A 72089-nucleotide genomic window follows, 5' to 3' on the forward strand; every position below is an offset into this window, starting at 1 on the left:
GATGTATTTTTACTAGAAATAATTTATAAAGTTTAATGGAAAAATGCACTCATAAGGATTTATAGTTGTAGAAAGTAACTTGTTTCAGCCAAACTTGCCTTACAACAAAGTTTTCCATGTAATAATTTTCTGCAAGAAAAGTGTTTCCAAGAAACATGAGGCACTAACGGTCCCTAGAGACATATTTTTACTAGAAATACTTTATCAAAGTTTCCTAAAAAAAGACACTAAAAATAGCTTATAGTTGTAGAAAGTTATTTATTTCACCAAAATTTGCCTTACCACAAAATTTTCCTGGTAAGAATTTTATGCTAGAGAAATGTTTCCATGAAACATGACACACTAATGGTCCCTGGAGACGTTTTTACTAGAAATATTTTTCCAACGTTTCCTAAAAAAATGCACTAACAAGGCCTTATAGTTGTGAAATGAAATTTGTTTCAACAAAAATTGCCATATTACAAAATTTTCCTACAAAGCTTTTTCCGCAAAAAAATTGGTTCCAGGAAACAAGAGCCACTAATGGTCTCATGAGACATATTGTTAAGTTGTGGAGCTTAATCAACGCCCTATGCTGATTTAGTACGCGGGTCGATAATGGTAAGGGTTTAATCACCTAAAGTATTATCATATGAGCATCATCGATTGCGGCCGAGAGAGGTTATAGAAAAACACTTGTAAGTGTGTGTGATTTCTCTTATAAACTATTACATCTTCATAGTGGATTACTACATCGGTGGAAGACAGGATATAGCCTCACCTCGAGGTTAACCTATATAAATATTATTGTGTTTTTCAGTGCTTTATTTTCCTTTCTTCCATGATTATTATTATTGCTCTCATTAGTTTGGAATTTGGGCGTCTAATTCCTATCAATTTTTACTAGAACTATGTTTCCTGCCTTTCCTAAACAAATACACTAATGGCTCCTAGAGATATATTTTCAGAAAACATGAACAACTAATGGTCCCTCGAGATGTTTTTTAACAAGAAATATTTTTCCATTGTTTCCTTAAAAAAATCACAAACAAGGCCTTATTATTGTAGACAGTAAATTGTTTCGGAATAAAATTGCCCTACCATAAAATTTTCTTGGTAAAAATTTTCACATTGAAATTATTTCAATTAAACATGAGGCACTAATGGTTCCTAGAGTATTTCTAATAGATATACTTTTCCAACATTACCTGAAAAAAGAAACTAACTTGGCCTTATAGTCGTAGAAAGTAATTTGTTTCCGAAAAAATTGCCAGACCAAAACCATTTCTTGGTAAGATTTTTTTGCTAGAAAAAAGTTTCCAGCAAACATGAAGCACTAATGATTCCTGAAAAAAAAAGACACTAACAAGGCCTAAGAGTTCTAGAAACTAATTTGTTCCAGCTAAAATTTTCTCACCACAAAATTTTTAGTTAGAAAAGTGTTTCTAGGAAGAATGAGGGCCCCAAGAGATGAAGTTTTAATAGAAATAAGTTTCCAACTTTTCCTGAAAAAAAGGGCTCTAACAAGGCCTTATAGTTATAAAATGTAATTTATTTCAGCAAAAATTGCCTAACCACATTATTTTCAAGGTAAGAATTTTCAGCTAGAAAAGTTTCTCCAGGAAACATGTGGCACTAATGGTCTACGAAGAAGTATTTTTTCTTGAAAGACTTTTCCAACGTTTAATGAAATAAATGCACTAACAAGGCCTTACAGTTTTAGAAAGTAATTTTTTTCAAGAAAATTTTCCAGGTAAGAATTTTCAACTTGAAAAGTGTTTCCATGAAACATGAGATACTAATGGTCTCTGGAGACATATTTTTACTAGAAATACTTTTCCAATTGTTCATGAAAAAACACACTAACATAGCCTTCTGGTTCTAGAAAGTAATTTAATTCAACATAAAATGCCTTTCCACAAAAAATTTCGGGTAAATGTTTTCAGCTAGAAAAGTGTTTCCATGAAACATGAGGCACTAATGGTCCCTGGAGACATATTTTTAATAGAAATATTTTTTCTATGTTTCCCAAAAAAATGCACTAACAAGGCCTTATAGTTGTACAAACTAATTTTTTTTTGAATTTATGGAAAATAGAAATACTTCATTGACTTCATTAACTTATTATAATCAAAGTTCATGAACATTTATTTATAATACAGGAAGATAGTAGAGTTCAATTACAATAAAACTACCTTTGCCCCAATTACACCCAAATTCTAACACTTAAAGATAAGTCCTAGCATAATTAAATAACTTAATATAGATAAAAGACTAGCATAACTTAAACTATAACTCTTCTAGGACATGACCATAAGATAAAGTTGCCTTCTTGAGTCCTTCTTGATCTTCCAACTAATGTGATAAAGATGCCAACTCATGGTAATCATTATGGGTCCTACTTCTTATGTGCTTGGTCCCATCTTGTGGGCTTTCTTTGGTCGTTTGGCCCATCTTATAATACTCTTAGATATGTGGGCCTTCCTTGGTCTGGTGGGCTTGGGACCTATCTTCCAACACTCCCCCTCAAGCTGGGGGTGAGAGAACATCATGAACTTCTAGCTTGCTGCAAATGACATATAGGATCTTTTTTGTATAAAATGGCAGTCCTCCAATCTTCCAACACTCCCTCTCACACTAGTGCTCTCTTCCTTGAGACTCAGTTGGCCAATTCATGGGGGGTATAACATAGATGTAATAATAAGTTCCTTCATCATGGTTTTCCAACCGTGATTTTTTTTTGACAAGGGCTATCATGGATTCCCAACCGTGATATTTTTTGACATGGTATTAAGTTCCTCCGTCATGGTTTCCAAACCATGATATTTTTTTTACAGGGCCCACAAAAAAATTCTGACCTGATTTTAAGAGATGGAAACATATAATGAAGAGACTGTGCAGAAGGATGTCCCAACCGATTGTGCCATAAACGTGTCTCATTTTCAGTAGTAGAAATCATATTGATTGTTGGCACATCCAAGTAGTAAAGCCCTCCTTGTTCATGGCCTCCACCAATCACCTGCTTCGTTATAAGATCCTGAAATATACATGAAGTGGGTGAGAAGTTAACCGAGCAATTAAAATATTTTGTAAGCTGATTAACAGATAATAGGTTCAAAGGAAAAGTAGGAACAAAAAGAATATCAGTGAACAGAAGTGATGGCGTGATGGAAGTGGAACCTTTCCTTTGGACTTTGGTTTGAGAACTGTCAGCTATGGTAACAAACTTGTGTGAATGACTCGGAGTTAGAGAATGTAATAAATTTTTGTTACCCGTAAGATGCTTGGAGGCTCCTAAATCAATTATCCAGGATGAAGATGAGGCAGATAGCATACCTGAAGTGGTAGTGGCAGCCGTAGTTGCGGAGGAACTAGGAGAAGAACCTAGCATTGTCTTCATTTTCTGAAATAACTCATACTCTTCGTCAGTAATATTTTTCTATGCAACTATTGTTGTGGGATGTTCTTCTTTTGTATCACACATAAAGGCTCGATTATCCCTTGTTAATTCTGACATTTCATTTATAATGGCTATATTTTTCACAATAAGTGCATGCCCTGTAATGGCACTGATCTATAGTGTGGCCAAAAAAATTACAATGAGTACATTTGGTATCATTTGTTCTGTCAGCACCAGTCCTTCCTCCTCTTCCTCTACCCCCTCTATAATCTCTACCTTGGCCTCGGCCGCGGTCAGATGATAATCCTCCATGATCAGAATACATAGCGGATGATACATCAGTAGTGGAGGAAGAAGTGTCTGGAATACGAAGTAGTATTGCACACACATCATCAAACTTGGGACAACAGAAACACTCAAAAGTTGACTCTTGGCAATCTCAAGATGAGGTTTAACATTTGCAAGACAAATAACAGTAATTAAGGCTTCCTTCTGTTTGTCTTGGATAGAAATATCAGGGGTTGAGGGCTGAGCTAACTTCCACTCTTGAAGAAAGCCACTAAAGTGGGCCAAGTACTCATGAGTATTTTCTCCTTGTTTAGTATTCAACATTCTTTGGAGAATATCATAGGGTCTATGTAGTGTATCCAAGCATGAGTATAGTTTAGCACATGTCTCCCAAATTTGTTTAGCAGTATCAAGATGAATAACATTACTAGAGACATGTTCTTCCATGCTATTTATTAGCCAAAAAATTACCAAAGTATCATTCTTCAGCCATTTCATATAAAAAATATCATCTTCATCAACAGGTAGTCCTAGGGTAGTGAGGTGACTAAGTAGGCCTTTTGTTATAAGAAACCACCGAACCGATGCGGCCAACTCATAAAATTTGATACCCCGTGAAAGGGTATGGTGGTGATTCTCAGTATATCACCTTTGATATTCATATTTTTGTCAGCCATGATAGGCTCTTCTTAAAAAAAAACTCCAATCCTAATTCTGGATGTAGGGCACACTCCGTCTTCTATAGGTAGTGTGTCTATCGGCATTGCTCTGAAGTGTCCACCACTCTGTCCCTCCACAGGACAATGACTCTCAAGTGGTAGGATTAATAAAAGCCATTACAGGGGGGTACTGGATTTATTTATAATGGTGTCCCAATCCAGACACCGACTCTCATGGTATCCCAATAGTGATATTTTTTAGACTTAAATTTATCAGGGTGTCCCAATCTGAGGACCGACTCTCATGGTGTCCCAACCGTGATATTTTTGAGAATCAAATAAAATATGGTATGAGAAAAGGTACTGAGACCACCTCTTCTTCAATAATAATGTCTCATCCGAAGAGACATAATAGTAGCAGCTATAATGTAACACGACCATCTTCCAACAAATATAACACGAACCAAAATAATAAACCTTGTATAAGGACCCATGAAATAATCATAATCCGAGATAAATATTTTTTCTTAGATGGATATGCTTCATCTTTTGTGCTCCCCCTTTCTTGAATATTTTGGTCACATAAACTTATCCACAACATATGGAATAAAATGTCTCTTTCTTGTACTTCTTGTACTTCTCCCCCTCAAGCTGGGAGGTAAGGGCAGTGATCCCAACTTGAACCAAATATCATAGAAGCAACAATAAGCCCAAATAACATAGATGTAGTAATAATCCCTTAAACAAAGGAAAAGTGAGATATTTTCCTGATATATCAACTCAAATAATGACGCAAAACAAAGGGCATAAATTCGAATTTTTCTATACAACAGAATACCAGCATGACCTTTGATTCTTCCAATGCGAATATATCTTTAAACATAGATTAGATTGACATGAAATTTTCTCCTTATGAAACTAGACTTAAATAAATTTCATCCAAGTATAAATTATCTTCATAAAATATAATTATCAGAGTATAAATAACCTGATAGATTTCTATCTTCGTCATTTGGCCGAACTAATCGCTATTTCTCCTTTTTTTCCAGCATGACCATTGACTCTTCCAAGATCAATATCTATTTATAAAAACTCAGATCAAGAATTAGTTGAATAGGTAATAAATAGACTTATAGATATTACTTTTCATATATAATTCTCCATTTAAAGTCTAATTGTTGATAGCATAAAATACCTCAGAAGTTGAAGCTTTCTGCTGCTGCTCGAACCTTTTTTTCAATCTTACCTTCGATCGGAAGTGGAAACTTTCTTTCGCAATTGACCTTATCTCATTCAAATATCGATTTCTCTCTGTGGATAACTCTGATTGGAAAAAATTATTTTTAATTGTAAAGTAGACTCAAATATCTTTTTGTCAAAATATAATTAGCAATATGAAAATCTCAATATAGAGGTTAAAAAATCAAAGCAAAATACAGGAGTAGGGACTGAAAAAATAACTATGAACCTAGACTTAGGGTTTAGGGTTTAGAGAAAAGGATCTCATTACCTCTATGGGTTGACCAAGTCAACTCACAGAACCCACTCTGATACCATGTTAAATTTATGGTAAATAGAAATACTTCATTGACTTCATTAGCTATAATAGAGGAAGGTAGTAGAGTCCAATTATAATTAAACTACCTTTGTCCCAATTACACCCAAAATCTAACACTTAAAGATAAGTCCAAGCATAATTAAAGAACTCAATATAGGTAAAAGACAAACATACCTCAAAATAGAACTCTTCTAGGACGTGGCCATAAGATAAAGATGCCTTTGTGAGTCTTTCTTGATCTTCCAACTTATGTGATAAGGATGACAGCATGTGGTAATCGTGGGTCCTACTTCTTATGTGCTTGGACCCATCTTGTGGCCCTTCCTTGGTCGTGTGGGTTTGGGCCTATCTTCCAACAGTTTTTTTGAGCAAAACTTACTTAACCAAAAAGTTTATCTTGTAAACATTTTTCAGCTAGAAAAGTGTTTCTAGGAAACATGAGACACTAATGGTTCTTGGAGATGCATTTTTACTAGAAATATTTTTCCAATATTTTTTGAAAAAAAAAGGCTCTAGCAAGGCCATATAGTTGTAGAAAGTAATTTGTTTCAGCAAAAAATGTTTTACCATAAATTTTTCAACTAAAAATGTGTTTCCAGGAAACATGTGCCTCTAATGATACCTGAAGACATATTTTTAATAGAAATACTTTTTTGACATTTCATGAAAAATCCACTAACATGGCCTTCTCCTTGTAGAAAGCTATTTGTTTCAGACAAAATTTCCTAACCACAAAATCCTTCTTGTAAGAATTTTCAACTGGAAAAGTGTTTCCAAGAAACCTGGGGCACCAATGGTCCCTAGAGGTGTATTTTTACTAAAAATACTTTTCCAACATTTCCTAAAACAAAAAGGCACTAATAAGGCCTTATACATGTAAAAAGTAATTTATTTCAGCAAAAAAATTTCCTCACCACAAATTTTTCTTGGTAAGAATTTTCAACTTGAAAAGTGTTTCTAGGAAATGACATGCACTAATGGTCCCTAGTGACATATTATTACTTGAAATATTTTTCCTTCATTTTCTAAAAAAGAAATCACTAAAAAGGCCTTATTGTTGTGGTAAGTAATTTGTTTAACAAAAAAATGCTTTGCCTCAAAATTTTCCTGGTAAGTATTTTCTTCTTAAAAAGTGTTCCATTGAAACATGAAGCACTAATGGTTCCAAAAGACATATTTGTACTATAAATAATTTTTCAATATTTCCTGGAACAAAGGCACTAATAAGGCCTTATGGTTCTAGAAAGCAAATTCTTTCAGCAAAAATTGACGTACTTCAAAAAATTTCTTGGTAAGAATTTTCATTTAGAAAGTTTTTTTTCAGGAAACATGAAGCACTAATTGTCCCTGGAAATGTATTTTTACCAGAAATACTTTTCCAATGATTCCTGAAAAAAAGCACTAACCAAGACTCACAGTTATATAAAGCAATTTGTTTCAACAAAAACTCCATTACCACAAAATTTTTGCTGGTAAGAATTTTCATCTTAAAATGTGTTTCCAAGAAGCATGAGGCACTAATGGTCCTTGGAGATGTATTTTTACTAGAAGTATTTTTCTAACGTTTCCTGAAAAATGGCACAAACAAGGCCATATAGTTGAAAAATGATTTGTTTCAGCAATAAAATCCATATAACAAAATTTTCTTGTTAAGATTTTTTAGCTAGAAAAATATTTTTATGAAACATGTGGCACTAATGGTCCATGGAGACTTATTTTTAGTAGAAATATTTTTCCAATGTTGCCTAAAACAATGCACTAAAAAGGCCTTATAGTTGTAGAAACTAATTTGTTTCATCAAATATTGCCTAACCAAAAAGTTTTCCTAGTAAGAATATTTAGCTAGAAAAGTGTTTCTCGAAAACATGATGCACTAATGGTCCCTGGAATTGTATTTTTACTAGAAATACTTTTTCAACGTTTCAAGAAAAATGCTCCAACAAGACCTTATAGTTGTTGAAAATAATTGTTGTAGAAAGTAATTTGCTTCATCAAAAACTGCCTTACAACAAAAATTTTACTGGTATGAATTTTCAAACAGAAATGTGTTTTCAGGAAACATGTGGCACAAATGGTACCTGGAGATGTATTTTTACTAGAAATACTTTTCCAACGTTTCTTGAAAAATGCACTAACAAGGCCTTATAGTTGTAGAAAGTAATTTTTTTCTACAAAATTTGGCTTATCACAAAATTTTCCACATAAGAATTTTAAGCTTGAAAAGCGTTTCCAGGAAATGTGAGGCACTAATGATACCCAGAGACGTATTATTACTTGAAATATTTTTCCTATAATTCCTGAAAAAAGGCACTAACAAAACCTTATAGTTGTTGAAATTAATTAGTTTTACCACAAATTGCCTTACCTCAAAAGTTTATTGGTAAGAATTTTCTTCTAGAAAAGTGTTTCCAGGAAACATGAGGCACTAATTGTCCCTACAAATGTATTTTTACTAGAAATAATTTTCCAATATTTCTAGAAAAAAGGGCACTAACAAGGCCTTATGGTTCTAGAAAGTAATTTGTATTAGCTAAAATTGCCATACCTCAAAATTTTCTTGGAAAGAATTTTCAGCTAAAAAATATTTGTTGGAAACATGAGGCTCTAATTGTCCCTAGAGATGTATTTATACTAGAGATACTTTTCCAACATTTCTTGAAAAAATGCGCTAACAAGGCATCGCAGTTATAGAAAGTAATATGTTTCAACAAAAATGCCTTAATAAAAAATTTTCCCGGTCACATATTTTCGCTAGAAAAATGATTCCAGGAAACATGAGGAACTAATGGTCCCAGTAGACATATTTTTACTAGAAATACTTTTCCAACATTTTCAAAAAAAAAGGCACTAACAAGGCCTTATAATTGTAAATTGTAATTTATTTCAACAAAAAATCCCTTACCTCAAAATTTTCTTGCTGAGATTTTTAAGGTAGAAATGTCTTTGCAGGAAACATGAGGCACTAAAGGTTGTTGGAAACTATTGGAAGATAGGGCCCAAGCTCACACGACCAAGAAAGCAAGTGTGTTAGAAGATGGGCCCAAACCCATAAGACCAAGGAAGACCCATGCATCCAAGAGATAAAGAAGACGGGCTCAGGGCCCACAGATCAAGGAGAAGGCCAATAGGCCCACATACAATGATGGCAAGATGGTAAATAAAGAGTTATCTCTTAGAGATGACATTGATGAAATTAGGTGCAAATTCAAGGGTATTATTATAATACAATAGTGTCATTCATCTTGTTACGGTCCCGGATCTGACACATGGATTCTTTGGGAAGATTTGCGGTCTGCCACGGGTTACGGGTCTTCCAAGCATTACCGTAGGGTTAGTAGGAAGACATGGGGAAGACGAAAACAAAAAATAAAGCCAAAGGGAAGCTTGAAAACCCTAGAGCTCGTTGAAGAGAACTCTAAGCCTCTTTACGCTAAATTTAACCTAATTCTTAATACTTCAATGCTTCCTTTTCTCATTACTCTTACCCCTTAAATAGGGTTCACCTTGTTAGGGTTTAATAAAATATTACAGAAATATCCCTATGAATAAAATATTCCAAAAATATCCCTATTAATAAATAATTCCAAAAATACCCCTATGACCTAAAATTGAAATAAAATAAAGTAAATTAAATAAAACAACTAAAATAATAATGTTATTGCGTGCATAACATTACACCCCCCTTGGAAGACGAGCTTGTCCTCAAGCTCGGAAGTAGTGCCTATATGTCGACGTCTTCTCAGGTGCTGAAGTAGCCTCAGCGATAGCTATGACGCCCCCTCTGTTCACCCACTTTTTTTTTTTTTGGGCCGGTCTGAGTTAACCTGGGTTGACTCAGTTCCGAAACCCGGTCCGACGTGAGAGTCAGCGGACCGGGCCGATTAAATTTTCCTAAGTTAGGAAAATTTAATCGGGAGTCGTCTTCTTCCTTCGGCACTCCCGAACTGCGGCCGGTGGATCCTTTCCTCACGGCACCGACGAAGTCCGGCGACGGACATCTCCTTCCTCTCTCCCGGCACCGACAGAATCGCTTGATTTTTCGGTGATGAAGAGCAGCCCGTTGGGTCTTCGCTTTGCCGATGGGAGAGTTGCTGAGACAGAGGGCTCTTGGAATATTGCCGACGGTTCTACTGGAATGTCGCCGACGGGTCTTCTGCTGAATTGTCGCCGACGGTCTTCTGCGGAAATGTCGTCGACGATCTTCTGCTGGAATGTTGACGGTTCTGTTGTTGGAATGTCACCGAACAGGGCGGAATTGTCGCCGACGGAGTCTTGTGCTGCTCCTATGGTGACTAGCAGCCCTTGGAGGCTTAGCCGATTGGAATTTTTCCGAGACAGACTCTCGGAAATATTTTTCTGCTGGGAATGGCCGGGAAATTTTTCCCCTCTCGTGCAGAATGGAAATTTTCCCCCTCCCATGCGGAACGGAATATGGCTGCGTGCATAACATTGGCTTGTTGCCGTGAGCAGGGGAGGACTGATTTCTGTTGCTTTTCTGCGTCCGCCTCTTGAGACGAAATTTTTTATTTTTCCGGCCATGGGCCGTTCTGCCCGTCCGAGATAGAAATTTGAGGTCGTATGACCTGTTTTGCTACAACAACGAGTTTCTCCATTCCATAATGTTCAATGGAAACATCTAACCGTGCTCGTATATCCTCCAATTCCTTACCCATAGCAATCCATCTTTCTTGGGATATAGAATAACCCATTGTGTTCCCGCTCTGATACCAGTTGTTACGGTCCCGGATCTGACACGTGGATTCTTTGGGAAGATCTACGGTCTGCCACGGGTTACGGGTCTTCCAAGCATTACTGTAGGGTTAGTAGGAAGACATGGGGAAGACGAAAACAAAAAATCAAGCCAAAGGGAAGCTTGAAAACCCTAAAGCTCGTTGAGGAGAACTCTAAGCCTCTTCACGCTAAATTTAACCTAATTCTTAATACTTCAATGCTTCCTTTTCTCATTACTCTTACCCCTTAAATAGGGTTCACCCTGTTAGGGTTTAATAAAATATTACAGAAATATCCCTGTGAATAAAATATTCCAAAAATATCCTTATTAATAAATAATTCCAAAAATACCCCTATGACCTAAAACTGAAATAAAATAAAGTAAATTAAATAAAAAACTAAAATAATAATGTTATTGCTTGCATAACACATCTATAAATAGAGCTTCAGGGGGAAGGTTAGGATCATCAAGTCCATAACCGCTTCTTCCTCCAGTTTTCTCCCAATGGGTTTTTCTCCCTTTTTCTCTATGAGCTAAATCCATGGAGTCCTAAAAATCAACATGGTATCATAGTATTTATTTTCAGGACTTACGGGTATGGTTTTTAGGATTCCAAAAACCCATGTTTTTCTTTTCTGATGGTTTTTTTCGTAATTACAACTTTGTTTATTTTTTATTTTACTGCTAGTTTTACTTTGTCTCCATGAGACCTAGCTTTGGTGCCTCCATCGAGGATGCCTGACTCCACTGGGTGGTCTCGCTGCTAGTTCCATCGTGGGCAATTTCCTCATGTCCTGCTTTTGGTTGTAGTAAGAATTTTATTTGCTGGTTCGTGCCTCGTGCCCATTCCCGTCTCTGCCTTGCCATCTTTGATGCTATTATCTTTGATGAAAATTCTATCTTCTCGGCTGGTCGGCTTATCTCCAGATCGCATTCCAGAAAATAATTTTGTGTTAGTGATGGTTAATCATGATCCAGTATTTGTTTCCATAAACCAGCAATTGGAGTGGCCTTGCTCTCTGCCTTCAAAAGAAAGTCAACACTGCTCTCTTCCCTGACATTGATTCCTATCAATGAGTCCATATTACGCCGGTGATTTTGTTGTTGACGGTCTTCCATGGTGATCTACTGTGATCCGAATTGGACTCACGCTGGCATCTCACTTATCTTTGGAAGGTTTTTTTGCTCAAGTTGGATTCTTTCTGGTGGCTGTTTATCCAATGTTTCCTAAACAATGTACAAACAAAGTGTTATAGTGGGAGAAATTATTTTTTTCAGTAAAAATTACCTTACCTTAAAATTTTGTAGGTAAGAATTTTCAACTAGAAAAGTGTTTCAAGGAAACAAGAGGGAATAATGGTCCCTGGTTCCTATTTTTGTTAGAAATAAATTTCCAATGTTTCTTGAAAAAAGACACTAACAAGGCCTTATAATTCTAGAAAGTAATTTGTTTCAATAAATATTGCCTTACCACTAAATTTATATAGTATGAATTTTCAGCTAGCAAAGTGTTTCAAGGGAAAATGAGGCACTAATGGTCCCAGAAGACGAATTTTTACTATAACTAAGTTTCCAACGTTTCCTAAAAAAGACCACTAACAAGGCCTTATAGTTGTAAAATGTAATTTGTTTAAACAAAATTTGCCTTGCCACAAAATTTTCCTCGCATGAAATTTCAGAGAGAAAAGTGTTTCCAGGAAACATGTGGCACAAATGGCCCCTGAAGACGTATTTTTACTAGAAATATTTTTCCAACATTTGCTTAAAAATGCACTAACAATGCCTTGTAATTTTTTAAAGCAAAAATTGTGTTACCAAAAACTTTTCTAGGAAAGAAGTTTTAGCAAGAAAAATATTTCCAAGAATCATGACGCACTCATGGTCCATGGAAATGTATATTTAATCGAAATATTTTTAAATGTTTCCTAAAAAATTGCACAACAAGGTCTTACAGTTCTAAAAAGTAATTTGTTTCAGCAAAAATTGCCTTACCATAAAATTTTCTTGGTAAGAATTTTTAGCTAGAAAAGTGTTTCCAGGAAACATGAGGCACTAATGGTCACTAGAGATGAATTTTTACTAAAATTATGTTCCCAATATTTCCTAAAGAAAGGCTTTAACAACGCTTGAATAGTTGTAAAATGTATTTTGTTTCATCAAAAAATTCCTTACCACAAAATTTTCCTGGTAAGAATTTTCAGCTAGAAAACAATTTCTAGGAAACGTGAGTCACTAATGCTCCATGGAGATATATATTTAAAAGAACTACTTTTCCAACATTTCTATAAAATATAGATCTAACAAGGCCTAATAGTTGTAGAAAAACTTTGTTTAAAGAAAACTTTGCTGGTAAGAATTTTTAGCTTGAAAAGTGTTCCTAGAAACTTGAGGCCCTAATGGTTCTTGGAGACGTAATTTAACTAGAAATAATTTTCCAATGTTTCTAGAAATTTTTTTTAAAAAGGCCTTATAGTTGTAGAAAGAAATTTGTTTCAACAAATATTGTCATACCAAAAAATCTACTTGGTAAGAATTTTCAACTGGAAATGTGGTTCTAAAAAACATATGGCACTAATGGTCCATGGATATGTATTTTTACTTGAAATATTTTTCCAATGTTTCCTAGAAAATGGCACTAACAAGGCCTTGTAGTTGTTAAATGTAATTTGTTTCAGCATGTTGTAATATATGATGTAATTAGAATGGCATCGATCTAATTAGTTTACATTGTTTTGTCCCTAAATCACTCTTATTAGGGTGAAGGGTATACATGTAATATTGATACTTTTGATACCTAATTTCCTATCCTCTCTTTGGAAGTGTACCGTATTTCTAACCTCTCTTTCACTTCTCTATTCTCCCTTCTTCCTTCTCTCTTTTTTCCTAATGTTATCATCTATGGAATCCTGAAATCAACACGGTATCAGAGTGGTGATTGATTTTTCAGAATTCCAGTTGGGTTTTCTCTACCCATATTTTGTTAGATGCTACTCGGTGAATGAGTTCTTCTCTCTGAAATAATTTCAGATGTTTCTTGGTAAATAATTGATTGGCTGATGCTTTTTTCTTTGATTTAAGATGAGAACCCATATAACTTTAAGGCTATTTGCTTCATGCTTCATTACTCTGCTAGTATAGTTTTTTATTGTTCCACAAAATCAAAGGAACTCTCCATGGAGGGAAGAATATCACTGAACTCAGACATCATCACTCTATTTTTCTGGTAAGTTTTTTTCTTTTCTCTTCATTCTAAAAGTTTTGTTCCCTTGTTATGGAATTCAGAATGGAAGAGAATTGTTGTTGCTGTAAAAGAAGCAGTACGAGAGGTGGTTATTGGTGCAAAACTATGGTTTTCTTTTAAAGACTACTTCTACATGATAGCCATTGTTCTTGAACGGCAGAGGTTCACAATTCTGAGAAATGGTAGCCAGGAACAACTTCCATTAGTTTGTTGGGTCTGGTAATGTTCTTAGTTACGACAAAAGCAGTTTTAACTCTTGTCTGAGAATTTTTTTATCAAGAGAATGGGTTTGCTTGTGGTTTCCATGGCTTCTTCTTCAGTATTAGTGTGTCAATCTTGATTTTGAATCCTTTCGTTGTTGTCTCTTAATGATCCCATCAATTAGGAAAGATTGTTGTAAACCTGCATACCATTGTTATCTTACATCTCTGTTAGAAATTCATGGCTTGATGAAGTCATGCACAGAAAAACAGGTAAGATCACGGGATAAAGACTTCCATTGGTTGAGAAGAGTTATCGTCGAGCTATTGCTGTATTGACTGGTGATTTATTTTCTTTTTGGAAAGTTTTCGTTTCAGTCACAGAAGATGAAGCAGAGCTGGCAATATTTCACGTTGCTGTAAATCAGGAAAAAAATGCTGCTATTATTCTGGATATTATTCTGGAAAATCTTGCTGATTGAGATAGTAGATGTTGTAGTTTGATTCTAAGATAAGAAACAAGACTCTTGGCTCCCTATCTTGCTCTCCTCTCTGTTTTTGAGAATATTTGCGGTAGTTGAACTATGGTATCTTCCAAAATATTCTAGCCAATGTGGCGAACTCCATGGTAGACTATATCTTGCTTACCTCTACGACACTTATCTACATCTATTGGTATCAATCCCTCAAAGGAAGAGGGTGTTTTTGGCAGTTCACACCGCGTGAGGAGCAGCAACAAAAGCAGCACTCTCGGTTGGCATTCAGCAATAGCAGAAACTGAAATCTCTTATACAGAAATGGTTCAAACCAAAAATTATTATTCAGAGATAATCTTTCCATATTCCTTGAATCACGTGATCTATGTTTGATCCCGAGAGAATAATCTGGAAATAAAGATTGGTAATGCCAGCATAGATCTTCGGATTGTGCAACTCTATCCTATGTTTATTCTGGTCCAGCTGAGTTCATTCTATTATTCTGTTTGTATCCTGAGTTGCTTAATATACTCAGAAAGTATTGGTATCATAACCACCAATTTGTTGTTTATATCTATCGAGTTGCTGAGTATAGCAAGATTTCCGAGTTACTGATTTAACTCGGACCAGTGAGGTGTGCCTCGGACAGGTCTTTTTGACGGGGATGAAGTTCCACCATTGTGGACTCCCAACCACAAATAATTTTCATCTTTTTGATGGGGATGAAGTTCCTCTGTCGTGGACTCCCAACCACAAACAATTATCATCTTTTTGACGGGGTAAAATAAATGATGACATGAGGCCACCTCTTATTCAATAATAATGTCCCCAAAGAGACATAATAGCTACAGTTGAATAGAACATGACCATCTTCCAACACATATAACGCGAACCAAATAGTAAACTTAGTCAAAGAACCCATGAAATAATACCTCTTTCTTGTTCTTCTTCTACTCCCCCTCAAGCTGGGAGGTAAGGGCAGTGATCCCAGCGTGAACCAAATATCATAGAAGTAGCAATAATAATAAATAAGACCTCAAACCAGGGAGAAGTGAGATATTTTCCTGATATATCAATTCAAACAGTGTCGCAGAACAATCGACATAAATTCGGATTTTTCAATACATCAGGATACCAGCATGACCTTTGATTCTTCCAATTTGAATATATCTTTCAATATAGATCAGATTGATATGAAACTTTTTCCTTCTGAAACTAGAATTAAATAAATTTCATCCAAGTATAAAATAACTTCATTAAATATAATTATAATAAGATAAATAATTTGATAGTTTTCAGTCTCTGTCATCTGACTGAACTAAGTTTTGTTTCTCCTATTTTTCTAGAACGACCATTGATTCTTCCAAGATCAATATATCCTTATAAAAAAGTCATACCAAGAATTGGTTGAATAGATGAGAAAATAGACATACAAATATTTCTTTTAATATATATTTCTTCATATAAAGTCTAGTTCTTGATAGAAACAAACACCGAGGAATCTAAAGATTGCTGCTGCTGCTCGAACCTTTTTGCAAACTGACCTTCGCACATAGAAATATCGATATCTCTCCATCAATAACTCGGATTGTAACAAATCATTGTCTTTGGAAAGTAGACTCAAATATATTTCCATCAATATATAAATTTCAATATTAAAGACTACGTATAGACGTGAAAATCACAACAAAAACTATGGGTGTAGGGACTGAAAAAAATAACTACGAACCTAGACCTAGGGTTTATGGTTTAAAGAAAAGGATCACATTACCCCCGTGAGTTGACCAAGTCAACTCACAGAACCTGGTCTGATACCATGTTGAATTTATGGAAAAGTGAAATACTTCATTGAGAAACCCTTGCTGCTCTCGGACAGGAAGGGGATGACCCCTTGCTTCTCACGACTGAGAGGGGTTAGGTCCCTTCTTGCTTCTTGCTGCTGCTCAGGGCTGAGAGGGGTTAGGGTCCCTAACCTTGCTGCTCGCTGGAATAGAGGCTGAAGAACCTCTATTTTTTATTGCTCTCAGTATACGGGCTGGAAAGCCCCTAGCTTTGCTCAGAAAGAGAGAGAGAGGGACCCTCACTTTCTATTGGGGACGGATGAGAGGCTGAAGCCTCTGGTTGAGCTCGAAAAAAGGGAAAGAAATTCCCTCCTTGGTTTTGGTAAGAGCAAGGTAAAACAAAAATCAAAGAGAGAAGGAAGAAACTCAGATTCAAGTGGGAACCTGGACATGGAGCTCGTCAAGGAGACCTCCAAACCCTAGAGCTCGTCAAGGAGAACTCCAAACCCTATTTAACCTAATTCTATATTTGCCTTTTCTCATTCTCCTCTCCCTTTAAGTAGGGTTGATGCCAACACAGTTTTAGGGTTAAATTTTACAATTCTACCCCTATGGCAATTTAACTTAAAATAATGCATAAAAAAGAATTTAAAACAATATGGAAATAAAGCAATTAACTCATTGACTCAGTGCACCTCCTTTGGATGACTCGGTTAGCTATTCAGTCCTCAACATTAGGGTGAAGAGTATACATGCAACATTAATACTTTTGATACATATAAATATTACTTATGGGGGAGGGTTTTGCCTAAGTCCAAAACCTCTTCTTCCTCCTGTATTCTCCCGATGAGTGTCTCCCCTCTTTTTCTCCATGAGCTAAATCCATGGAGTCCTAAAAATCGACATGGTATCAACTTCTAAGGTGTTTTATGCTATCAAGAACGAGAGTTTTGTTAGAAGATATGCCCAAGCCCACAAGATAGAGGAAGACCCACATATCTAAGAGTATTATAAGATGGGCCCAAGAACATAAGAAGTAGGACCCAACATGAATCACAAGCTGGCATCCTTATCACATAAGTTGGAAGATAAAAAACGACGCACAAAGGCATCTTTATCTTAATTGTCACGTCCTAGAAGAGTTCTAATTTGAGTTATCTTCGTCTTTTATTTATATTGAGTTATTTAATTATGCTAGGACTTATCTTTAAGTGTTAGAGTTTGGGTGTAATTGGGACAAATGTAGTTTTATTGTAATTGGACTCTACTACCTTCCTCTATTATAAATTGAGGTTCATGTACTCTGATTATAATAAGTTAATGAAGTCAATAAAGTATTTCTTTGTTCAATAAATTCAACAGCTGCCATTGTTGTTGTTTGCTATCCATCCTGAGTGGAGGTTCCCATCGTCTACATCTTGTTGTGACAGTAGGATCTTATCACTAGCCTATCACCAACTTTATTTATGTGGAAACTAATCTTGGTTATTTTTATTCAAAAACTAATCTTCTGGAGTCGATATGTTTCATGAAGATTATTTCCAATCTTGATTATATCTTTCTCTATCCGGAAGGATCTCCAACGTCACTGCCATTTCGGAAACTCTCTGCTGGATTAATTTTTCATTTGGAAAGTTCTCAAAAACTCTCTACTGGTCAACCGTCATTCTCATCAATCCATTTATCTTCAGAACTGTTGAGCTGGTTGGAAGTGTTTTGTTCAGAAGTTTGTCCAGCTGATCTGGCTTACTGCTTTCATCTTTAGATTGTTGATAATATATTTTCTTTGTACGGGAAGATTTATTGCTGATTCTCTGGGAGATATCTCCATTACTGATTTTCCAGAAACTCCTCTAATTGCCAACTCTGGTTTATTGCTGCCATCAAGCTCTGAAGCAGTGTTTGTTAGATTGTGTATCATCGTTCCAGTAGATGGATCCTTTGTTCCAGAAAACACAGCTAGAAACTTGCTGGCGGGATTAATTCTAGTCTAAAGATCGGCATTGACCTGGTGCAGAAAACTTCAATTATGAGCCCAAAATTACATCCTCTGCTGGCATTGCTGATTCTCTTCCGATCATATTAGAAATTATCTAATTCTGGCGTTGTTGTTCCATGTGTTTGGGAGCCAGAGTAGTATTTCTAGAGAGTTCAGAATCCGAAAATAAAAATTTTGAAACAACTTTTTTTTTCTTTTCCAGAAGCTCTTATGGCTCATCTTCATCTCTAGCTTGGTTATCATTTCTGGACAAAGACGTTATCCCCCTCTGTTCCTCGTCAGGGAGGTAGATGATGATTTTTCAGAATTAAATTGCCTGTTTAGGTGCTGCCTTGCCATTATGCCAAGGTTCCGATCTACCGAGGAAACTCAGCTGGAAATTTCTTTTTGATAGATATTCTCCCGAGCCATCGGTTCTCTGCTTGAACAGGGAAGTTTCTATTTTCGTTGTTGTGTCTGCTGTTGCTGCGTAATTCTGCTATCTTCGAAAACTCCCATAATCTTCTGTCAATCCAGAATTGATCTTGGTTGCTACTTTAGGATAATTAAGGTGCTGGCAGATTGATACCGCCATGTTGCCATTTCTGGACAGCGAACCAGCATCTCTGCTACACTGGGGAAGACGACACTGTGTCTGAATATCAACTTTCCTAAGTTAGGAAAATTGATTTAATGGAGCGCCAGGTCGAGAACCTGTCGAGCAACCTGTACCAGGCCGAGTTAACCCAGCAACCCGAGGCTACTTACTGGTTTTGTTCATGAACGAGTCAACTCGTACCAAGTCATTTGAGCCAGATCAACCTGACTCAGCCCACCTATTTTCTGCCTTGGTTATACGTGTTCAGGTCCCAAATTCTAGACATATTTCTTCCACAACTTGGTTATATTAGTCTACTATTTGACACAGTTCGACTCAGTTCTCTATCTCCGGCTGAATTATTATCTTAGATTATTACTAGATTCCAACATACTATTTGGTGAAACTTCCTTATTTAGTGATGGACGCGCTATGGAATATTTCCTGTGTCCTTATTACTGTTAAGGACTTTCATTATTTACTTGTTATACACTGCTATACAAAATACACATGTGGTACAAAACACACACACACACACACACACACACATATGGGTGTTTTAAGTCCATTGAGACTTTTTATATGTATACATGGATCTTTTATCATCTTCTTTTGAATGATAGACATTTCCCACTTATCGCCCATTTCTACCTTGGAGACTCGGTGCCCGGGTTGGGACACCGTGATGGAGGAGCTTATTACTACATCTATATTATTTGGTTCAAGCTAGGATCACTGCCATTACATCCCTGCTTTTGGGGGAGAGTTGGTGAATATGTTGTAATTAGGTTGGCACTAATGTCCTTAGTTTACTTTTTTCGTCTCTTATTCACTCTTATTAGGGTGAAGGTTTACATGTAATACTGATACTTTTGATACCCATAGATATGACTTATGAGGGAGGTTTTGGCCTAAGTCCATAACGTCTTCTTCCTCTTATTTTTTCCCTATGAGTGTCTCCCTCTTTTTCTCCATGAGCTAAATCCATGGAGTATTGAAAATCAACATGGTATCAGAGCATTGATTTTTAGGACTCGGGTATTTTTTTTCAGAATTCTCAAAACCAATTTTTTACTTTTGCTCATATTATTGTTTTTTTCTCATCATTGTTGGAACTTCATTTTATTTTTATATTGTTACTCTGGTTCTCTAGCCTCAAGATAATCTCAATATTTTGTGGGTGACGGAGATGACAAACTAGCAAGTCCTCTAACTCATAAATTTTACTTCATTGTTGTAGCAAGACCTATTGAACGCGAGATTTTTTGCTTCTTTGATGATTCTCTGTAATCTTTGGAAGATTATTTTCCATCAATTACAAATTTTAATGTGTCATTGTTTTTCACTGAGTTAATCTTCCAAAGTCGCTGCCATTGCTGTTGTTTGCTTTCCATCCTTGAGTGGAGGTTCCCATCATCTACATCTTGTCATGATAGTAGGATCCTATCACCAGCTCTGTTTCTGCAGAAATAAATCTTGGTTATTTTTATTCAAAAACTAATCTTCTGGAGTCGATTTGTTTTGGGAACATTATTTCCAATCTTGATTAGATCTTGCTCTATTTAGAAGGATCGCCAACATCACTGCCATTTCAGAAACTCTCTCCTGGATGATTTTTCATTCAAAAAGTTCTCGAAAACTCTCTACTGGTCAACTGTCATTTTCGTCAATCCATTTATCTTCGGAACAGCTAAGCTGGTTGGAAGTGTTCTTTTCAGAAGTTTATCCCACTGAACTAGTTTACTGTTGCCATCTTAAGATTGTTGATAATATATTTGCTCTGTTTGGGAAGATTTACTTTTGATTCTCTTGTAATATCTCCACTACTGATTTTTCGGAAACTCCTCTCATTGCCAACTCTGGTTTATTGGTGCCATCAAGCTCTAGAGTGGTGTTTGTTAGTCTGTGTATCATCATTCCAGTAGACGGATCCTTAGTTCCAGAAAACTCAGCTAGAAACTTGCTGGTGGGATTAATTCCTGTCTGAAGACCAGCATTGCATTGTTGTAGAAAACTTCCATTCTGAGCCCAAAATTACATCCTCTGCTGGCATCGTTGATTCTCTTCCAATCTTATGTGAAATTATCTAATTCCCGTGTTGCTGTTGCCTGCTGTTCGGAAACCCACGTGGTATTTCTGGCGAGTCTAGAATTAAAGTTTTTTTTGAGCCAGTTGTTGTTTTCTTTTTCGGAAACTGTTCTGTCTCATCTTCATCTCCAGCTTGGTTACCGTTTCTGGATGAAGACATTGCCCTCCTCTATTCGGGGTCGGGGAGGAAGATGATGATTTTTCAGAATTTAATTGTCAAATTAGGTGCTGCCTTGCCGTTATGCCAAGGTTCTGATCTACCGAGGAAACTCAACTGGAAATTTCTTTGTGATAGATATTCTCTCGAGCTGTCGGTTCTCTTCTTCAATTGGGAAGTTTCTATATTCATTGTTATGTTTTCTGCTGCTACGTAATTCTGATTTCTTCGGAAATTCACGTATTCTTCTGTCAGTCCGGAATTGATCTTGGTTGCTTTGGGAAAATGAAGGAGCTGGGTGATTGATCCCGTCGTGTTGCCATTTCTGGAAGGCGAACCACCATCTCTGCTGCACGGGAAAGACGACACTGTTGCTGAATATTAAGTTTCCTAATTTAGGAAAATTGATTTAATGGAGTGCTAGATCGAGCACCTACCGAGCAACCCGGACTGGGCTGAGTTAACCCTGCAACCCGAGACTACTTACTAGTTATGTTCATGACCAAGTCAACTTGGATCAACTTGGACTGTATCAATTCAGCCAGGTCAACCTGATTCAGCCCACCTATTTTCTACCTTTGTTATACGTGTTCATGTCCCAAGTTCTATACATATTTCTTCTATGACTTGGTTATATTGGTCTACTGTTTGACTCAATTCGACTCAGTTCTCTTTCTCTGGCTGAATTATTATCTTGGATTTTTACTCGATTCCAACATACTATTTTTTGCAACTTCCTTATTTAGTGATAAATTCGCTGTGGACTATTTCAAGTGTCCTTATTACTCTTAAGGACATTCATTATTTTTTGGTTATATGCTACTATACAACTTGCACATGTGGTACATGTTATTTGGGCATTGTCCCATTCCGCTACTGCTATTGTGCTCTTTGATTGGGACTTTATTTATGAAGAAGAACTCCTTGGTCACTTGCCTTGGGTTCATTATTTGCTGATTGTTGTCAGCATTGATTTTTTTGATGCAGAATTTGAATTTCTTAGAAAAATAAAGCACATGGTGGCCTCAGCATCTTGTCTTCCTCTTTACCGATTACCCATTGGTTATTTAGCAGCCTTTCTCCTACCATCTTATTTTTTACTCTTACATACCCTTTAGGCCAACCTCTTATGTGTTGTTTTGGTTGGTTTACCTTTATAGACACACACACACACACACACACACACACATATGGGTGTTTTAAGTCCATTGAGACTTTTTATATGTATACATGGGTCTTTTATCACCGTCTTGTGAATGACAAATGTTGAATTTATGGAAAAGTGAAATACTTCATTGACATCAATAACTTATTGTAATCAAAGTACACGAACCTCTATTTATAATAGAAGAAGGCAGTAGAGTCCAATTACAATAAAACTACCCTTGTCCCAATTGCATCCAAACTCTAATACTTAAGGTAGTCCTAACATAATTAGGTAACTCAATATTGTTAAAAGACAAATATAACTTAAACTAAAACTCTGCCTGGTCATGACCCTAAGATAAAGATACTTTTGTGAGTCCTTCTTGATCTTCCAACTGATGTGATAAGGATGCCAACTCTTGGTAATCATTGTGGGTTCTACTTCTTATGGGCTTGGGCCCATCTTATGGGCCTTCCTTGGTCATGTGGCCCATCTTATAATAATCTGACATATGTGAGCCTTCCTTGGTCATTTGGGCTTGATCTTATCTTCCAACACTCCCCCTCAAGCTAGGGGTGAGAGAACAACATGAACTCCCAACTTGTAGCAAATGATGTATAAAATATTTTTGCATAAAATGGCACATCTTCCAACATTCCCCCTCACGCTGTTGCATCCTTCCATGAGGCCCTGGGCATTATAAGTGAGAGTAAAAATCACTCCTAGCCGGTAAGCCATTGCTTCATACTCCAGTCTTAATGCTGGATGTAGGGCACACTCCACTGCTATTGGTAGTGTGTCTATCGGCATTGTTCTGAAGTGTCCACCACCGTGTCCCTCCACAGGACAACGACTCTCAAGTGGCGGGAGGCATAAAAGCCATTACAGGGGGGGGGGGGGGGGGTGGGGGAGGATAACATAGAGGTTATCATAAGTTCCTTTGTCATGGACTTCCAACCACAAATAATTTTCATCTTTTTGACGGGGATGAAGTTCCTCCATCGTGGACTCCAAACCACAAATAATTTTCATCTTTTTTATGGGGATGAAGTTCCTCCTTCATGGACTTCCAACCACAAATAATTTTCATCTTTTTGACGGGGATGAAGTTCCTCCATCATGGATACCCAACCACAAATAATTTTCATCTTTTTGACAGGGATGAAGTTCTTCCATCGTGGACTCCCAACCACAAACAATTTTCATCTTTTTGACGGGGTAAAATAAATGATGACATGAGGCCACCTCTTTTTCAATAATAATGTCCCCAAAGAGACATAATAGCTGCAATTGAATATAACACGACCATCTTCCAGCACATATAACATGAACCAAATAGTAAACTTTGTCAAAGAACCCATAAAATAATCCGATATAAAATTTTTTTTTTGATGCACAAGCTTCATCTTTTGTGCTCCCCCTTTCTTGAATAGTTTGGTTATATAAACGTATCCATAACATAAGGAATAAAATACCTATTTCTTGTTCTTCTTCTACTTCTCCCCCTCAAGCTGGGAGGTAATGGCAGTGATCCCAGCTTGAACCAAATATCATAGAAGTAGCAATAATCCAAAATAACAGAGATTTGTAAATAAGACCTCAAACCAGGGAGAATTGAGATATTTTCCTGATATTTCAACTCAAACAGTGACGCAAAACAATTGGCATAAATTTGGATTTTTCAATACAACAGGATACCAGCATGACCTTTGATTCTTCCAATTCGAATATATCTTTCAATATAGATCAGATTGACGTGAATTTTTTTCACTCTGAAACTAGATTTAAATACCTTTCATCCAAGTATGACATAAATTCATTAAATATCATTATAATAAGATAAATAATATGATATTTTTCGGTCTCTGTCATCTGACTGAACTATGTTCTATTTCTTCTATTTTTCAAGAACGACCATTGACTCTTCCAAGATAAATATCTCCTTCTAAAAAAAATCATACCGAGAATTGGTTGAATAGGTAAGAAAATAGACTTACTTATCTTTCATTTGATATATAATTCTCCATATAAAGTCTCTTTCTTGATAGCATAAAATACCTCAAAAATTGATGCTTTCTGCTACCGCTCGAACCTCTTTTTCAATCTGACCTTTCTTGTTTCAAATATCTATTTCTCTTAGTAGATAACTGAGATAAAATATTCATTGAATAGGTAAAAGAATAGACTTACAGATATTTCTTTTGATATATATTTCTTCAAATAAAGTCTAGTTCTTGATAGAAAAAATACCTCAGAATTTGAAGATTGCTACTGCTGATCGAACCATTTTTGCAAGCTGATCTTCGGTCATTGAAATATCGATATCTCTTTGTTGATAACTCTGATTGGAACAAATCATTCTTCTTTGGAAAGTAGACTCAAATATATTTCCGTAGATTTATAACTTGAAATATGAAAAACTATGTGTAGAGGTGAAAATCACAACGAAATCTACGGGTGTAGGGACTGAAAAAAAAACTACGAACCTAGACCTAGGGTTTAAGGTTTACAGAAAAGGATCACATTACCTCCATGAGTTGACCAAGTCAACCCATAGAACCTATTTTGATACCATGTTGAATTTATGGAAAAGTGAAATACTTCATTGACATCAATAACTTGTTGTAATCAGAGTACATGAACCTCTATTTATAATAGAGGAAGGTTGAAGAGTCTAATTACAATAAAACTACTCTTGTCCCAATTACACCCAAACTCTAACACTTAAGGTAAGTCATAGCATAATTAGGTAACTCAATATTGATAAAAGATAAATATAACTTAAACTAAAACTCTTCTTGGTCGTGACCCTAAGATAAAGATACTTTTGTGAGTCCTTCTTGATCTTCCAACTGATGTGATAAGGATGCCAGCTCCTGATAATCATTGTGGGTCCTACTTCTTATGGGCTTGGGCTCATCTTATAATAATCTTACATATGTAGGTCTTCCTTGGTCGTTTGGGTTTGATCTTATCTTCCAACAACAGACATTACCCAATTATCACCCATTTCTACCTAGGAGAGTCGATGCCCAGGTTGGGACATTGTGATGGAGGAGTTTATTACTACATTTATGTTATTTGGTTCAAGCTGGGATTACTGCCATTTCCTCCTAGCTTGAGGGGGAGTGTTGGAGGTTATGATATAATTAGGGTGGCACTGATGTAATTAGTTTACTTTTTCTATCTCTTGTCCACTCTTATTAGGGTGAAGGCATACATGTAATATTGATACTTTTGATACCTATAAATATGACTTATGGGGGAGGGTTTGGCCTAAGTCCATAACCTCCTCTTCCTCATGTTTTCTCCCGATGAGTTTCTCCTTCTTTTTCTCCATGTGCTAAATCCATGAAGTCCTGAAAATCAACAAAATTAAGGTAGCTTCATGGAGTAGAGGAGGCCCCAAGCAACCTCAAGGAGATGACGGTTCTTTCTTTTAGCAACACCATTCTTTTGAGGAGTGTAGGTACAAGATGTTTGATGGATAAGGCCGTGACCTTCACAAAAGGATTGGAACTCAGTAGACAAATAATCTTTAGCATTTTTAGACCGAAGTATGTGAATTTTCTTGTCAAAATGAGTTAACACCATAGCATGAAAGGCCTTAAAGATAGTAATTATTTTAGATCTTTCTTTAAAAGGATATAACCAAGTAACCTGGGTAAAATCATCACCAAAAGTAACAAAGTATTTCAAATGAGAAATATTAGAGAGGGACAATGGTCCCCATACATCATAATGTACTAAATAAAAGGAGCAACATTAGTAGTTTTTGGCCGAGGAGAATATGTACTCCATTGGTGTTTACTTAATTGACAAACCTCACAATTGAAATTAGATAAAGACTTTAACGAAGGAAGTAAATGGTGAAGGGAAAGTGCAGACAAATGACCAAGCCAGTGAAGTTGTGCCTCAGATGTAGAGGATGAAAGTGCAGCTAAAGGAGGCAGGTCAAAGTAATACAAGCCCCCTTTTTCATGGCCACCATCAATCACCCACTGCGTAGTTAAATCCTGAAATACACAAGAAGAGGGTGTGAAGGTAACAAAGCAATTTAGATGTTTTGTGAGTTGGCTTATCAAGAGTAAGTTTGAAGGGAATTGAGGAACATATAGGACATCTTTAAGTGGGATAGAGGGGGTAATAGAAGAGGATACCTTGCCAAGTGCTTTGGTTTGGGTACCATTAGCATTAGTAACAAATTTATTGGGAATACACGAAGATAAAGAATTGAGCATGTGTTTGTTACCTGAGGGATGTTTAGAGGACCCGGAGTTTATTATCCAAGATGAAGAGGAGGAAGAGGAAGAAAGCATACCTGAAGCAATAGTGGTAGTGACTGTAGGTAAAGGTGGAAGGGAAGATTCCGTAATTGGCTTCATTTTCTAAAATGTGTCATAGTCTTCAGCAGTGAGAGTCATCTTCCCGGATTGGGAGTCAGCCTTATCTTCCCATTTATCAATTTTAATGGGGGTTGGGGTATCCATGGCCCAATCTGATTTGCCATATAGCTTCCAACAACTTTCCACAAGATGGTTCTGACCACCACAATAGGTGCATATGCTGGACTCTGTGCATGAGTGGGTAAGACCAGTTCTACCACCTCTTGTTCGGCCTCCTCTAAAATTTATGTCACGTCCTCGGTTGGTGGATGATGTACCTCTATTACTGGAGTATATAGCCGATGGAGCATCATTATGTGAGGTAAGAGACGGATCAGGGATTCGCAGCAATGTGGCACTAATTTCATCAAAGGATTGAAGTGCCAAGGAGCTAAGAAGTTGTGTCTTAGCAACTTCAAGGTATGGCTTGATATCCATCAAGCAAATTTCTGCCGCTAAAGCTCCTCGTTGCCTCTCTTGAACCAAAATATTTGTAGAGTACGGTTGATCAATCTTCCACTCTTGAAGGAGACCCCAAAATTGAGCCAAAAACTCATGAATATTATCCCCTTGCTTAGTATTTATCATATTTTTCAAGACATCAAACAATTTTTTCAAAGAGATCGTGCTAGAATATAACTTAGCACATGTGTCCCAAATGTCTTTGGCTATTTCCAAGTGGACAACGTTGTTGGCTACATGTTCTTCATACTATTAATAAGCCAACTAATGACCAAATTATCATTCTTAACCCACTTGAGGTAGGATAGATCTTCTTCATCAATCGGTGGAGAAGGTTTATTTAAGTGACCGAGAAGGTCACGAGTAATAAGAACCCTTCGTACCGATTGCGACCAACAAAGATAATTTGAGAGGCCCCTTAAGGGAAGAAGAGTAATTTTGAATATGTCACTCTTATTACAACATCCATCTTGATGTAAAACAAATGTTTAAAGCACATGAATAAGAGTGAGTAAAATCAAAGTGGGAAGGCACTTTAAATCATGTATAGGCTGCCAAATAAGTCAATCCAAATGTCCCAAATAGACAAAATAAGAAAAAATCTTATAAAAAAAATCTACAAATTCAACTTGAAGGATCCGTGTACCAAATCGGTCACTTGCAAATTGAGATATAGAATCTTATCCACAAGATCAGGCACTAAATCATCAAAACATTTGTGCCTATGTCAACTGGAGTCACCATCTAGAAATGAATCAAATCCTCTTATATCCTTAAAAAATCTCAAGAGGATAGAGTGAAAACTTATGCCTTAACCCAAAATTCCAAAATTGTGGCTAAACACTCTAAGAACCACAATTTTCTTTCTTTGAGATTCTTTGTAGAAAATAAGGTCCCCTATAAATCTCAACTCATAGGGACAATCTAACTTCCAAATAACCAAGTGTTGGAGTTCTAGAGAGTAGAGAGAGAGCAATAGAATAGTAGAGGCACATAGATGAAATTTTATCATGCTGGGATTTGAACATAGGTAGATTCACCAGTTAAATGAATAGACCCAAGTGTGAGAGGCCTTGCAGGAACATGTGTTGGAATTCCAATTGATAGAAAATTGATCCAAGTCACATGTAAGTAACTGAATCTCAAATCATCAATCTTGATAAAAACAACTTGTAATAACCAATCTTGATCAACCTTGTAATTTAGCTACAAGAAGACCAAGATGACAAGATCTTCTTAATCACAAGGGATTAATCTTCATAACTTCTCATATGAAGATCATCTTTTCTTGATTCAATCCAAAGATCAAAGCCTCAACATATAGCAAGGAAAAAGTGTAAGTAATAACCAGAAATGACTTATCTTTTCATTGTTGGACTCCTTCATGAGTAATTTCATGGTTAGATCTTCATAAATATTATTTTGTATACTTCATCAAAGGGGATCCTAATTTCTATGCTCAAATACCATGTAGAATTTAGGATCCCATGATAAGAACTTCAACCAAACTAAGAAGAAGAAGAAGAAGAAGAAGAAGAAGAAGAAGAAGAAGAAGAAGAAGAAGAAGAAGAGAAACAGAAGAGATGTATCACCAAGGGAGAGAGCTTGGACAAATTTTGGGAAAAGGAGGAGAGAGCTTGAATGCTCTACCTCTTATCCAAGACCTCTATTTATAGCTTTCACAATGCCCTTTTAGGGCTACTACATTATAAAAGAAGAGACATGAAAAAGATAAGTATTTACAACTTCATGCCATCTTTATGAGAAGTCTTCTTATTTACCCATATTTAAAATACGCTGTGAGGGACACTTAGTGCCTCATGGTTCCTGGAAAAACTTTTCAAGCTGAAAATTCTTACCAGGAAACTAATGTGTTAAAGCAATTTTTTCTAAAACAAATTACTTTCTACAACTATAAGGTGGGTTGAGCTCATTCTTCTAACACTTTTCTTGGACGTATGGTCTTGAGCCCACTATTCTAACACTTTCTACAACCACATGGCCTTGTTAGTGTTTTTTTTAGGAAATGTTCCAAAAGTATTTTTATTTAAAATATGTAGTGAGGGATGCTTAGTGCCTCATGGTTCCTGGGAAAACTTTTCAAGCTGAAAATTCTTACCAGGAAACTAATGTGTTAAAGCAATTTTTTCTGAAACAAATTACTTTCTACAACTATAAGGCCTTGTTAGTGCATTTTTCAGGAAACGTTGGAAAAGTATTTATGGTAAAAATACTACCCATGTGACCATTACTGCCTCATGTTTCCTTGAAATATTTTTCATGTTGAAAATTTTTACCAGGGAAATTTTGTGGTAAGGATATTTTTTATGAAACAAATTATTTTCTACGACTATAAGGCCTTGTTGGTGCATTTTTTTTAGACAAGCTGGAAATGTTTTTCTAGTAAAAATACCTCTCTAGGGACCCTCTCTAGGGACCATTAGTGTCACATGTTTCCTTGAAACACATTTCAAGTCGAAAATTCTTACTAGAAAAATTTTGTTTAAACAAATTACTTTCTACAACTAAATGACCTTGTTAGTGCATTTCTTTTTAGGAAACACTGGAAAAGTATTTCTAGTAAAAATATGTCTCCACAAACCATTAGTGCCTCATGTTTTTTGGAAAACACTTTTTAGGCAGAAAATTCTTACTAGGAAAACTTTGTTAAACAAATTACTTTCTATAACTATAATGCCTAGTTAGTGATTTTTTTAGGAAACATAGGATATATATTTATTTTAAAAATAAGTTTACAAGGACCATTAGTGCCTGATGTTTTCTGGAAACACTTAGCTACCTGAAAATTATTTACAGTAATCATTTTTGGTCTAGAATTTTTTGCTGAAACAAATTAATTTCTGCAACTATAAGGCCATATTAGAGATTTTTTTAGGAAATGTTGAAAATATAATTCTACTAAAAATACATCTCCATGGACCGCCAGTGCCTCATATTTCCATGAAGCACTTTTCAAGATAAAAATTCTTACCAGGAAAATTTTGTGATAATGCAATTTTTGATGAAAAAATTATATTTTACTACTATAAGGTCTTGTTAATGCCTTTTTTCCACAAACATTGAAAAATTATTTCTAGTAAAAATATGTGTCCAGGAACCATTAGTGCCTCATGTTTCCTGTATCACTTTTCTTGTACAAAATTCTATCCTAGAAAATTTTGGTGTAAGGTAATTTTTCTAAAACAAATAACTTTTACATCATTAAGGCCTTGTTATTCCCTTTTTAGGAAACTTTGGAAATGTATTTTTAGTAAAAATTAGTGCCTCGTGTTTCCTTGAAAAACTATTCAAGTTGAAAATTCTTACCAGGAATGTTTTTTTGTAAGGTAATTTTTTATGAAACAAATTACTTTCTACAACTCTTAGGTCTTGTTATAGCTTTTATTCAAGAGACATTGGAAAAGTATTTCAAGTAAAAATACGTCTCCATGGAAAATTCTTACTAGGAAAATTTTGAGCTAAGGCAATTTTTGCTAAAACAAATTACTTCCTACAACCACACGGCCTTGTTAGTGCATTTTAAAGGAAATGTTAAAAAATTAATGTTATTAAAAATACATCCCGAGGGACCATCAGTGCCTCTTGTTTCCTAAAAAAAAAAATTTGTAGCTGAAAATTCCTACCAGACAACTATTGTGGTAAAACATTTTTTGCCAAAACAAATTACTTTCTACAACTATAAGGCCTTGTTAATGCATTTTTTTAGGAACCATTGGAAAAGTATTTCTAGTAAAAATACGACCCTTGGGACAATTATTGCCTCATGTTTCCTAGAAACATTTTTCATGTTGAAAATTCTTACAAGAAATTTTGTGGAAATGATATTTGTTATGAAACAAATTACTTTCTACAACTATAAGGCCTTGTTAGTGCATTTTTTGGATGTGCTGGAAATGTATTCCTAGTAAAAATACGTCTTCTTGAACCATTAGTTCCTCATGTTTCTTGGAAACACTTTTCAAACTGAAAATTCTTACTAGAAAAATTTTGCTGAAATAAATTTGTTGGAAGCCTGCACAACCAAGGAAGGCTCACATATCAAAGTGTATAAGAAGATGGACCCAAGCCCATAAAACCAAGGAAGACCCATGGATCCAAGAGATATAGAAGAAGGGCTCAAGACCCATAGATCAAGGATATGGCCTATAGGCCCACATACATTGATGGAAGGATGGTAAATAAAGGGTCATCTCATAGAGATGGCATTGATGTGATTATGTCCAAGTTCTAGGGTTAAAACCATAAACCCTAAGTTCAGGGGTATTATTGTAATAGTGTAGTTTCATAAATCTATAAATAGTGCATCAGAGAGAGGGTAAGGATAATCAATTCCATAACCCTTCTTCCTCCAGTTTTCTCCCAATGGGTTTCTTTCCCTTTTTCTCCATGAGCTAAATTCATAGAATCCTGAAAATCAACATGGTATCAGAGCTTTGATTTTCAGGACTCCGACTATGGTTTCTCTGGTTCATTCTCCGTTGTGTTCCTTTTTTTAGTTGATATTTGTTTTTTATTTTTTATTTTTTTTCTCTTTCTGCTGCTATTCTCTCCGTGAACAAGTGCTAGTTCCTTAATTTTTTTTTTTTGTTCCTGCTCGTTATTATTGCTATCTTCCATCCTTGAAAACTTGTTTGGATTGCTCTACGGCCATGGGTTCCACCTTGGTGTAGATGCCTGCAGCTTTCCAGTATGCCACACAATTCTTTGTGACTTTTTCACAGTACTATTGACTGGTGAGAGGCAAAATCATTGTCAATCTCATAAATTTCTCGAATGGCCCAACAACAATGTCTCGGAAGAAGTCATCGCTGGAGTTGAGGTTGTCCGCCGTCTTCTTTTTCTTCTCCTTTGGCCATTTTCATCTGCATGTTCTCTCTGCTTCTGCTTTCGGCCAAAGACTTCGGCATCGACGTACTATTAGAAGAAAAGCTGGGGATATATGAGACGTACTCCTGCACCATCTCCTTGGCATCCTTGGATATCTTCGTGTTCGCCGGTAGCGCCTTCTTCATGATCCCACTCACATTAGCAATCGGAAGGAACCTAGTCCTGCTCCCTTGGCTAGAACTCATTGTTAGTGTTGCTGTTATTCTGTCCCACCGATTCATTGTCTGAGTTTGCCATTCGGAAACATTACGGCGGAAGAGTCTCTGTTGGATTTTCCAACCCATCTCTATTGTCGCTGTGATCCCGTGCTTGTTCGGGAGCGTACTACGGGGAAGATAATATTTATGGAAGGTCTATTCTGGAGTGAAGTTTTTTTTCGGAAAGTCCTCTCTGTCCTGAATTGCTGTCTGAAAGTTTCCTCCCGAGCCGAGCTCTGTTGCCGTCGAGCTTCCCGAGTGCCAGCTATGCATTGTTGTTTTTTATAAGTTGTCGTTGTCGATGTTAAGCTTAAATCCCGGTGATATCTCTTATTTTGGAAAGGTTTTCGATTTTATCGTCGAGATTTCTCTGCGGGATCCTCCATCTGAACGCTGCTGCTATTCAAAAAGGAAAGTTTCCTTGTTTCGAACCTTTCGCGGGAAGAAGGAGATGATTAAATATTTCCTAAGTTAAGAAATATTATTTCAGCACCTAAGTTCGAAAAGGCTAATTGAGCGCAATCCTGACTCGCCCGAGTCAAGTCAGCGCAGCCCGTGCCCAAGTTCCCAGTCAACCACTCTTCTGTTCCAGACTGAGTCAAGTCGGACCAACCCGGACCGGGTCAACTCGGGTCCGGGTCAACCTGACGCATGCCTCTTAATTTCTGCCTCGATATGCATGCCCAAGATTTTGGCATGACTCGGTAATTTTTTTTTCAAGGTGGATTATTATTTTTTTAAGAATTGACAGATTATTCCTTGGTCAGTATATTATTTGGTCTAGATATGTGCATTGGATTATTTCATGGGTGATATTACAAGGATTATTTTGGGTCGTGTTAAATGGTCCCAAGCCAAACCCATTTCAGGTGTTGTTATTGTGTCTTTGTTGATGAGACATTATTATTGAAGAAGAGGTACCCTCATACCATTATTTATTGTCAACCCCGTCAAAAATATCAATTTTTTTTTGGTTTGGAGTCCATGACGAAGGAACTTCATCCCCGTAAAAAATATCAAATTTTTTTGTGGTTGGGAGTCCATGACAGAGGGGAACTTCATCCCTATAAAAAAAGAATCAAATTTATTTTTGGTTGGGAGTGCATGACGGAGGAACTTCATCCCCGTCAAAAAAAGAATCAAATTTTTTTTGGTTGGGAGTTCATGACAAAGAAACTTCATCCCCGTAAAAAAAAAGAATCAATTTTTTTTTTTGGTTGGGAGTCCATGACGGAGGAACTTCATCCCCGTAAAAAAATGAATCAAATTTATTTGTGGTTGGGAGTCCATGATGGAGGAATTTCATCCCCATAAAAAAAAGAATCAAACTTATTAATGGATGGAAGTCCATGACGGAGGAACTTATTGTTATATTTATGTTACTACCCCCATTAATATCATATATTACACTACCACTTGAGAGTCGTTGTCCTGTGGAGGGACACAGTGGTGGAGGTAGACACTTCAAAGCAATGGCTAGGAGTGATTTACTCTCATTGATATTTAACTAGTTGGGCCTTAAGAACGAGAGCACCAGCGTGAGGGGGAGTGTTAGAAGATGAAGACATATTATACAAGAAAGATTTTATACAACATTTGTAGCAAGCTGGGAGTTCATACTATTCTCTCACCCCTAGCTTGAGGGCAAGTGTTGGAAGACAGGGCCCAAGCCCATATGACCAATGAAGGCTCACATATCAACGTGTATAAGAATATGGGCCCAAGCCCATAAGACCAAGGAAGACCCATGGATCCAAGAGATATAGAAGAAGGGCTCAAGACCCATAGATCAAGGATAAGGCCCAGAGGCCCACATACATTGATAGAAGGATGGTAAATAAAGGGTCATCTCATAGAGATGGCATTGATGTAATTATGTTAAAGTTCTAGGGTTAAAACCATAAACCCTAAACCCTAAATTTAGGGGTATTATTGTAATAGTGTAGTTTCATAAATCTATAAATAGAGCATCTCTTGCGGTTACTTTATCATCTATTTACATTCCCTCTTGCTACAAATAAGCAATGCCACATGAGTGTTGGCAAAAGGCAGTGCAAACAGAACTACAAGCTCTAGTGGAGAATCACACTTGGGACATTGTTACTTGCTCCCTGCTACTCGGCCTCTTGGGACTAAATGGGTTTTCTCTGTCAAGTTGCGTTCAGATGGATCTTTGGATCGGTACAAAGCCCACCTCGTAGCCCTGGGGAACAAGTAGGAATATGGGATTTATTATGAGGATATATTTGCTTCAGTTACCAAGATGACCACAGTTCACACTATATGTCTGTAAGCTACGTCATTTGTATGGGATTAAGCAAGCTCACCGAGCTTGGTTTGAGAAGTTTTGTGGTACACTTATTCTCCACAAATTTACACAGAGTCAGTATGATTCCTCTCTCTTCTATCACAAGTCTGCGAGCGCATGGTCATTCTCTTGGTTTATGTTGATGACATCATCATTACTGGCACTGACTCTGGCCTGATTACTAAGCTTTAGCAGGTGTTGCATGCAACTTTTCATATGAAGGATCTTGGCCAGCTCACGTACTTCTTAGGGCTGGAGGTACATCATCGACCCAACGGTATTTTCTTAAACCAGCATAAGTATATTCAAGATATTATTACTCTAGCTTGTTTGGAAGACATTTCTTCGGCCGCTACTCCTATGGAGGTCAATGTCAAATACAAGAAAGATGAAGGGTATCTTCTTGATGATCCTACTATCTATCAACACCTGGTTGGGAGTCTCATATACTTGACCACTACTCGTCCTGACATCTCCTATGTTGTTCGTCAGGTGAATCAGTTTATGTCTTCTCCTCTGTACGTTCATTTTGCGGTAGTTTGGCCCATCATCCACTATCTGAGAGGTTCTCCTACTTGTGGATTATTCTTTCCTACAGGCTCCGCTCTTCCTGGAGGCCTACAATGATGCTGATTGGGCTGGATGCCCTGATACCGGTCGTTCTACTACAGGTTGGTGTCTGTTTTTAGGGGATGCATTGATTTATTGGAAATGTGAGAAACAAGACCAGGTGTCCAAGTCCTCTACCGAAGTCGAGTATCATGCCATGTATACTGCATGTTCTGAAGTTATAACCCTACACGGTCTTATTGCTGAGCTCCAGTTTCTTCAAGCTACCCCTACACCTCTCCACGCGGATAATATGAGTGTTATTCAGATTGCTGCCAGCCCTGTTTTCCATGAGCACACCAAGCACATTGAGGTTGATTGTCACTCTATTCGTAACACTTTGGAATGCCGGGTAATATATCTTCCGTACATCTCTTTGGATCTTCAAGTGGTTGATGTCTTAACCACAACATTTTCTCAACCCCTACATAATTTTCTGGTTGGCAAATTATTGCTGGTTGACTTACCAGCATCAATTTGAGGGGGGAAGTTACCATATGTTGGAATGTATATAAGATAGGCTTTATGTTAATATTTTTTGTATAATTTATGTCATGTACATAGGGTAATTAGAAAGGAATTAGTTGGGCTGGGTTTCATTGTATTTAGCCCATGGGCTGTAATGTAATTAACCTAACCCTAAGTTTAAATAGACAAGAAGAGGAGGGGAACAACACTCCGATTTTTCCAGTCTCCTTGGTGTCTTCTTCCTCACGGTGAAACCAGAGCTTAAGGCTCTTCTCCCTAGCTGTTTTGTTAGCCTCTGGTGGTGGTGGTTCTGTCCACCGAACTCAGAGTTTGGAGCTCTTGGTCTAGGATGTGTCGTCAGCCTCATTTCGTGGTGGTTCTATCCACGAAAACTTAGAGTTGGGAGCTCTGGTCTGTTATGATATGTTGGAATGTATATTAGATAGACTTTATGTTAATATTTTTTGTATAATTTATGTTATGTACATAGGGGTAATTAGAAAGGGCTTAATGGGCTGGGTTGCATTGTATTGGGCCCATGGGTTGTTTTGTAATAAGCTAAACCTATGTTTAAATAGAAAATGAAGAGGAGGGGAAGAGGCCTCTCGAATTTTTCTAGCAACCTAGCTTCTTCTTCCTCATGGTGAAACGAGAGTGTGAAGCTCTTAGTTAATGCTGTGCCCTCGGCCTCTAGAAGTGGTGTCGTCCACCAATATCAGAGCTTAGTGCTCTCGGTCACGCTGTGCCATCAGCCTCAAGACGGGGTGGTTCTGTCCACAAAAATCTAGTGCGTGAATCTCTGGTCTTGGCTGCTCCATCAGCCTCTGTTCACCGCCGTCGACCTCTCTTTCTCATGGTATCGGAGCTTGGTGGTTCAGCTTCTCTGTGCTGAACATGAGCTTGGATCTCAAGCTCTCTCTGTCTGAAGAGTCTCTGTCCGAGGAGCCGCTATCCGATGACTCAGAGATCTGTTAGAGCTCTCGGTATCTCTGTCCGAGGAGCTGAAAGGCCTGGTCGGAAACTCCTGTCCGAGTTCAGAGCAGTAGGCTGATGGGTTCTTGCCGGGAAGCTAAAAGGTCAGGTTGGTGTCTCTCTCCGAGCTCAGATTTCTGGGCTGAAGTGATTCTTTGAGCTAATATTACGTGTGTACACTGCTGTTCAGCAGCAAGGTGGTATTTCTGGAATTTTCAGAAATCGTGGGGGTAGATCTGGAATTTTCAACAGCAGTGGGGTAAATCTGGAATTTTCTAAAATTGTGGGGGTATATCTGGAATCTTCAGCAGCAGTGGGGGTAGATCTGGAATTTTCAGCAGAAGTGGGGGTAAATCTGGAATTTTCAGGTGCAGTGGTGGGGTAAATCTGGAATTTTTAGCGGGGTGGTATTTCTGAAAATTTCAGCAAGGGTTTCCAAATTAGTTGCCTTCGGAAAATAAATTTGTGAAGGTTGTATTCAGCCACTCTCGCTCTCATCGTGTCAACGGACAAGTAAGATTTTTCTCCTATTCGATTCACGAGTAAGAACTATAGAGCCTGGGCATTTCAGTTCCACTTATTTGTCATGGGAAAAGATTTTATGAATGGGTGTGATCCGGCACCTTGCGTGGCTGAAGCGTTGTCAAAATGGACCACCATGGATCCTAGGGTCATGACCTGGATACTCGGATCCGTTGAGCCTCACCTAGTCCTTAATTTGAGACCCTAAAAAACTGCAACAGATATATGGAATTACCTCTACAAGGTTTATCATCAAAATAGCACAACTCGGTGGTTTCAAGTTGAATATGAAATGGCTAATTTCACGCAACGAAGCCGTTCCATTGAAGAACACTTCTCAAGTTTTCAAAATCTTTGGGCTGATTATACTAATATCATTTATGAGAGCATCCCAGTTGCTGCTCTCTCTACAGTGCAAGCTGTACTTGAAACCAACAAGAGAGATCAATCCTTGATGAAGCTCTGTCCATAATTTGAGATTGCTCACTCACATATGTTGAATCGTCATCCAGTGCCATCTCTGGATGCTTGTTTGTGTTAACTTATGAGGGAGGAGCAACATATTTCTACTCAAGCTGACATGGAACATCAAGTCTAGGCTGATACCTCTACTCCTATAGCCTATGCAGCACAAGGGAAAAATAAGGGTCAGGACATGAGTTCTGTCCAGTGCTTCCATTGCAATGCATATGCTCACTTTGCTCGGGAATGCCCCAAGAAGTCTTGTAACTGCTGCAAGAAGCCAGGTGATCTCATCGCAGCTTGCCCTACTCCCCCTAAAAAGAAGAAGAATACGGCTTATCATGCCTCCACTGGTACTTCTGGTTCTTCCGCATTGCCGACTGCCATCCCGGTTATTACAATTCTTGTTCCTCTTGCACCCATAAATCCAAACACACTCCCCCCTAAAATGGTAAAACAGATGATCATATCTACTTTTTCTACTTTTGGTCTCTTAGGTAAGCAGAAGGGCTCTACTTGCCCATGGTATTTTGATTCCGGTGCTTGTAACCATATGACCAACAATGTCGTGTCTCTTTCTAATGTCAGAAAGTATGATGGAAACCTGCAAATCAACACAACTGATGGCAGCTCTCGGCCTATCAGTGCTGTTGGTGATCTCTCCCCCTCAGTTGATGTCTTTGTGTCCCCTGACCTATCGACAAATCTTCTTTTTGTTGGCCAACTGGTTGATAAAAATTGTAATGTTCAGTTCTCTCGCTCTGGATGTGTTGAGCAAGATCAAGTGTCAGGGAAGGTGATCGCGAAGGGGCCTAAAGTGGGACGACTATTTTCACTTAAAGTCTTTCTCTCCACCATTATTCTATGCACTCCTGTACTTTATTTTGCATGTAATGTTGTTGACCCTGACACTAAAATATGGCATAGACGTCTAGGCCACCCAAACTCGGATGTTCTTCATACAATGTTTAAATTTGGTTTATTAGGCAGTCCAACATGCTCCTCTCTTTATATTTCTTTTGACTCATCATGCAAACTTGGAAAAAGTAAAGTTTTATGTTTTCCTCATCATGCCTCGCATGCCTCCCATTGTTTTGATCTTATTCATAGTGATGTTAGGGGAATCGCTCATGTTATCTCACATGCACCATATAAGTACTTTGTTACCTTTATTGATGACTTTAGTCGGTTTACCTGGGTCTACTTCTTACGGGCTAAGTTTGATGTTTTTGTAGTATAGAAGAGGTTTCTTGCGCTTCTTGAAACACAATTCTCCACTCACATTAAGGTACTGCGCTCTGACTCAGGAGGCGAGTACATATCTTCTTTCTCATGGTGAAACCAGAGCGTGAAGCTTTTCATTCTGGCTGCGCCGTCGGTCTTTGAAGGTGGTGGTGGTTTTGTCCACCAATATCAGAGCTTAGTGCTCTAGGTCAGGCTGTTCTGTCAGACTCAAGACGGGGTGGTTCTATCCACAAAAATCCAGTGCGTGAAGCTCTGGTCTTGGCTATTCCGTTAGCCTCTGTTCACCACCGTCGACCTCTCTTTCTCATGGTCTTGGTTGTTCCGTTAGCCTCAATTGGGTGGTATTTTCAGGCATCGTTCTTATAGAAATATTTTTCAAACTCGGTCACTTGACTCAATCTGAGTTTTCTACTCTTTTCAAAGTGACTTAGTATTGGTGACTCAGCTTGACTCACTCATTGAGTGTAAAAGCTGCTATCTGCTACATTCTTCACTTCGGCTAGGTTATTATCTTGGATTATTGCAAACTTATTATTGGGTGCACATCTTTCTTATTCAATGATGGATTCTTTGCAAATTATTTCTTGTGTCCTTATTAAGGATTTTCATTATTTGGTACATGTTATTTGGGCATTGGGCCATAACCGCTGCTGCTATTGTGTCTCTTTGATTGAGACATTATTTTTGAAGAAAAACTTGATTTTTTTTCTTGGGTTCATTATTTGTTGACTGTTGTCGGCATTGGTTCGTGATATGCAGAATTTGAATTTCTTAGAAAAATAAAACACTTGGTGGCCTCAACATCTTATCTTACTCTTTATCCATTACCCTTAGGCAGTCTTTCTCTTACCATCCTTTATTTGACTCTCACTTACCCTTATTGGCCACCCCTTTTAATATATTGCTTTGGTTGGTCCATTTCAGTCATATGGGTATTTTAAGTTTATTCAAACTTTTTATTGGTACCCGGGGGTCTTTTATCGTCATCTTGTGAATGATAGGCATTACCCACTTTAGTTATTAATTTCACTATATTTGTTCGAAATCCTTTGAGGTTGGTTTTGACTTATATTTTATCACCCATTGAGTGCTTGTACATAGTGTCGTACTTATCCTTGGGACACCGTGATGGAGAAGCATAATACTACATCTATATTATTTGGTTCAAGTTGGGATCACTGTCATTACCTCCCAGCTTGAGGGGGAGTGTTGGAATATATGATGTAATTAGTTTACATTTTCTGTCTCTTATCCTCTCTTATTAGGGTGAAGGGTATACATGCAATATTGATATTTTGGTTCATAGAAATATGAGTTATGCGGGAGGGTTTGGCCTAAGTCCAAAACCCTAAATTCCTATCTCTCTTTGGACGTGTACCATATTTCTATCCTCTCTTTCTCTTCTCTCTCCTTCCTTCTTCCTTCTCTCTTTTCCTAAAGTTATCATCTATGGAATCTTAATCAACACAAGAAAAATTGACATATAAGAAAAATTCTTTATTATATTTTTCAGCTAGAAAAGTGTCTTTAGGAAATATGAGGCGCTAATGGTCCATGGAGACATATTTTTACTAGAAATATTTTCCTAATGTTGACTAAAACAATGCACTAACAAGGCCTAATAGTTGTAGAAAGTAATTTGTTTAAGCAAAAACCGCCTTACAACAAAATTTTCTTGGTAAGAATTTTCAAATAGAAATGTATTTCAAGGAAATTTGAGGTACTAATGGTCCTTAGAGATGTATTTTTTACTAATAATACTTTGCCAACGTTTCCTAAAAAAAAAGGCACTAACAAGGCCTTATAGTTGTAGAAAATAATTTGTTTTAGTAAAAATTGCCCAACCACCAAATTTTCCTAGCAAGAATTTTAAGTTTGAAAAGTGTTTCCAGGAAACGTCAGCCACTAATGGTTCCCTGAGACATATTATTACTTGAATTTTTTTCTAAATTCCCTAAAAATAAGGCACTAACAAGGCCTTATAGTTTGGGAGAGTCATTAGTTTCACCAAAAATTGCCTTACCTCAAAAGTTTCTTGGTAAGAATTTTCTTCTAGAAAAATGTTTCCAGGAAACATGAGGCACTAATGGTCCCAGGAGATGTATTTTTATTATAAATAATTTTCCAATATTTTCGGAAAAAAGGCACTACAAGGCCTTATGTTTCTAGAAATTAATTTGTTTTAGCTAAAATTGTCATTCCTCAAAATTTTCCTGGAAACAATTTTCAACTTGAAAAGTGTTTCATGAAACATGATGCACTAATTATCCCTGAAGACGTATTTACCCTAGAAATACTTTTCAAATTTTTCCTGAAAAATGGCACTAACAAGATCTCATAGTTATAGAAAGTAATCTATTTTAAAAATAATTTCCTTATTTCAAAATTTTCCTGGTTAGAATTTTTCGCTAGAAAATGATTCAGGAAACATGAGGCACTAATGGCCTTTGTAGATGAATTTTTTCTAGAAATTATTTTCCAACATTTCCTTAAAAAAGACACTAAGAAGGCCTAATAGTTGAAGAATGTAATTTGTTTAAGCAAAAATTGCGTTCAATTTTTTCTTGGAAAGAATTTTGAGCTAGAAAAGTGTTTAAGAAAAATGACTCACCATAGGTCGCTAGAGACGTATTTTTACTAGAATTGTTTATCCAATGTTTCTTGAAAAAATGAACAAACAAGACCTTATAGTTGAAGAAAATAATTTGTTTCAGCAAAAATTGCCATACGTCAAAATTTTCCTTGTAAGAATTTTTCAGCTAGAAAAGTATTTACAGGAAACATGACACACTTATGGTCCTTTGATTCATATTATTACTAGATATACTTTTCCAACGTTTGCTGAAAAAGGCACTAAGAAAGCCTTAAAATTGTAGAAAGTAATTTGTTTCACAAACAAATATCTTACCTACAAATTTTCTTGGGAAGAATTTTGACCTAAAAAAGTGTTCCAAGGGAAAGAGAGTCACTAATGGTCTGTGAAGACCTATTTTTATTAGAAATGCATTTCCAATGTTTCCTGAAAAGGCACTAACAAGGCCTTACAATTATAGAAAGTAATTTGTTTAATTGAAAATGGCATTACCATAAAAGTTTCCTAGAAAGAATTTACAATTGGAAAAGTGTTTCTATGAAACATGAGGCACTAATGATCCCAACAGATGAATTTTTACAAGAAAAAAGTTTCCAAATTTTCCGGAAAAAGGCCACTAACAAGGCCTTATAGTTGTAAAATATAGTTTGTTTCAACAAAAATTGCCTTACCACAAATTTATCTTGGCACAAATTTTTAGCTAGAAAAGTTTTTCTAGGAAACATGTAGCACAAATGGCCCCAGGAGATGTATTTATTCCAAAAAGGCCTTATAGTTCTAGAAAGTTATTTCCTTCGACAAAAATTAAGTTAAAAAAAAGTTTTCCTAGTAAAAATTTTTAGCTAGAAAAGTGTTTTCAGGAATCATGAGGCACTAATGGTCCCTGGAGAAGTATTTTTTATAGGAATATTTTTCCAATGTTTCCTAAAACAATGCACTGATAAGTCCTTACAGTTCTAGCTAGTAATTATTTTTAGAAAAAAATGCATCTCCACAATTTTCTTGTTATGAATTTTCAACTAGAAATGTGTTTCTAGGAAACATGAGGTGATAATGGTTCCAGAAGATGAATTTTTACTAGAAATATGTTGCCTACATTTCCTGAAGAAAAGCACCAACAAGGCCTTATAGTTGTAAAATGTATTTTGTTTCAGCAAAACATTGCCTTACCAACCAATTTTCCTGGTAAGAATTTTCTGCTAAAAAACTATTTTTAGGAAACGTGAGGTACTAATGGTCCCTGGAGACGTATTTTTACTAAAATTACTTTTCCAATGTTTTCGAAAAAAATGGCTCTAACAAGGCCTTATAGTTTAAAAATGTAATTTATTTAAGCAAAAATTGCCTAATCACAAAATTTTCCAAGTATGATTTTTCTACTAGAAAAGTATTTCTAGGAAACACGAGGCAGTTATGATCCCAGGAGACGTATATTTATGAGAAATATTTTTCCAAATTTTCCTAAAAAAACACTTTTGGTCCCTCAAGACCTAGTTTTACTAGAAATAATTTTCTAATGTTTCCTAAAAAATTGCATAAACAAGGTCTTATAGTTGTAAAAAGTAATTTGTCTCTGTAAAAATATTCGTACCACAAAATTTTCTTGGTAAGAATTTTTAGCTTGAAAATTGTTTCTGAGAAACATAAGGCACTAATGGTCCATGGACGTATTTTTACTAGAAATAAATTTTCAACGTTTCCGAAAAAAACTGCACTAACAAGTCCAAATAGTTGTAGGAAGTAATTTCTTTCAATAAAAACTGCCTCACCACAAAATTTTCCTAGTAAGAATTTTCAGTTGGAAAATAGTTTTCAGGAAACATGAGGCATTAATGGTTCCTGGATACAAAGTTTTACTTGACATACTTTCCCAATGTTTACTAAAAAAGGCATTAACAAGTTGTAGAATTTAATTTGTTTTAGACCAAATTGACTTACCACAAAATCTTCTTGGTAAGAATTTTTAGCTAGGAATGAGTTTCCTAGAAAACTGAAGGCCCGATGGTCCCTAAAAAGAGGCACTAACAAGGCATTTTAGTTGTGGAAAGTAATTTGTTACACCAAAATATGTCTTAGCTCAAAATTTTCCTGGTATGAATTTTTGGCTAAAAAAATGTTTCATGGAAACATGAGGCACTAATAGTCCCTGGAGACGTATTTGTTCTTGAAATATTTCACCATTGTTTCCTTAAAAGAGGCACTAGCAAGTTCTTTTGGTTCTAGAAAGTAATTTGTTTAAAAAAAAACTGCCTTACCACAAAATTCTCTAGGTAAGAATTTTCACTTAGAAGAGTATTTCCATGAAACCTGAGGCAGTAATGGTGACTATAGACATATTTTTACTACCAATATTTTGCGTACTTTTCCAGAAAAAATGCACTCACAAGGCCAAATACTTTTAGAAAGTTATTTTTTTTTACTAAAAATTGCCTTACCTCAAAATTTTCCTGGTATGAATTTTCTCCATGAAAAGTATTTCTAGGAAACATGAGGCTTTCATGTTCACTAGAGATGTATTTTTGTGTGAAATACTTTTCCAATGTTTCCTAAAAAATTTACTAACGAGGCCTTACAGTTATAGAAAGTAACTTATTTCAGCAAAACAATTCTTACCACAAAATTTTTAATGGTAAGAATTTTCAGGTAGAAATGTGTTTCTTGGAAACATGACGCACTATTGGTCCCTAGACACGTATTTTTACTAGATTACTTTGCACCATTTCCTTAAAAAAGACACAAATTGTTAAGTTGTGGAGACGCCTTACACAGAGTTGGCATGAGGATTGATTGGAAAAAAAAATGCAGTAACAAGGCCTGATAGTTGTAGAAAGTAATTTGTTTGAGCAAAAGTTTCCTAGTAAAAAAATTCAGTTTGAAAAGTGTTTCCAAGAAACATGAGGCACTAATGGCCATTGAAGACGTATTTTTAGTAGAAATACTTTTCCTATATTTCTTGAAAAGATGCTCAAACAAGGCCTTATAGTTGTAGAAAGTAATTTCTTTCAACAAAAATTGCCTTACCTAAAAAATTTCCTAGTAAGAAATTTCTGTTAGAAATTTTTTTCCAGGAAACATCAAGCATTAATGGACCCTAGAGACGTATTTTTAATAGAAATATATTTCCAACGTTTCCTGAAAAAATGCACTAACTTAGACTTATGGTTGCATAAAGTAATTTGTTTCAACAAAAAATGCCTTACCACAAAATTTTTTTGGAAAAAATTTTCTTCTAGAAAAGTGATTCCGGGAAAGATGAGGCACTAATGATCGTTGTAGACATATTTTTACTAGAAATAATTTTTCAACATTTCCTGGAAATATACACTGGCAAGGACTCTTTATTGTGGAAAGTAATTTGTTCCATCAATTTTTTCTTGGTAAGAATTTTCAGCTTGAAAAGTGTTTCCTGGAAACATGAGGTACTAATGATCCCTAGAGATATATTTTTACTACAAATATGTTTCCAATGTTTCCTAAGAAAAATACACTAATAAGTCCTTATAGTTGTAGAAAGTAATTTTCAGCAAAAAAAGTCTTACCACAAAAGTTTTCTGGAAAGAATTTTCAACCATAAAATTGTTTTTTGGAAAACACGAGGCATTTAGGGTCCCTAGAGTTTTCACAGAAAGACTTTTCCAAAGTTTTTTGAAAGAAGGCTCTAACAAGCCTTATTGTTGACGAAAGTAATTTGTTTATGGAAAAATTACCGAACCTCATAATTTTTACCTAAAAAAGTGTTTCCAAGAAATGTGAGGCACTATTGGTCCCTGGAGATGTATTTTTACTAGAAATACTTTTCCAATGTTTCCTAAAAAAAGGCATTAACAAGGGCTTATAGTTACAGAGAGTAATTTGTTTCAACAAAATAAATTTTACCGCAAAATTTTTTGGTAAGAATTTTACGCTAGAAAAGTGATTTATAGGAAACCTGAAACACTAATGGTCTCTAGAGTCATATTTTTACTTGAAATAATTTTCCAATGTTTCTTGAAAAATATTACTGACGATGCTTTAAAGTTGTAGGAAGTAATTCATTTCAGTAAAAATTGCCTTACAACAAAATTTTACATGTAAGAATTTTCTACAAGAAAAGTGTTTTGAGGAAGCATGAGGCACTGATTTTCCTCAAAAAGACTACTAACAAGGCCATATAGTTGTAAAATGAAGTTTGTTTCAACAAAAAAATTCCTTACCACAAATTTTTTTCTCGCATGAAATTTCAGCTAGAAAAGTGTTTCCAGGAAACATGTGGTACAAATGGCCCATGAAAATGTATTTTTTATAGAAATATTTTTTTGACATTTGCTTAAAAATGCACGAACTAGGTCGTATAGTTCAAGAAAGTAATTTGTTTAAGTAAAAATTGTGTTACCAAAAAGTTTTCTAGGTAAGAATTTTTAGCAAGAAAAATATTTCCAAGAATCATGAGGCACTCATGGTCCCTAGAGAAATATTTTCAATATAAATATTTTTCAAATGTTTCCAACAAAAATGCACTAACAAGGGCTTACAGTTCTAGAAAGAACTTTGTTTCAGCAAAAAAATGCCTTACCGCAAAAAAATTTTGGTAAGAATTTTCAGCTAGAAAAGTGTTTCCAAAAACATGAGTCGCTAATGGTCCCAGGAGATGATTTTTTACTACAATTATGTTCCCAACATTTCTCGAAGAAAGGCACTAACAACGCCTTGTAGTTGTAAAATATATTTTGTTTCAACAAAAATTTCCTAAAATTTTCCTTACCAAAAAATTTTCATGGTAAGAATTTTTAGCTAGAAAACTATTTTCCAAAAACATGAGTTACTAATGCTCCCTGGAGAAGTATGTTTACTACTATTTTCCAATGTTTCCTGAAAATAGATCTAACAAGGACTTATAGTTGAAAAATCTAATTTGTTTTAGCAAAATTTGCCTTCTCAAAATTTCAAGTAAAGATTTTTCAACAAGAAAAGTGGTTCCAGGAAACATGAGGCCCTTATGGTCCCTAGTGATGTATTTTTACTAGAAATATTTTACTAATGTTTCCTAAAAAAAATACATTAAGGAGGTCGTATATTTGTTGAAACTAATTTGTTCAACAAATATTGCCTTACCAAAAAGTTTTCTTGATAAGAATTTTCAGCTAGAAAAGTGTTTCCAAGAAACATGAGGCACTAACGGTCCTTAGAGAAGTATTTTTACTAGAAATACTTTTCAAACGATACTTGAACAAAAATGAACCAACTAGCCCTAATAGTTGTAGAAAAAAAATTGTTTCAAAAAAAATTTTGCTGGTTATAATTTTTAGCTTAAAAAGTGTTCCTGAAAACTTGAGGCCCTAATAGTCCCTAGAGACGTAATTTTACTTGAAATTATTTACCATTGTTTCCTAAAAAAATAAAAAAAAAGGCCTTATAGTTTTAGAAAGAAATTTGTTTCAGCAAAAATTGTTGTACCACAAAATCTACTTGGTAAGAATTTTCAGCTAGAAAAGTGTTTCTAAAAAATATAAGGCACTAATGGTCCATGGAGATGTATTTTTACTTGAAATATTTTTCCAATGTTTTGTAGAAAATGGCACTAACAAGGCCTTGTAGTTTTCCAATGTAATTTGTTTCAGCATGTTGGAATAAATGATGTAATTAGGATGGCACTGATATAATTAGTTTACATTTTCTGTCTCATATTCCCTCTTATTAGGTTGAAGGGTATACATGTAATAATGATACTTTTGATACTTATAAATATGACATATGGGGGAGGGTTTGGCCTAAGCCCAAATCCCTAATTTCCTATTCTCTCTTTGGAAGTGTACCGTATTTCTAACCTCTCTTTCTCTTCTCTCTTCTCCTTTCTTCCTTCTCTCTTTTCCGTAAAGTTATCATCTATGGAATCCTGAAAATCAACATGGTATCAAAGCGGTGATTGATTTTTCAGGATTCCAATTGGGTTTTCTCTACCCATATTTTCTTATATGCTGCTCAGTGAATGAGTTCTTCTCTCTGAAAGAATTTCATATGCTTCTTGGAAAATGATTGATTGGCTGATGCTCTTTTCTTTGCTTTAAGACGAGAACCCATATAAGTATAATGCTTTCTGCTTTGTGCTTCATTACGCACCTTGTAAAGTTTTTTATTGTTCCACAAAATCAAAGCAACTCTCCATGGAGGGAATAATATCACTGAACTCAGCCATCGTCACTCTATTTGGCTAGTAAGTTTTTTTTTCTTCTCTTCATTCCAGAATTTTTGTTCCCCTGTTATGGAATTCAGAATGGAAGAGGATTGTTGCTGCTGTAAAAGTAGCAGTACGAGAGGTGGTTATTGTTGTAAAATGATGGTTTTCTGTTAAAAACTACTGCTACATGATAGTCATTGTTGTTGAATGGCACAGGTTCACAATTCTGAGAAAATGTAGCCAGGAACAACTTCCATTAGTTTGTTGGGTCTGGTAATGTTCTTAGTCACAACAAAAGCAGTTTAAACTCTGTCTGGGATTTTTTTTTATGAAGAGAATGGGTTTGCATGTGGTTTCCATGGCTGTTGCTTCAGTATTACTATGTCAACCTTGATTCTTAATCCTCTTTTTTATTTCCTAATGACCTCCACCCGTTTCGCTATCGTCTCTTGACGAGCTCTTCTTTTAGGAAAGATTGTTGTATGCCAGTATACCATTGTTATCTTACATCTCTGTTCGAAACTCATGGCTTGATGAAGTCGTGCACAGAAAAACAGGTAAGATCATGGGATAAAGACTTCCATTGATTGAGAAGAGTTATTGTCGAGCTATTGATGTATTGACTGGTGATTTATTTTCTGTTTGGAAAGTTTTTGTTTCAGTCACAGAAGATCAAGCAGAACTGGCAATATTTCACGTTGTTGTGAATCTAGAAAAAAATGCTGCAATTATTCTGGATATTATTCTGGAAATCTCGCTGATTAAGATAGTGGATGTTGTAGTTTGATGGTAAGATAAGAAACAAGACTCTCAGTTCCATATCTTGCTCTCCTCACTGTTTTGAGAAAATTTGCAGTAGTTAAGTATGGTATATTCCTTAATATTCTAGCCAACGTGGCGAACTCCATGGTAGACTGTATCTTGCTTACCTCTATGACACTTATCTACATCTGTTGGTATCAATCCCTCAAAGGAAGAGGGAGTTTTTGTCAGTTCACGCAGCATTGGGAGAAGCAACTAAAGCAGCACTCTTGGTTGGCATTCAGCAATAGCAGAAGCGGAAATCTCTTATACGGAAAAGGTACAAACCAAAAATTATTATCCAGAGATAATGTTTCGATAATCCTTGAATCATGTGATCTCTATTTGATCCTGAGAGATTAATATGGAATTAAAGATTGGTAATGCCAGCATAGATCTTCGGATTGTGCAACTCTATCCTCAGTTTATTCTTATCCAACTGAGTTCATTCTATTATGCTGTTCGTATCTCGAGTTGCTGATTAGACTCAGAAAGTATTGGTATCATAACCACCAAGTTGTTGCTGATATCTACCAAGTTGCTGATTATAGAAAAATTTCCGAGTTACTGATTTAACTTGGACCAGCGAGGTGTGACTCGGGGCATGTCCACTCGGACTAATAAGTCCGCTTGACTCAGTCATATCAAATCGGTCACTTGAGTAAGTCTGAGTTTTCTACTCTACTCGACGTGACTCTGTATTGTTGACTCGACTTGACTCACTTATTGAGTGTAGAAGTGTTTGAAAACTTGTAATGAACTGTAAATTAGCGTGATTGTAGGAAATGGATTGTTTCCTTGATTCTGTGATTTTGTTCCTTGATTTTAGGATCTAAATTGATCCTAAAATCAGCATGTAATGTATTATAAATAGCCTCTGAAACGGAGAAGAATACATTGTCAGAAAGAATTCTTTGAAACAATTTTGTGTCTCCTTTTCATATATCAGTGTCCCGGTTTGACATTGTATCCGAGCGGGAGAAGTTTTCTACCGTCGCCGTGGACGAAGAAGCTGTCGTATAGCCAAAGATCAGAGCAACAACTCTGTAGCTGGAGGAAAAAAAAGAGAGCAAGTCTGCTCTGCAGTCACCGTGAATGAAGAAGACGGTGTACATTTTATATCTTCTCCTTCAGTCGTTGCATAACACCATCGAATTCTGCCACCCGAACTCCGCTGGAACCCACCAAACCGCTGCCGAACCACCGCCGAATCACTGCTTGGCTTTCCGACCACCACCAGCCTGGAGAAGAGGAAGAGATTCCTTTGTCGTCGCTGTGAACAGAATCACCGTCATGGAAGACCGGCGGAAGCTCCGAAAGCAGCCGACTTCGAGGCACCGCTCGGCCTCCCAGAAAACCATATTGTCGCCGAAACCGGAAGGATCACTGTTGTCGCCGAAGGAAGTCGATGACCTCTATTTTGTTTTCTCTGCGACTGCCAATGATCGCCGACGACCATCGACGACCACCGACAACCACACCACTGGCCTTGTTTTCGCTGCCAACCATCACGCTGAAGGAAGCCAAAGTTGTCATCACCGAAGAAGAAAGGTGAATTTTTTTAACTTTGGAACTATTATTTCTTTATGTATTTGTGGGTAAATCCTGCAGATCCGAATCGGACCCGAACCGGACCACAATTGTATCAAACTAAACCGAACTGGACCACAATTGTAGCGGACCATAACCGAGCCAGACAGAACCGAATCAAACCGCAATTGGACTGGACAAGATCAAACCAAACCAGACTGGAGCAAACCAAATTTTTAGGCCAGGCTAGAAAAAATCCGAATCAACCCAGAGACAGACAATAGGGAGCTATCGTCAAATATCTATAGAAACTAACAACCGTGTATGCACTCATTGTGGGGGAAAAGGCCATTCACAATGGCGTTGTTATTAGATTATTGGTTATCCGGAGTGGTGGGAATTCTCAAAAAAAACCTCAAAAAAATATTGTTGGGAAAAGATGCTGCCTACGGCAAATGTTGCCCATCCAGGTATTATCGGTAAAGCATCAGTATTCTCTACATATTCTAAGAATAGAACTTGGATTATTGATATAGGTGTATCCGATCACTTGACGAGGGATTCCAGTCAGTTAAAATCTATCCTACCTCTCCTCAATCCATTATTTCCATCGCCAATGGTAGTACCTCTCCTATTACTAGGGAAGGATCAGTTATCTTATTGAATAATCATACATTAGATATTGTCCTTTTTGTTCCTTCTAGATATTGTCCTTTTGGTTCCTTCTCTTGAATATAATTTGTTGTCTGTTAGCCAAATTACTTCAACTCTTGCTTGTAATGTAACTTTCTGGCCCTCATTTTGTATCTTTCAGGACATTCTAACCAGAAAGATTCTTGGTTATGGTGTTAGATGGGGCAAACTCTACTGTTTGGAGTTGACAGAGAATGGGGGATCAAAAATCAGTCAGGCAAATCAAGCTAGTATTGAAGACAGTGCTCAAGCAACTATATGGTTATGACACCGAAGATTCGACCATCTTTCCTTTGGTTATCTTCATAAATTAATGTAGATTTTCATTGTGACACTTGTGAACTGGCTAACAGCCATCGTATCTCTTATTTACCGAGTTTGAATAAGATTTCTGAACCTTTTGAGGTTATTCATTCTGATGTTTGGTGTCCTGCAAAGGTTCCCTCTATTTCTCGAGTTCGGTATTTTGTGACATTTATTGATGAATTCACTAGAATGACTTGGATATCCTTGCTTATAAAAAAGAGTGATGTGTGTCTAGCTTTTCAAAAAATTCACCAAATGGTACACACTCAGTACCAGAAGCAGATCCAAGTTTTGCAATCTGGCAATGGTACTGAATTTGTCGATACTTCTCATGGTAATTTTTTGAACAATAATGGAATTCGTTATCAGACCTCATGCACCTATACTCCCCAACAAAATGGATTGGCAGAGAGGAAGAATAAATAACTTTTGGAAGTAGTACGTGCCTCTCTCTTTGGCATGAACATGCCTTGGTTTTATTGGGGCGAAGCTGTCATATCTGTTGCCTACCTTATCAATCGAACACCTTCTTGAGTTATAGACTTTCAAACTCCTCAACAAAAACTGCACTCCCTAATTTCCATTCCCCATCTTCCGAATCTTGAACCCCGGGTTTTTGGGTGTACTGTATATGTTCATATCCCAAAAGTCTTGCGAAATAAACTTGATCCATGTGCCAAACGATGTGTTTTAGTTGGCTATTCTGATTTTCAAAAAGGATATTGGTGCTATGATCCACACACCCGAATGCTCCATGTACCTTTACATGCCTCTTTCCATAAATTACAACCTTATTACTCAGGGGGAGTCTCTCGGACTTCTCTTCAGGGGGAGAGCTCAAGTGAAGAGAATGTTCAACAAGAGAATAGCAAAGGGACTGAGCTTATTGAGTTAGAAGTAGTGAATGAATTTTTTTAAAAACCAAGTCGTCTTGATGTGCAACAAGACTATGCTCCCAACCATGAAGCCGAGAGTGACTCATTAATTTCTCCTGAAGAATGCTTAGGGTTGCCCCCGTCTACACCATTAACTGAAGAATCAACCCAGAATGTTCCTCCTCAGGTAAATATGAATTTTGTATTTGATGAATCTATTGAAACATGTGTTCCTACAGAAAATATAACCCCTAGATATCCACAAAGATTGAATAAGGGAGTTCCAAAAAAATTGTATGAACCTGATCTTGAAGCCACGACCAAATCCTCAATCAACAACTATATGTCCTCCCATAGGTTGACTAAATCGTATGCATTTACTATTGATCAATTATCCAAGGTTTCTATTCCTAGTAATGTGCAGGATGCATTAGCTTATCCAAAATGGAAAAAAGGCGATGAATGAAGAGATGGAGGCTCTAAAAAAGAATGCCACTTGGGATCTTCTTCCCAAACCAGTAAAGACAATTGGATGTCGATGGGTGTTCACAGTAAAACTCAAACCGAGTGGAAGTATTGACATATATAAAGATCAGCTAGTTGCAAAGGGATATACGTAAAGGTATGGGGTAGACTATTAGGATACTTTTGCATCAGTTGCTAAGATCAATACAATTCACATTCTTATATAGGTAGTAGCGAATCGAGACTGGCCTCTGCAACAATTTGATGTTAAAAATGCCTTACTCAATGGAGACTTAGAAGAAGAAGTCTACATGGAGCTACCACCCAGAGTTAAAAGTGGTTCTTTGTGTCAAGGGGAAGTCTGTGTATTGAAGAAGTCGTTGTACGGGCTGAAACAACCACTTAGAGTATGGTTTGGGAGATTCTTGGCTACAATGAATGAGTTTGGATATAAGCAAAGTAACTCAGATCATACTTTGTTTATAAAACACAAAGTAGGATAAGTAACAACTTTAATTGTATATGTTGATGATATGGTCATGACAGGAGATGACCCATGTGAAATGCAAGCTTTACAGGAGTATTTAACCACAAAATTCAAAATGAAGGATCTTGGACAACTAAAATATTTTTTGGGAATTGAGGTTGCAAGATCATAACATGGAGTCTTCCTTTAACAACGAAAATATGTGTTGGATCTTCTAGATGAAACCGAAAAACTTGATTGTCAACCGATAGAGATGCCCATGGAAATGAATCATAAGCTCAGAATTCTCCTAGATCAAACCCCAACAGACAAAGGGAGTTATCAGCGATTAGTTGGAAAATTAATCTACCAATCACACACAAGGCATGATGTAGCATATGCAGTGAGGGTTGTGAGTCAGTTTATGAATGCACCAAGTGAAGAACATATGGAAGCCGTCTATCAGATCTTGAGATACTTAAAGAGTGCTCTAGGAAAAGGTTTATTATTCTCAAAAAATGGTATATCTAATATAGAAGGATATACAGATTCTGATTGTTCAGGTGATCAGACAACCAGAAGATCCACGTTACTTTACTTTTGTGGAAGGCAATCTTGTCACTTGGAAAAGAAAAAAATAGAAGGTAGTATCAAGATCAAGTGTTGAAGCTGAATTTCAAGGTATGGCTCATGGTGTATGCCAGTTTTTATGGATAAGGAATATACTGAGGGACTTAGGGATTGAATACGCCAAACCTATGAATTTTCACTGTGATAACAAGGTAGTCATCGCAATTGCACAAAATCCGGTTCAACATGATAGTACTAAGCATGTTGAAGTTGATCGTCATTTAATCAAGGAGAACCTCGATGCAAAGATTATACCATTCCCCTTTATTCATTCTGAGAGTCAACTGGCTGATATGCTCACAAAGACAGTATCAGGGAAGGCATTTCATGGTATAATTGACAAGTTGGGCATGACCGATATCTATGCACCAACTTGAGAGGGAGTGTTTGCAAACCTATAATGAACAATAAATTAACGTGATTGTAGGAAACATATTGTTTCCTTGATTCTGTGATTTTTTCCTTGATTTTAGGATCTAAATTGATCCTAAAATCAGCATGTAATGTATTATAAATAGCCTCCAAAATAGAGAGGAACACATCATCAAAAAGCATTCTTTGAAACAATTATGTGTCTCATTTTCATATATCAGTGTCTTGGTTTGACAAGAAGGTGTTATCTGCTACATTCTTCACTTCGGCTGGGTTATTATCTTGGATTATATCAACCTTATTATTTGGGGCACATCTTCCTTATTCAATGATGGACTCTTTGTAGATTATTTCATGTGTCCTTATTAAGGATTTTCATTATTTGGTATGTGTTATTTGGGCATTGGCCCATAACCACTATAACTATTATGTCTTTTTGATTGAGACATTATTTTTGAAGAAGAACTCTATTTTTTTACCTTGGAATCATTATTTGTTGACTGTTGTTGGCATTGGTTTGTTTGATGCAGAATTTGAATTTCTTATAAAAATAAAGCACATGATGGCCTCAACATCTTATCTTCCTCTTTACCCATTACCCTTTGGCAATCTTTCTCTTACCATCCTTTATTTGACTCTCACTTACCCTTATTGGCCAACCCTTTTTAAAGCATTGCTTTGGTTAGTCCTTTTATTCATATGGGTGTTTTAAGTTCTTTGAGACCTTTAATTGGTACTTGTAGGTCTTTTATCGGTGACTTGTGAATGAACTTTAGTGATTATTTTTACTATATTTTTTCAAAATCCTTTGAGGTTGGTTTCGACTTATATTTTATTGCCCATTTCTACCCTTTGAGAGTTTGTACCTCGTGGCGTACTTATCCTTGGGACATCGTGATAGAGGGGCTTATTACTACATCTATATTATTTGGTTCACGCTGGGATCACTGCCATTACCTCCCAACCTGAGGGGGAGTGTTGGAATATATGATGTAATTAGGATGGCACTGATGTAATTAGTTTATATTTTCTGTCTCTTATTCACTCTTATTAAGGTGAAGGGTATACATGTAATATTGATACTTTTGATACCTATAAATATGACTTATGGGGGAAGTTTTGGCATAAGTCAAAAACCCTAATTTCCTATCCTCCCTTTGGACGTGTACCATATTTCTGTCTTCTCTTTCTCTTCTCTCTTATTCCTTCTTTCTTCTCTCTTTTGCCTTAAGTTATCATCTATGGAGTCTTGAAAATCAACACAACATAAATTAACATATCACAAAATTTTCTAGGTAATATTTCTTTCCTAGAAAAGTGTTTCTAGGAAACATGAGGCACTAATGGTCAATGGAGACATATTTTTACTAGAAATATTTTTCTAAAATTGAATAAAATATGCACTAACAAGGCCTCATAGTTGTAAAAACTAATTTGTTTCAACAAAAATTGCCTAACCTAAAAGTTTTTTGGCTAAGAATTTTTAGTTATAAAAGTGCTTCAAGGAAACATGAGGCACTAATGGTCCCTGGACAATTATTTGTACTAGAAATAATTTTCCAATGTTTCCTAAAAAAAATACTCTAACAAGGCCTTATAATCGTAGAAAGTAATTTGTTTAAGCAAAAAATGCCTTGCAACAAATATTTCTTGGTATGAATTTTCAAATAGAAATGTATTTCCAGGAAACATGTGGCACAAAAGGTACTTAGAGACATATTTTTCTAGAAATAATTTTCCAATGTTTCCTAAAAAATGGCACCTAGAAGGCCTTATTGTGGTAGAAAGTAATTTGTTTCTAACAAAATTGCGTTACCACAAAATCTCTCTAGTAAGAATTTTTAGCTAAAAAAGTGTTTCATGGAAATCTAAGGCACTAATGGTCCTTAGAGTAGTATTTTTACTAAAAATACTTTGCCAACGTTTCCTGAAAAAAAAGGCACTAACAAGGCCTTATAGTTGTAGAAAATATTTTTTTACAAGAAAAATTGCCCAACCACAAAATTTTCCTAGTAAGAATTTTAAACTTGAAAAGCATTTCCAGGAAACGTGAGGAACTAATGGTCCCCTGAGATTTATTATTACTTGAAATACTTTTCCTACATTTCCTGGAAAAAAAAAGGCACTAACAAGGCCTTATAGTGAGGGAAAGTAATTAGTTTCACCAAAAATTGCCTTACCTCAAAAGTTTACTGGTAAGAATTTTCTTCTAGAAAAATGTTTCCAGGCAACATAAGGCACCAATGGTCCTAGGTGACGTATTTTTTTGAGAAATAATTTTCCAATATTTCCTAAAAATAGGCACTGAAAAAGCCTTATGTTTCTAGAAAGTAATTTGTTTTAGCTAAAATTGCCATACCTCAAAATTTTCCTAGAAAGAATTTTCAGCTAGAAAAGTGTTTCATGAAACATGAGGTACTAATTGTCCCTAAATATTTATTTATACTAGAAATAATTTTATAATCTTTTCCTGGAAGATGGCACTAAGAAGATCTCATAGGTATAGAAAGTAATTTATTTAAAAAAAAATTGCCTTCAAAATTTTCCTGGTTAGAATTTTTTGCTAGAAAATGATTCTAGGAAACATAAGGAACTAATGGTCCTTGTAGATGAATTTTTACTAGAAATACTTTTCCAACATTTCCTTAAAAAAGGCACTAACAAGGCCTAATAGTTGTAGAATGTAATTTGTTTCAGCAAAAGTTGCCTCCAAAATTTTCTTGGAAATAATGGTTCTAACAAGGCCTTACTGTTATAAAATGTAATTATTTTTTGGAAAAATTGCCTAATCACAAAATTTTCCAGGTATGATTTTTCTACAAGAAAAGTATTTATAGGAAACATGAGGAAGTTATTATCCCTGGAGACATATTTTTACAAGAAATAATTTTCCAAAATTTTCTTAAAAAAACACTTATGGTCCCTCAAGACCTATTTTTACTAAAAATAATATTTTAATGTTTCTTGAAAATTGCATAAACAAGGCCTTATAGTTGTAGAAAGTAATTTAATTCAGCAAAAATATTTGTGCCACAAAATTTTCTTTGTAAGAAATTTCTGGTTGAAAATTGTTTTTGAGAAATATAAGGTTTTAATGGTCCTCAGAGATGTTACTAGAAATAATTTTTCAACATTTCCTGAAAAAATCACTAACAAAATCTAATAGTTGTAGAAAGTAATTTGTTTCAACCAAAACTGGCTAACCACAAAATTTTCCTGGTAAGAATTTTCAGCTAGTAAGGAGTTTTAAGGAAACATGAAGCATTAATGATCTCTGGATACAAATTTTAACTAGTAATACTTTGCCAACTTTTACTGAAAAAGACACTAACAAGTTGTTGAATGTAATTTGTTTTAGACAAAATTGCCTTACCACAAAATCTTCTTGGTAAGAATTTTGAGGTAGGAAAAAGTTTCCAAGAAAATTGAGGACCTGATGGTCCCTAGAAATTTATTTTTACGGCATATACTTTCCCAATGTTTCCTAAAAAAAAGGCACTAACAAGGCATTTTAGTTGTGGAATGTAATTTGTTACACCTAAAATTTTCTGACCTCAAAATTTTCCAGGTATGAATTTTTAGATAAAAAAGTATTTCATGGAAACATGAAGCACTAATAGTCCATGGAGACATATTTTTACTAGAAATACTTTGCCATCGTTTCCTTAAAAATGGCACTAACAAGGATTTAGGTTCTTGAAAGTAATTTGTTTCAACAAAAAATGCCTTACCACAAAATCCTCCAGGTAAGAATTTTCACATAGAAGAGTGTTTCCATGAAACCTGTGGCACTAATGGTCCCTAAAGCGTATTTTTATTACCAATATTTTGCGTACATTTCCTGGAAAATGCACTTACAAGGCCAAATATTTTTAGACAGTAATTTGTTTTAGTAAAAATTGCCTTACCTCAAAATTTTCATGGTAAGAATTTCCACCTTGAAAAGTATTTCCAGGAAACATGAGGCTTCTATTGTCACTAGAGATGTATTTTTGTGTGAAATACTTTTCCAATGCTTCCTAAAAAAATTCACTAACCAGGCCTTATAGTTGTAGAAAGGAACTTGTTTCTGCAAAAAAATTCTTAGCACAAAATTTTCATGGTAAGAATTTTCAGCTAGAAATGGGTTTCCTAGAAGCATGACGCACTATTGGTCCCTAGAGATGTATTTTTGCAAGAAATACTTTGCACCATTACGTAAAAAAAGATACAAATTGTTAAGTTGTGGAGCCTAATTAACACCTTACGTAGAGTTGGTATGCAGATGGACCTGACAAAATATTCTCTAACAAGGCCAGAAAGTTGTAGAAAGTAATTTGTTTGAGTAAAATTTTCCGGGTAAAAAATGTCAGCTTGAAAAGTGTTTCAAAGAAACATGAGACACTAATGGTCACTGGAGACATATTTTAAGTAGAAATAATTTTCCTATATTTCCTAAAAGATGCACAAACAAGGCCTTATAGTTGTAGAAAGTAATTTCTTTCAACAAATATCGCCTTACCTCAAAATTTTCATGGTAAGAAATTTCTACTAGAAAAGTTTTTCCAGGAAACATCAAGCAATAATGGACCCTGGAGTCGTATTTTTACTAGAAATACTTTTCCATCGTTACCTGAAAAAATGCACTAACTTAGCCTTATGGTTGTAGAAAGTAATTTATTTCAACATAAATTTCCTTACAACAAATTTTTTTTGGAAAGAATTTTCTGCTAGAAAAGTGTTTCTGGGAAAGATGAGGCACTAATGGTCATTGGAGACATATTTTTACTAGATATACTTTTCCAATGTTTCCTGAAAATATACACTAGCAATGCCTTATAGTTGTAGAAAGTAATTTGTTTCAATAAAATTTTCTAGGTAAGAATTTTCAGCATGAAGGCACTAATGGTCATTGGAGACATATTTTTACTAGATATACTTTTCCAATGTTTCCTGAAAATATACACTAGCAATGCCTTATAGTTGTAGAAAGTAATTTGTTTCAATAAAATTTTCTAGGTAAGAATTTTCAGCATGAAAAGTATTTCCTGGAAACATGGGGCAATAATGGTCCCTGGAGATATATTTTTACTACAAATATGTTTCCATTGTTTCCTAAAAAATTACACTAATAAGTCCTTATAGTTGTAGGAAGTAATTTTTTTTCTGAAAGAGTTTCCGGGTAAGTATTTTGAACTCCAAAAGTGTTTCCTGGAAACATGAGGCACTATAATGGTCCATGGAGACATACTTTTTCATGAAAGACTTTCCAAATATTTCAAGAAAGTAACACTAACATGACCTTATAGTTGTAGAAAGTAATTTCTTTTAACAAAAATTGCCTTACCACAAAATTTTCATGGTATGAATTTTTAGCTAGAATAGTGTTTCCAGGAAACATGAGGCACTAATGGCACTTGGAGATGTATTTTTTTCAAGAAATAATTTTCCAAAGTTTCTGGAAAAAATAAGTAACAAGGCCTTATAGTTGTTGCAAGCAATTTTTTTCAGCAAAAAATTCCTTAATGCTCCTTGGAGATATATTTTTACCACAAATATGTTTCCATTGTTTCCTAAAAAAATACACTAATGTGTCCTTATAATTGTAGGAGGTAATTTTTTTTTGAAAAAGTTTTCGAGTAAGTATTTTGAGCTCAAAAAGTGTTTCGAGGAAACATGAGGCACTAATGGTCCCTGGAGACGTATTTTTTCATGAAAGACTTTCCCAATATTTTCATGGTAAGAGTTTTTAGCTAGATTAGTGTTTCCAGGAAACATGAGGCACTAATGGCACTTGGAGATGTATTTTTTTCTAGAAAGAATTTTCCATAGTTTCTGGAAAAAAAGTAAGTAACAAGGCCTTATAGTTGTTGAAAGTAATTTGTTTTAGTAAAAATTGCTTTACAAAAAAAATTTTAACCAGAAAAGTGTTTCCAAGAAACATGAGGCACTTATTTGTTATGGTCCCTGGTCATGGATAGTGTAAAACGACGTAGGAGGGATGAATCCAAAGCCAAGGACCAATTTCAGCGCTGTTGTGGTTGGCTGTGCTGGAACTCGGCTTAACCCAGAAATAATGCACACATCCAGCATTGTTGTGCTCGGCTTGGACTCAGTAAAATGGAAAAGAGAAATGGGAGAAGATTGAAGAGAATAGAAGAAAAATGGAAGAAGAAGGAGGTTGTTGAGGAGAACTCCCATAGAACTCGTGAGGAGAACTCCCTTTCCAGAGCTCGTCAAGGAGAACTCTACACCCTGTTTTGGTTAAAATGATACTTGACCTTTCATATTTCACTTTCCCTCCAACATAAACCTGGCGCCAACATGAGTTCAGGAAAAAATTACAATAATGTCCCTACGGCATATTTACTCTTAAAAAAGATAAAAGTGCAGTAAAATAAAACTAAAAGAAACTTAATAATTAGTGGCTCAGCCACGGTGCCTTCGAAATACTCGGTCCGCCATCGAGTTGATAACGTTATTGTCCCTGGAGACATATTTCTATTAGAAAACCTTTTCTAAATTTTCTTGAAAAAGGGCATTAACAATGCGTTATTGTTTTAGAAAATAATTTATTTCAGTAAAAATAACCTTACCTCAAAACTTTTAGCTAAAAAAGTGTTTCTATGAAACATGAGGTACTAATCATCCCTGGTGACGTATTTTTACTTGAAATCTTTTTCCAATGTTCCTGAATATAGAAGCACTAACAAGGCCTAATAGTTGTAAGAAGTAATTTATTCCAGTTAAAATTGCCATACCACAAAATTTTCTTGGTAAGAATTTTCAGTTATAAAATATTTTCCTCCAAGCATGAGGCGTTAATGATCTGAGGAGAGGAAATTTTTCTAGAGAAAAGTGGCCAATGTTTCCTAAAGAAAGGCACTAACAAGTCCTTATAGTTGCATTATGTATTTTGTTTCAACAAAAATTGCCTTACCACCAAATTTTTGTTGTAAGAATCAATCACTAGAAAACTATTTCTAGGAAAAGTACGGAATTAATGGTCCCTGAACACGTATTTTTACTTGAACTAATTTTTCTAACATTTCCTAAAAAATAGCTCTAACAAGACCTTTTAGTTGTAAATTGTAACAGGTTTCAACAAAAAATGTCGTATCACAAAATTTCCCTAGTAGGATCAACATGAGGCACTAATGGTCCATGTAGATGTATTTTTACTAGTAACACTTTTCCAACATTTCTTTAAAAATGCACCAACTAGCCCTAATTGTTGTGTTACAATGTGGGGCCCACCATGGTGCTCGAGCTGGTGGGACCCACCATGAGGACGTAGGTCATCAAGAAGAATCCTAGATGACTTGAGGCACCAACAAGAGTCCTCTCCCAAAGAAAGCACGAGTTAAGGAATTAAGAAGCACAAGCTGAATTGATTTAGAAGACTTGAAGATCAAGTGGGACCCACAAAGATCTCACGAGCTGGCACTCTTATCAAGGTGCGCTGAAGGATCATGAGGGGCCCACAAGGATAAGGCCACGAGCTGGCTTATCCCTTATAATCTTGTGGGTAATAAAGGACTCCTAGTTCTACTCCAATTAGTCTTCTAGGAGTTCTAGTTTGAATAGACTTACTTACTTATGAATATGCATGCCCCTCTATCTAGAAGGATCTATCAAAACAATTTTATCGGTTTGGAAATTTTATTTGCCGAGACCATTCCATACTCAAATTATTGAATTTTTTTTCGTGGGATAATATTTCCATGATAATAGAAGATTGATATTGAGCCTCTTATATGTGGTTTTTTGGAAAAAAATTATTTAAAAATGATGCTATATTTACATATACCGAGTTGATTGAAGATGTGCTACTTTGTGATATTATTTGAAGTTTTTTTTGAAGAAGAGCCTATCATGGTTAATGAGAATATGAATATCAAAGGTGATATAATGAAAATCATCAACATACCCTTACTGGGGTATCAAATTTTATGAGTTGGTCCACCTCAGTTAGGAGGTTTCTCATAACCAAAGACCTACTTGGTCACCTTACTACCCGAGGACCACCTATTAATGAAGATGATATTTTTTATATGAAATGGCTGAAAAATGATACTTTGGTAATTGGATGGCTAATAAATAGCATGGGAACACATGTCTCTAGGAATGTTATTCATCTTGACACTGGTAAACATATTTGGGAGATAAGTACTAAACTATATTCAAGCCCTGATACACTGCATAGACCCTATAGTGTTGGCAGAATAGATGATATTAAATGCACTCATTGTAAATTTTGGGGCCACACTATAGACCAGTGCCGTTATAGGGCATTCACTTACTGTGGTAGATATGGCCACTATAAAGAAATATGCTATAAGGCTAATGACAAGTAAGAATCAACAAGGGCTAATCAAGCCCTCATTAGTGATGCACAAGCAGACCATCCCCCAACACCAGCTGCATAGAAAATTATTACTGATGAAGAGTATGAATTATTTCAGAAAATAAAGACCATGCTAGGGTCTTCTCCTAGCTCCTCTGCCACTATTACTGCCACTACTGATTCAGGTATGCTATCTGCCTCCTCTTCATCCTGGATAATTGATTCAGGAGCCTCCGAGCATCTTACAGGTAACAAAACTTTATTACATTCTTTATCTCCGAGTCTTTCACACAAGTTTGTTACCATAGCTGACGGTTCTCAAACCAAAGTCCAAGGAAAAGGTTCCACTTCTGTCACCCCATCACATCCGCTCAATGATATTCTTTTTGTTCCTTCCTTTCCTTTAAACTTGCTCTCTGTGAGTCAACTTACAAAATATTTTAATTTCTCGGTTACCTTCTCACCTACTTCATGTGTTTTTCAGGATCTTATAACGAAGCAGGTAATTGGTGGAGGCCATGAACAAGAGGGGCTCTACTACTTGGACATGCCAAATGTCAATATGGTGTCCACTACTGAGAATGAGACATGATTATGGTACAATCGGTTGGGACATCCTTCCATACAATCTCTTTATCATATGTTTCCATCTCTTAAGATAAGGTCAGAATTCAGTTGTGAGGTATGTCAATTAAGTAAACATCAAAGGAGTACATACTCTCCTCGTCTAGAAGTCAAAAGTAACATTCCTTTTTCATTGATTCATACTGATGTTTGGGGGCCTTTTAGTGTCTCTAATATTTATCAAGCCAAATATTTTCTCACTTTTATTGATGATTTCACTCGCACAACTTGGTTGTTTATTTTTAAGGAGCATTCTGAGATACCATCTATTTTTAAATATTTTTATGTAATGGTACTCACACAATTTGGTCAGAAGATAAAAAACCTTCGGTCTGATAATGCCAAAGAGTATATTGCTATAGATCTTGATTCCTTTTGTCAAGAGAATGACATTATCCATCAGACATCATGTGCCTACACTCCTCAGCAAAACGGAGTAGCCGAATGGAAAAATCGTCATATTCTTGAGGTAGCTTGAGGTCTATTATATGCCATGAAAGTTCCATATTTTTATTGGCCTCATACTGTCATTACAGTGTGTTGTCTTATAAATCGTCTACCGTCTACTATTCTTGGGAATAAATCCCCTACTCTAAACTTTTACCACATGATGATCCATTTGTATTACCATTGAAAGTCTTCGGTTGTCAATGTTTTGTTCATAATACTTTACCTAGACACAGTAAACTTGGCCCTAAATCTATAAAGTGTATCTTTTTGGGATATTCTCGAACACAAAAGGGTTATGTTTGTTATAGTCCCTCTTTGAAATGTTTATTTGTATCCAGAGATGTAACATTTTTGAAGACTCCTCATATTATTCTGATAGCGATCCACCTGGTATGTCATTAGTACCAAGTTCTCCTCGACCGGTTGTGCCTCGTGATACAAAGATTTTTCAGCCCCAAGAGATAGTGGCCGATACCACACCTACCAAGTTGTCAAATCCACTAGAGGTAAGTCCTTCATCACCAGTCGTTTTTGGTCCTGAATTTGATACTCGTCCTATTGCTATAAGAAGAGAACCTCGTTCATGCACTCAACCTTCTACTTCTCATCCTATCTCCAATTTTGTGTCTCATCATCACCTCCACCTCTATGTTGTCAGTTTCTTTCTTGTATTTCCTTCATATCTATTCCACAATCATATTAGCAGGCTCTATAACATCCAGGGTGAAAGGCAACAATGGATAAAGAGATGAAGGCCCTTAATGATAATCACACATGGTCTCTAGTTCCACAACCTACAGATAAAAAACCCGTTGGTTGCAAGTGGGTTTATACTATAAAACATAATCCGGATGGGACCATTACACGACTGACGGCTCAACTGGTTGCAAAAGGTTACACTCAATGCTATGGCATTGATTATGATGAGACATTCTGTCGAGTGGCAAAAATGACCTCAGTACGTATATTATTATCCTTGGCAGCTAATTCTTCTTGGCCCATATATCAACTGGAAGTTAAAAACACATTTCTCAATGGTGATATCAAAGAAGAGATTTATATGCATCAACCACCTGGATATGTGGTTGAGGGGGAGTCCGTATGTCGATTTAAAAAATCTCTATATGGGCTAAAACAATCCTCACGAGCATGGTTTGAGAAATTTAGTCAAGCCATCATACGAGCAGGTTTTTACAGATGCTCTACAGACCACTCAGTCTTTATTAAGAATACAACAAGAGGTAAGGTGATTCTAGCTATTTATGTTGATGATATTATTTTAACTAGGAGTGATTCTGAGGGAATTCAAAAAATAAAAGAAAGAATATGTGCTGAATTCAAGACAAGGGATTATTCTATCCCAAAGAAAATACGCACTTGATCTACTAGAAGAAACAGGTATGATGGGATGCAAACCGGTAGACACTCCTATGGATGCAAATACAAAATTATGTGGAGGCACTGGAGAAGATGTTGATATTGGCAAATATCAAAGGTTAGGGGGATGACTTATTTACCTATGTGTAACGAGGCCAGACATTTCATATGCAGTAAGTGTGGTAAGTCAGTACATGCACAAGCCACAACTTAGTCATTGGCAACCACTTGAGAGGATACTATGTTATCTGAAAGGGGCACTTGGAAGGGGGCTCCTCTATAAAAAACATGGTCACTTCAACATTGAGGGATTCGCAGATCCAGACTGGGCTGGATCCCCAGATGATAGAAAATTTACTTCTAGTTTTTTGCACGATGGTTGGAGGAAATCTCATGACAAGGAAAAGCAAAAAACAAAATGTAGTAGCACGGTCAAGTGCAGAAGCAGAATACAGAACCATGGTACACACTGTAAGTGAACTTTTATGGATAAGGTCCCTTCTCATTGAATTGGGATTTTATAAAGAAGCTCCAATGGACCTATTTTGATATAACCAAGTAGTAATACATATTGCATTGAATCCAATCTTCCATGAGAAAACAAAGCACATTGAGGTCGATTGCCACTTTATACGAGAAAAATTCCAAGCTGGTCTCTTATCCCTGAAGCACATCTCATCATAAAATCAAGTTGCAGACATCCTCACCAAACAATTCACTCACAAGATTATGTCTACCATATGCAACAAGTTGGGTGTTTATGACATCTTCTCACCCTGAGCTTGAGGGGGAGTGTTACATAAGTGGCCCACCATGGTGCTCGATCTGGTGGGACCCACCATGAGGACGTAGGTCATCAAGAAGAATCCTAGAGGACTTGGGACACCAAGAAGAGTCCTCTCCCAAAGCAAGCACGAGTTAAGGAATCAAGAAGCACAAGCTGAATTGATTTAGAAGACTTGAAGATCAAGTTGGACCCAAAAAGATCTCATGAGCTGGCACTCTTATCAAGGTGCGCTGGAGGATCATGAGGGGCCCACAAGGATAAGGCCATGAGCTGGCTTATCCCTTCTAATCTCGTGGGTAACAAAGGACTCCTAGTTCTACTCCAATTAGTTTTCTAGGAGTTCTAGTTTGAATAGACTTACTTGTATTGAAGAGTTGGAGTTGGAATGTAATTAGGATTGAATGACAAATTGTATAAGGACTCTACCCCCTCCTCTACTATAAATAGAGGAGTTGTAATTTGGAATTAATCAAGTCACACATTCAATCCCGAGTTGATTCTCTCTCTCACTTTCCTTACTTGACGCAGCTCACCCTTTTCTTTTTTATTTTTTCTCTTCTCTATCGAGATTTTTCCTCCCCTTTTCTCATTTTTCTTTCTTCTTTCTCTTGTTCATGATCTTGGAAAAGGGATCCTAAATTCAACAAGTTGTAGAAAGTAATTTGTGGCAGGAAAATATCCCTGGTAAAAATTTCCAACTTGAAGAGTGTTCCAGGAAACTTGTGGCACTAATGGTCCCTCGAGACATATTTTTACTAGAAATGTTTTTCCAATGTTTCCCAAAAAATGAAAAAACAACACCTTATATATGTTTAAAGTAATTTCTTTCAGCATATATTGTCGTACCACAAAAATTTCTTGGTAAGAATTATCTACTTGAAAAGTGTTCAAAAGAAACATAAAAGAAACATAAGGCACTCATGGTCCATGGAGATATATTTTTACTAGAAATACTTTTACAACGTATCTTAAAAGAATGCACTAACAAGACCTAATAGTAGTAGGTAGTAATTTGTTTCAACAAAAACCGTCTTACCACAAAATTTTCCTGGTAATAATTTTCAACTAGAAAAGGGTTTCTACGAAACATGAGGCATTAATGGTCTCTAGAGACGTATTTTTACTAGAAATATTTTGCCAAAGTTTACTGAAAAGGTACTGACAACGCCTTACAGTTGTAGAAAGCAATTTGTTTCAGACAAAATTGCTTTACCACAAAATCTTATTTGCAGGAATTTTGATCCAAAAAAGTGTTTCCTGGAAAATTAAGGCCCTGGAGATATATTTTTACTACAAATACTTTCCCAAAATTTCCAAAAAAAAGGCACTAAAAAGGCCTTATAATTGTACAAAATCATTTGTTTCAGCAAAAATTCTGTTGCCACAAAATTTTCATTGAAAGAATTTTCTCCTAGTGTTTCCAATAAACATTAGGCACTAATGGTCCCTGGAGACATATTTTTACTAGAAATACTTTTTCAACTTTTCCTTTTAAAAAGGCACTAAAAAGGACTTACAGTTCTAGAATGTAATTTGTTACACCAAAAATTGCCTTACCTCAAAATCCTCCTGGTAAGAATTTTCACCTAAAATAGTGTTTCTATGAAACATGAGGCAGTAATGGTCCCTAGAGAGGTATTTTTACCACCAATATTTTTTGTATGTTTCCTGAAAAAAGGCACAAACAAGGCTTTACTGTTCTAGAAAGTAATTTGTTTTAGAAAAAAATGCCTTACTACAAAATCCTCCTAGTAAGAATTTTCACCTAGAAAAGTGTTTTCATGAAACCCGAGGCACTAATGGTCCCTTGAGACATATTTTTACTAAAAAAACTTTGCATACATATCCTAAAAAAATGCACTAACAAGGACAAATAGTTTTTGAAAGTAATTTGTTTTAGCAATAATTGTCTTACCTCAAAATTTTCCTCGTAAGAATTTTCAGCTTAAAAAGTATTTCTGGGAAACATGAGGCACATATGGTGACTGGAGACGTATTTTTACTAGAAATACTTTTCCAAAATTTTCCTGAAAAATATTCACTGAGAAGGCTTTGTAGTTGTAGAAAGTAATTTGTTTCTGAAAACAATTGCCTTTACATAAAATTTTCCTCATAAAAATTTTCACCTAGAAAAAGGTTTCCTGGAAACATGATGCACTAATGGTCCTAGGAGACGTATTTTTACTTGAAATACTTTGCAACCGTTTCCTGATAAAATCACCAATTGTTAAGTTGTGGAGTGTAATTAACGCCATAGCAGAGTCAACACTCGGATCGACCTGAAAAAAATGCACTAACAAGGTTTGATAGTTGTAGAAAGTAATTTGTTTCAACAAAAGTTTCTTGGTAAAAAAATTCAGTTTGAAAAGTGTTTCTGGGAAAAATGAGGCACTAATGGTCGTTGGAGACATATTTTAAGTTGAAATTGTTTTCCAATATTTTTTGAAAAGATGCACAAACAAGGACTTATAGTTGTAAAAAGTAATTTTTTCAGCAATACTTGCCTTACCTCAAAATTTTCCTCGTAAAAAATTTCAGCTACAAAAGTGTTTTACAGGAAACATAAGGCACAAATGGACCATGGAGATGCATTTAGACTACAAGTACTTTTTGAACCTTTCTTGAAAAAATGCACTAACATAGCCTTATGGTTGGAGAAAGTTATTTGTTTCAATAAAAATTGCCCAACCACAAAAAACTTTTGGAAAAAATTTTCTGTAAGAAAAGTGTTTCCCGGAATGATGAGGCATTAATGGTTCCAAGAGACGTATTTTTACTAGACATATTTTTCAAATGTCTCCATAAAAAATTCACTAACAAGGCCTTATATTTGTATAGTGTAATTTGTTTCAACAAAATTTTCCTAATAGGAATTTTTAGATTGAAAAGTGTTTCCAGGAAACATGAGGCACTAATGGTCCCTTGAGACATATTTTTAGTAGAAATATTTTTCCAACTTTTCCTAAAAATGTACTAATAAGGCCTTATAATTGTAGAAAGTAATTTGTTTTGGAAAAAGTTTCCAAGTATGTATTTTGAGTTTGAAAAGTGTTTCCAAGAAATATGAGGCACTAATGGTTGCTAGAAATGTATTTTTTCTAGAAATAATTTTCAAATTTATCCAAAAAAAATACACTAACAAGACCTTATAGTTGTAATTTGTTTTTTGAAAAAATTGCCTTACCAAAAAAATTTCATGGTAAGAGTTTTTAGATAGAGAAGTGTTTCCAAGAAACATGAGGCACTAATGGTCGCTGGAGATACTTTTCCAATTTTTTTTTTTTAAATGGCAATAACAATGCCTTATAGTTTTTGAAAGTGATTTGTTTCAACAAAAATTGCCATACCACAAAATTTTCTTGGAAAGAATTTTGAACCAGAATTTTTTTTTTTGGAAACATGAGGCACTTCCTTGGAGATGAATTTTCATAGAAAGACTTTTCCAAAGTTTCTTGAAAGAAGAAACTAACAAGCCTTATTGTTGAAGAAAGTAATTTGTTTTCGTAAAAATAACCGGATGCCAAAATTTTTAGCTAGAAAAGTGTTTCAGGAAATGTGAGGCACTTTTGGTCCCTGGAGACATATTTTTACTATAAGTACTTTGCCAATGTTTCCTAAAAAAGGCGTTAACAAGGGCTTACAGTAATAGAGAGTAATTTTTTTCCCAAAAAAATGCCTTACCACAAAATTTTTGTGGTAAGAATTTTACGCTAGAAAAGTGATTAATAGGATTCATGAAGCACTAATGGTCTCTAGAGACATATTTTTACATGAAATAATTTTCCAATGTTTCCTAAAAAAATTCACTAACGAGGCTTTAAAGTTGTAGGAAACATGAGGCACTAATGGTTCCTAGCGACGCATTTCAACAAGAAATAGATTTTCAAAGTTTCCTAAAGAAAGCACTAACAATAGCTTATAGTTGTGGAAAGTTATTTATTTCACCAAAAATTGCCTTACCACAAATTTTCCTAGAAAAACATTTCTGGTAGAGAAGTGTTTCTAGGAAACTTGAGGCATTAATGGTCCTCGGAGATGTATTTTTAAAAGAAAAACTTTTCCAACATTTCTTGAAAAAGGTTATTAACAAGGCCTTGTAGTTGTAAAATATAATTTGTTTTAGCAAAAATTGTCTTGTCACAAAATTTTCATGTAAGTTTTTTCTGCAAGAAAAGTGTTTCCAGGAAACCAGAGCTAATAATGGTCCCTGGAGACGTATTTTTACAAGAAATATGCTTCCAACATTTCCTAAAAAAGCACTAACAATGCCTTTTAGTTGTAGAAACTAATTTGGTTCAACAAAAATTGCATTACCACAAAATTTTCCTGGAAATTTTTTTAGCTATAAAAGTGTTTAGAGAAACATGAGGCACTAATAGTCCTTGGAGACATACTTTTACTCAAAATAATTTTACATTGATTCCTGAAAAAAAAGGCTATTTATTTCACCAAAAATTTCATTGCCATAAAAATTTTCTTTTAGAAAAGTGTTTCCAAAAAAATGAAGCACTAATGGGACCCTGTAGATGTATTTTTACTAGAATTAATTTTTCAACATTTTCTAAACAAATGCACCAACAAGGCCTTATAGTTGCACAAAGTAATTTGTATATGCGGAAATTGCTTTTCCAAAAAAATACCTGGTAAGAATTTTAAGCTAGAAAAGTGTTTCTATGAAACATGAGGCACTAATGGCCCCTGGAGATGTATTTTTACTAGAAATAATTTTCAAACATTTCCTAAAAAAATTCACTAACAAGACCTAAAAGTTATAGAATGTAATTGGTTTTTGCAAAACTTTACTGGTAAGAATTTTCACCTTGAAAAGTATTTCCATGAAACATAAGGTGGTATTGGTTCCAAGAGATATTTTTACAAGAAATACATTTCAAACAATTTTTGAAAAAAATGCCCGTACAAGGCCTTAAGGTTGAAAAAAGTAATTTGTTTCAATAAAAATTATCTTACTTGAAAATTTTTCTGGTACGAATTTTCAGCTAGAGAAGTGTTTCTACCAAACATCAGGCACTAATGGTCCCTGTAGATTTATTTTTACTAGAAATGCATTTCCAATGCTTCCCAAAAAAATGTGCTAACATGACCTAAAAGTTGTAGAAAGTAATTTATTTTAGCAAAATTTTCTTTGAATGAATTTTCAGATTGAAAAAGTGTTTCTAGGAAATATGAGGCACTAATTGTCCCTGTATATGTATTTTTCCTTCAATTACCTTTTCCATGTTTCCTAGTAAAATACACAAACAAAACCTTATAGTTGTAGAAAGTAATTTGCCTTAGCAAAAATTGTCTTACCACAAATTTTTTTTTAAGTAAGAATTGTTCTTGGACACGTATTTTTACTAGAAATATTGGTTCAAAGTTCCCTAAAAGAAAGGCACTAACAAGGCCTTATAGTTGTGGAAAGTAATTTCTTTTAGCAATTGCCGCCTTACCATAAAAGTTTCCTAATAAGAATTTTCACCTAGAAAAGTGTTTCCAGGAGACATGAGGCACTTATGGTCCATAGAGATGTATTATTACTAAAAATATTTTTCCAACGTTTCCTAAAAAAAAGGCACAAATAAGGCCTTATAGTTGTTGAAATTAATTTGTTTTCTCAAAATTTGCCTTACCTGAAAATGTCCATGGTAAACATTTTCGGCTAAAAAAATGTTTCCGGGAAACATGAGGTACTAGTTGTCCCTGGAGATGTATTTTTATTACTAATATTTTTCCAATATTTCCAAAAAAAAAGGAAGTAACAAGGCTTAACAGTTATAGAAAGTAATTTGTTTATGCAAAATTTACCTTACGACAAAATGTTCATGGTAAGAGGTTTCAACTATAAAAGTGTTTCAGGAAATATGAGGCACCAATGGTCCATGAATATGTATTTTTAGTAGGAATATTTTCCAAAGTTTATTGAAATACGACAGTCAGAAGGCCTTATAGTTGTTAAATTTATTTTTTTCAGCCAAAAATAGTCCTACCACTAAATTCTCCAAGGAAGAATATTCAGCTAGAAATGTGTTTCTGGGAAACATGAGGCACTAACGGTCCCTCGAGATGAATTTTTACTAGAAGTACATTTCCAATGTTTCCTGTAAAAAAGGAATGACAAGGCCTTATAGTTGTGGAAAGTAATTTGTTTCAAAAAAAAATTTCCTTGTAAGAATTTTCAGCTTGAAAAGTATTTCTAGGAAACATGGAGCACTAATGGTCCTATGAGATGTATTTTTACTAGAAATACTTTCCCAATGTTTCCTGAAAAAAGGCACTAAAAAGACCTTATAGTTGTTGAAAATAATTGTTTTCAGCTAAATTTGCCTTTAAAAAAATATTGGTAAGTATTTTAATGTAGAAAATTGTTTCCAAGAAACATGAGGCAATAATTGTCCCTAGAGTCGTATTTTTCCTAGAAATACATTTCCACAAATTTTTAGGGTAACAATTTTCAGCTGGAAAAGTGCTTCCAAGAAACTTGAGGCACTATTGATTCCTGATGACGTATGTTTACAAGAAATATTTTCCAAATGTTTCCAGAAAAAAGGCACTAACATGGCCTGAAAGTAGTAAAATGTATTTTGTTTTAGCAAAAATTGCCTTGTCACAAAATTTTCTAGGTAAGAATTTTCTGCTAGAAAAGTGTTTCCTTGAAAAATAAGGCACTAATGGTCCCTGGAGACGTATTTTTATAAGAAATATATTAGCAACGTTTCCTAAAAAAGTTCATTAACAAGGCATTATAGTCGTAAAAAGTAATTTATTTCAACAAAATGTGTTTTACAAAAAAACTTTCTTGGTATGAATTTTCAGCTAGAAA

The sequence above is a fragment of the Aristolochia californica genome, unplaced genomic scaffold (genome assembly GCF_029961685.1).
Source record: "Aristolochia californica isolate CCGP_79_NKW_82.1479 unplaced genomic scaffold, dmAriCali1.0.hap1 SCAF_3, whole genome shotgun sequence".
NCBI classification, from domain to species: Eukaryota; Viridiplantae; Streptophyta; class Magnoliopsida; order Piperales; family Aristolochiaceae; genus Aristolochia; species Aristolochia californica.